At 49.2% G+C, this 51,043-nt stretch overlaps 1 protein-coding gene across 2 annotated transcripts; it reads right to left on the bottom strand.

The window, feature by feature from the left end:
- Positions 1 to 244: 244 nt before the first annotated feature.
- Mapre3 (microtubule associated protein RP/EB family member 3) lies at positions 245 to 49,701 on the bottom strand. Of its 2 annotated transcripts, none has more exons than XM_052746077.1 (7): positions 49,586 to 49,701; positions 4,551 to 4,678; positions 3,730 to 3,875; positions 2,947 to 3,148; positions 1,598 to 1,752; positions 1,339 to 1,491; positions 245 to 1,175 (listed from the first exon to the last, which is right to left on the bottom strand). In XM_052746077.1, the coding sequence occupies exons 2-7, from the start codon at positions 4,669 to 4,671 to the stop codon at positions 1,107 to 1,109; spliced, it is 846 nt and encodes a 281-aa protein (XP_052602037.1). In that variant the 5' UTR covers positions 4,672 to 4,678; positions 49,586 to 49,701; the 3' UTR covers positions 245 to 1,106. The 2 variants fall into 2 exon arrangements, with proteins under 2 accessions (XP_052602037.1, XP_052602038.1); XM_052746078.1 differs by having other exon boundaries at positions 2,992 to 3,148.
- Between the last annotated feature and the right edge of the window lie 1,342 nt (positions 49,702 to 51,043).

Below are 51,043 nucleotides of genomic sequence, written 5' to 3'. Positions count from 1 at the left end.
TTTAGGCCTGCTGGTGCCATCTCATTTTGGGAGGCAATCTTACATCTCCCTGAAAAAGTCACATGAAACCTGCCTTAAGAGCAGTCACCAGCTTTGGGAGTTGGGCCTAGTTGGCCTAGTGCCAGTGGTGGCTTCTGATAACATGAGGCTGCGCTGCATGGCTGTCCCCTCAGGAGAGAGAAGAGGACAGAGGGCGATGTGCTCTGATCCCTGGCTCTGGCTTAGTTGAGGGAAACATGGCAAGGACTTTTACCACACAAATTTATTTAAATAAAAGTGAACACATATGCAGGCTAGTGCCCAAGGGGCAAAGGTCGGGAGGTGGGAGAATGGGGGACAGACAGAAAATGGGGGCCAGGCAGAGTCTGTGTGGTATAACCAGGCTGCAGGAGGGAGGGGATAGGAAGCCTCGGGGCAGTGCTGGGCTTCGGTGCAGAGGCAGGGGCCTGGGGTGGGTGAGCCCAGTGAGGTCAGTTCTATCCCTCACATGCTACCTTCTCTCTCCCTGATCCCTGGACTCACAGCACTGCCTCTTCAGCCCCCCACCCCTTCCTCATATCAGCCTTCCCTCCAACTACTGCGAGAGAAGTCAAAAGACAAAATAAATAAGAACTGGTGAGTCCTGCCCCAGTCTCGGCTATAGGGAAGGGGAGCCAAGCCAGGATGACTGCCCCGAGCCCTGCTATCAGACCTGGAAAGGAACAGGTAAAGTGCAAGGACAATCCAGTAAGTAAAAATATACCGATGACTTTGTCAAATACACAGCTGCGGGCTGTCAGGGGAGCGGGTGGCTGGCTTGTGGGTGACAGCAGCACCCTGGAAAGAGTTGGCCAACACAGCATAGAGACAACGGAAATAAATAGGAGTGGGGAGTGGACAGGGGTCCTGGATGTCCCCTGGGCCAGTGCCACTTGAGAGACCCGACAGGACCTTGTCCTCTCACCAGCCCCCACCTCCCAAACCCCACTTGCCCGGCTCCCCAGTGCTGTGGCACTGACACAAAGCACCCGGCTGGCTGGCTGGCAGGAAAGGACTTATAATGTGGGCTGGGCAGAGGGAAGGGGGCAGGGAAGCCACAGTCAGTCAGGGCTGGCGCTGTGCTGCCCTCAGTACTCGTCCTGGTCTTCTGGTTGGTGTTCTTCAATCTCATCGTCCTCAGGGGGTGCAAATCCCTCCTGGAGGGGAGGAGAGAGAAATGAGCCAGGTGGCCGGGCTGAGGGATTGGGTTCCACACACGGTCTAGAAATGAGGGCTGAGCCGAGTGGCCACAGGTTCAGAGGTCTAGCCTGCTTTCCAGTCTTGGCAGAGTAGTGGGAGGGAGGTGAAGAGGGGGCTCACCTCAGTGGCGTAGAGAATGCCAATGATGCCCGAGATGACAGGGCTGTTTTCACTTTCGTGCTCCTGGCAGATCAGCTCGATGTCACGCAATTTGCTGAAATAGAAGTCTCGCTCTTTCTCCAGCCCATCCACCGTCAGCTTCAAGTCCAGCAGCTGCTTAGGCAGAAAGAAATGTTTATGCCAGATGTTCCTGCCTCTGACGCTTCTGCCCGCCTTCCTCTTGTCCCTAGGATCAACGACCCTTTCCCATCCCACTCACTTGCTGGTTGAGCTCGAGAATCTGGGCATCAGCCTCATGACCACCATTTCGGGCTGATGGGGGATTCTTCCGAAGGATGCAGGGTGGGGCCACGTTGCTGAGTCGGCCAGAGGTCTGCATGTTCTTGGGGCCTGTGGGGGACGTCCTCTGTGGAACTGTCCAGAGGACAAGAGTCAGAAGAGGCGACACAGCACAAGAGAGCCTGGTATGCAGACCATGCAACAGGCAGGCACTCTCCCTCAGGAAGAGCATCTACATCTAGGCCTCAAGCCTCGGCCACATGGGACATTACAGCAACTGGACAGCCCTTTGGCAAGCCTGGGAGCGTCAGTGCCACGGGAAGCTAAAGGAAAGCCCATCTCAGTACCAGGACCTGAAGGAAGCTGGCCTGAGGGAGGGATGCAGGACACTGGGATGGCGAATTTGATGAAGTGGAGCTGGGAGGGTTCAGGGCCTTCAGTACTGACAGATGAGACCCAGGAGAGCAGTTGATGCAGTCTGTCCTAGCAGAAGCCAAAGCCACCCTCAGAGAAACTCAGCCCCACCCCTCCAGCTCCCTCTCAGGTTGGGCTCTGTTTCCCCCTGCTGGGCTGGACTAGTATCTGCGCAGTGGTGGAGGACTCAGGCTCCTCCCTAGCACAGCCTGCATGCTGTGGCTACTTGCTCTTTAGCGCCGGGCGCCTCCCTAGACAGCTTCTAATGCAAAGCAAGCGGCTGGGTGAGGACGGGCCCAGGCAGACAGCAGCGCAAACGGGGAGGTGGATCTGCTATGACGGGTCAGACGCGGGCGGGAGCTGCTCCCCTTTCTGGCCACAGCCCTGCTGTCCCAAAGGCCTTATTGCTTCTCTCACTGTTCCTAGCAACCCAGCAAGGGATCCTTTCTAGAAACGCATCTCTGGGCAACGGGATTTTGGAAGAGATAAAAGGCAGGATCAAGCTTGGCAAACTCTTGCTTTTGAGTATCCAGTGGGCAGGGATCCATAAGGGGCTTGGATCCTGGCTCCAGGAGCCCAGTCTGGGTAGTGATCTGGATAGCTCAGACCTGGATAGTGGACCCATCCAGCTTGAGGCAAACAAGCTAGTTATGTTAAGACTCAGCATCCTGGGTCTCAGTGAGCTGCTCCCATACCTGGTGCAGGTGGCTCCCCTCTTAGAACAACTTTGGGAGCCATCTCACCCCAAAATAGGACTCCCCATCTAGGTAAGCAGCAGGTGATGCCATCTGAACTCCGTGATAACAGTCTCCTCCAGGCTGGCAGGGCTGGGCCGGTGTCCCAGGGGGCACTCCTGGCTGGATAGCCCTGCCGGCCCAGCCCCCCAAACTCCCTCCACCAGCTTGGGCATGTTACCTGCTGTGCCAATGAGTTTCTTGGATTTGTTGAAGATCTGATCACCTGGGTTAGGAGGTGGCGCTACGTCCTGGCCCTGCCGCGCCAGCAGAGGGTTGTAATCCTTTCCATCATAGTTTGCGTCAAAGAATTTCTTAAACCACTGAATAAACTCAAAATTATCTTGGAATTTTCCTTTTACTAATTTCTCTACAGGAATGATCTGAAATAGACCACAGAAGCAGATCATTTTAACCACCTGCTGGGTAGGACTGCCTTCCGCTGTGAGTACAGGAAAGCCAGCCCCTAGACTACAACCATGTCTACCTTTTCCGTCTGCACCCCCTCCCCTGGCACCAGAGTAGACAAGCAGGCTGGCAGGCCCCACCAGGGAGGAACTCGGGACATTCCTTTCCTACAGGCACAGGAGACATTGTGTGGGAGGTGACTCTGTTGCCTGTGTGGGAACAGGAGGCTCAGGATCCACACAGGCAGGATAGTCAGCTGATGTGCTGGGGGGCCTCTGGAGAGACATGGCAGGGGTAATACACAAGAGCCTTAACATCCAGAGTGGGGCGGGTCCACAGAGGAGAAAGGGAAGGAAGTGTTGTCTCAGTGGGATCTTGGGGGTTAAGTGCATTCACTGTGCCTTGAGCTGGATGGACAGAATCCCCTTTTGGAGGTCAGGGGTAGAAAGACATGTGATGGAATGAACCGAGTAGCCCTTGTCACCCTGGCTGGTGGGTCATCTTCTTCCCCAGGGATACACAGCTCCTCATGGACCCCAGGGGTCCAGACACCTACTTTATCGACACCCATCTTCTTGAAAGCTGCTTGCAGCACCTTGAAGTTGTGGATGTACTCGTGTTCTAGCTTGGCCTGGAACTTGACCTTCCTCAAGTGCACACACCCAGGGAAGAGCATATCCATGAACTGGCAGTAGGCTGCCCCTGTGAGGAGGCATGGCTGATGCAGGGCATTCAGCTACCACCCAGGCCCCCTGCTGTTCTGCTCCCCAAAGCCTGGTCCCTCTCCCTGTGTCCTACAGCGAGGGCTAGTCCAACGGTCATGTTAGATATGGTTAGGTTCCCCTTGGCTTTACAAGAGTATCCATGATTACGATTTACGTATTTACCTGTTGGTATGCTAAGGATTGAACCCAGGGCCTTGCAAACTTGGAACAGGCACTGTACCACTGAGCTACCTGCCCAGCCCCCAAAGGACCACTTATTGATCCAAACCACGTACCAGTGCCATTTCAAGCCCTTCAGTACGTAGGTTAGCCCTATAGCTACCTGACACAGACAGGCAATGCCTCTCTCTCTCTGGATGGGAACACTGGTACCCACAAGGGCTGCAGCAGCAGAGAACAAAGAGCTGGACCCAGAGCGGCTCCATGGGACCCCATGCTGTAACTGGTGGCTCCACTGTCTGTCCTGGCTCTGGTCACCCAGGAATGCCCCACCTGCTCTCCACTTTTCTAGCCTCTGTTTCCTGACTTCAACTCTAAGTGCTGGAGTATCACATGCTCTTCCTGCCCTTCCTCTTCCTGTTAATCACCAGTCACGTGAGTCTTTCCCGCCTTTCCCGCCTCTCCCTTGGGCCACCCCGCTGCAGCCGCCTACCTGAACAGAGCTGCTCTATCTTTGTGTAGTTGAGGTGCAGGGAGTCATTGACCCACGCAAGCATATCATGGCGACTCAGATTCTCACTGGTCACAGATGTGGAGTACACATTGACGGCCATACCCCAGCTGCCAAGAAAGAAAAGAGATGATGTCAGCATGAGGCCTTTGAGCTCTTCTCCAGCCTGGTTGGGTCCTGGGGACATAAGCATTCCCTTCATACCAGTCTTACAATTCCTGTAGAGAATAGGTTTATGTTCATTCCTTAGACATATTAACTAGTGTCTATTATACCTAGGCATGCTCTAGGAGCCCATGAGTGATACAAAGTTAACTAAGTTTCTACCTTCAGGAGACAGGCAAATCTCAGCACATGTGTGTGTGTGTGTGTGTGTGTGTGTGTGTGTGTGTGTGTGAGAGAGAGAGAGAGAGAGAGAGAGAGACAGAGAGACAGAGACAGAGAGAGAGACAGAGACAGACAGAGACAGAGACAGAGACAGAGAAGGGGGTATCTTTGGCTTGGCAGGGTTGTGAAGGCTCAGAGCAGAGATAGGAAGAGTAGGGATTTTCTGGACAGAGCAAGGAATGGGGTGAAGAGGCCCAGTAGCCCAAGACCTGGCCAGAACAAAGCCATGGCTCATTTCAAGAGCTCTGAGTTGCTAGGCAGGCCCGGGGCATAGGTTTCTGTGTTGAGGCATGATGCAATGAGATTAGCAGGGACAGATTTGTAAGGGTTTTGTTTACCCCTGGGGAAATTCTATTTAGTCAATGAAAAGTCACTAGGAGATTTTAAACAGACAGTAACCTGACCAGATTTATGTTCTAAAGCCAATTAACCATTGCTTTCCCTCTGCTTTTACAGTCCCTACTCCTGTGGCTAGTGGTCTGCTGGATGACCCAAAGGCAACTAACTTCCATTTTTCCAGAACTGTCCTGTAAAACATCTTTCGGTATTTATAGTTGCAGAGACTGTAAGCACCAGCCCTGAATCACTCTCATTATAAACCTGTGAGGTCTCCTAGCCCATCAACTCTCTCTTTCGCCATCTTCCGGTATGCCTCACTCCTCAGCTCCCCCTCCTCAGTGGTCCAGGCTCTTCCCTCCCTCTGACTGATCTCATAATTTCTGGCAGCCCCAGCTACTAGGAACCTCCCACAATGCCTTCCGTCCTCCAGTCCTTCTCCCACGTCCATTCCGATACCCCTGAATTTATCTAACAGCAGGCCTGGATACCCACAGCCCAACTTCCAGCTAGCAGTGGTGAATAAGGTGCCCAAGGATGTATTTGCCTCGCAAACTTGAACGGTTCAGCAGTGGTAATATTGGAAACATCTGTGAGTTAGCGCTCAGTATTTAAGGCCTAGGACGCTTTGCATACACCACTTAGGACTCCTAAAGTTTTTTTGGGGGGGGGGGCGGGGAGGGGCGCAGGGCACTCTGGGCCAAAATGTTCCTCCACTCATACAGATGGTGCTGAGTCGAAGCATTCAGGCCCCTCTAGGAGGCAGGCACGAGCACCCCGCTACCCACCACCCCACACAGAAGTCAGGTATCAGCTGTGCTTTGTTGTTGCTAACAACAGAGGGGAGAATTTTTTATACCTTGGTCTTGATCAGAAATGGAGAAATGAGATAAACGCACTATGTGTCCCAAGAACTGAAAAGCTCCTATTTCTGGAATAAAGAGTATGTTTCCAGGCTTTTTTTTGTTTGTTTGTTTTTCGAAACAGGGTTTCTCTGTGTAGCCCTGGCTGTCCTGGAATCAGCTCTATTGACCAGGCTGGCCTCGAACTGACAGATATCCACCTGCCTCTGCCTCCCGAGTGTTGGGAATAAATATGTGTGCCGCCATCCCCGCCCGGCTGTTTTTCTAGGTTTAATGTGCAGTGTCTTTGTGAAGGAAGACAATGCCATCCCAATTCCAAGTTCCCTGTAGGCAGCCACCCCCTCCCACAGCCACTTCCAACTTGATACGTAGTGATGTGCAAGGACTAGCATTTCTAATGGGGTGGTGTCCACACAGCCCCAGAGCTGTGGGGCCAGGGGTGACATGTTGTGAACCACTGGAGAGTAAAGAATAGGCTTTGGGATTGGAGACAGATTGCCAAAGACAGAGTGAGTGAAGAGCTGCCTCTGGCTCCTGGCTGGGTGACTTTAGAGGGACGGCCAGAGAGACAGCGTCTGTTTAGGAGTAGCACAAGTGGTAGAAAGGGGGTCCCACTCAAATATCATTTCCAGAGCTAGAGATGGAGCTCAGTGGGAGAGCACTGTCTAGCACACATGAAGCCCTGGGTTTGATCTGCATAAAAACCACATGTGGGAGCACATGCCTGGGATCAGCTTCCTTCACAGTAAACCTGGAGAAACACTCTTCACTAGCGAGACCTAGCTAGACCTGCTGACTCAGAATCTGACTTTGATCAGGCCACTCACTCTAGGCTAGGCAGATGTGACAGATGTAAAACAGGGCTCAGCTCAGCTTTGTCTGGGCTGGCTCCCCTCACGCTTCCGTCCCTGACCCTACCCATCGCTATCTCACAGACCCTCGTGGCGTGCATCTTTCACTTAAATGGACGTTTCTTTTGGCATAAAAACCACTAAAGAAAAATCCTGTTATTTGTTCCTAGTTCTTCCTCTTTTAAAATAAACCCTGTCCTTGATTGTCTGGGGCAAGGGAGCCCAAGTGGGGCTCTGAAGCCAAGAAAAACAAAAATTATTATCTTGGGACTTTCTAAAGACTCAGGACCCGGCAATTTCAGAGGTTTCCCAGGATAATTTTGACTGGGTTTGAGCCCGCTGCCCTGTACCTGACCCCCAAACTCACCACTAGACACGTTTCTATGCCTGGCTTCCCTGCTGGAAGTGCCTGGAAACATGTCTGCCGCTTAGGAAAGTTGCTGAAGGATGGACTGACACCTTCCCACACCCGTTCTCAGTGTCTTCCATCCCTTTCTGGCACGGGTCCCCAGCTCCACTCCTTGGGTCTGGTGTCAGCATCCTCTACAGAGAACTTTCTTAGAAACTCACTAGGGGACCCTATGGAACCCTGGGCAAAGCTAACAATGGCGTCCTTGCACTCACAGAATCATCAGTGGGCCTTACCCCTTCTACTTGACGGAGCGCCGCGGGGCCAGGCTGTGTGATCTACCTCTGGATTCTATGCTAGTTCATGGTGAGCAGTAATGGCCGAGCCACACTGGTAGAAGGGAGTGGTAGAGGCTGGAGTCAGGAGTTTCTGAATCTCCAAGGGACTCCCCTGAAGCACCAGCAGGGGTGGTAGACCGCATGGATAGGTAAGTTTTTCAAGAGGCAGAATGGGAAAGAGGCAAGGATGACATTTTATTCCCATATGCTATGGACTGCGAGGGTTCAGGGAGATAAAGAGCAGAACCAAATGCCCTAATGTGTGGTAAAAACAAAAGCACCCCAGGAAGTCAAGAAAGGCATGTAACTCAGAGAGGTGGATCGAATGGACCCACGTATGAGGATGGTCAGATTCTGGGTGTAGTGGGCATAAGCCATTCTGGTGGCCGTCAAAATGAACCTTTCCTATATGGGGCTCATTTCTCTAGGAGGTCCCTGAGCTCAGTAGCAAGGACGACTCTGGTCCACTGACACCCTGAAAGGGTCTGGGTTTGTGGGGCGGTTCTTGTTCTTAGTTTTGCTCTGGGAATTCTTCAGGCAAATTAGGGATTTTATTCTGTGTTATGGGTGAGACTTTCGAAAGCTCATCATTCACATAAGCAGAGACAATGGTCCTATACTCCACTCCTCAGTCTATGACCTTCAAAGGGTTTCCTAGCCTGAGGGAGGCCTTTCTGGGCATCTATGGAACTTGCTGAAGGTTTAGGCCCATTCCATGCTTTCCAGAGGCTCCATACTAGAAGAAGCCAAGCATGTGTGTACATGTGCCTGTGTGTGTGTTTGTGTTATATATACATACTATCTGTCTGTGTCTCTCCATCCATCCATCCATCCATCCATCCATCCATCCACCCACCCACCCATCATCCACCTGTCCATCCATCCATCCATCCATCCATCCATCCATCCATCCATCCATCCACACACACACACACATTAACAAAACAAACAAGACAAACCCAGGTGATTCTGCTGTATAGCCGCCAGGTCTGAGAACCACGGCCCTCATCTTAGCAACGGCATTGGCTGGGGAAGGGAGATTTATTTATTTCTGCTACCTCTCTTGAGGGAAAATGTTAGCCCCCTCTTCCCTGGCATCAAGAAAAATCTCTAGTTTCCCTAGAGTTTAGGATACAACGGCTCTCAGGCATCACCAAGAGCTACATGACTACTTGAAAAATGCCCAGGTCTCCTCAGCTTGGTCAGACACCCCTCCTGTACTGTCAGTGCCCAGTGATGGGGGAGCACTTCCCAGACTTCTCAGGAATGTGAATCTAGGATCCTTGAGAGGTGGTACTTGTAAGGAAAGGTCTGAGAAAACAACACAACACAGAACAACACAACAACAAAACCCCAGCTCCTTTAAGGGCCAAGTAACCAATCACGCCGTCTCCCAAATTGGCTTTTGTGGGAGAGCAATACCAGAACCAGAGTGCTTCTTGCAAGTGGGATGCTCTTTGCCCTGGCTGGGTCCATCTTGGTTCAGGAGGACTCATCTGACGGGTCCTATGGGATCTTCTATACAACTCCCATAGCACCATGAAGAAGTCAGCCTTTTTATCCCTTGTTAGGCTGGGGTGGGGTGGGGGTGGGGTGGGGGAACAGGTTCCCTTTTAGTTTTCCTGACCTGAGTCTGGCCCTGTGCATGGAAAGAGACATGCCAGCAGGTGGCACCCAGGTCCTTGAACTGCCTCTCCCAGCCAAGGCCCTCTCCCTAGTTTAGTTCAGAGAGAGAGAGAGAGAGAGAGAGAGAGAGAGAGAGAGAGAGAGAGAGAGAGAGAGATCCTGTAACTTGGATCTGAGCTTCCCTTCCCCCTAAAGAAAGTCAATTTACACCCAAATCTGGTAACAACATGGAAACAGATAGAATGGGACGCCTGTCCCCTCAGAGCCAGGTCAGCTGAAGCGGCCTAGCATGGGCTACACTCGGAGATTCTGGGCTGAGTCCAGCTTTCCCTTCTCCTAAAGCCACATGTTAAACCCATCAACTGGTCCAGCTTGTGATAGTCTTTGAGCTGAGAAGCCAGTTGCTGGGGCAAAGGTGTATAAAGTACTGGCCCAAACATCTGGTTCCCATTGGGACAGCTGCCTGAATGATGGCAGAGTCACAGTCTGCAAAAACTTGTAAAGGTAACACACTTGTCACCAAGAGCTTTTTGACTCCTGGGAGAGGATGGCAGGTAACCTCCCTGGAGGTACACCAGCAGGATCATCTAATGTCCTCATCTGTCCACCATCATTCTGGTCACCAAGTGACTGTCCAGAGAAACATCCTCTGATCAGGTTATAGCACCTTTCCTTCCAGGTTAGCTAGGGACTCTAGAGTCTGATCAGGATGTGGTCTTGGGACGAGCCTGCTTTCCAGGGCCTTGACTCCTGTTACTAGCTCCAGCGTCAGAAAGGAAAGTGCCAGGAGGTATAATTCTGTGACTTTGCTAAGTCATTATCTGAGCCAGGCTCCTCAGGATCCGGGTGCCCACCGCTCTGGATAGGAGGGGACCTGCTGCTTATTCTGCTGGCCGAGGCCTTGAAAAATGGCTACCAAGAGCAAATCTTGAAATCCTGTGGTCAGAAGGGTTTCTAGAGGGCTGGTGAGTGGTTCAGTGGGTAAAGGCCCTTGCTGCCACACATGATAACCTGAGTTTTATTGATCCCTGGGACCCACGTGGTAGAAAAAAATGAAGCTGTCCCCTGACTTCCACACATGGACTGTAGTGCATGCACGCAAATAAATAATTCTTCTAAAGGGTTTCTGTAGAGCCCCAGTTCCTTCTCAGATACCCTGGTCTCCCCTGCTGGTGTTCCCACTCCTAAATCACAAAGACAGTATGTCTAAAGACCTCTCGGATCTCACATTCTAATGTCTAACTGCATCACCATCATCCTAACTCCATTTCATTTTGGCTTCAAATCTTTAGTCGACATCTACCTTCTACATATGTCTCAAGGACAAGCCAGGGGCTCCAGTCTTCTCTAATTTCTAGGAATTCCTTTCTCTCAGGTTCAGCTTTCTTCTGGATGGTTCTGGAGAAGTCTCTGCAGGTCCCAGCCCACGACCTCTGCTCAGCATAGCTATGAACTACACACAGCTTCTATCCCCACAGTTTGGGACCGACATCCCATCATGTCAGCTCCAAAACCTTTGTTGAAAGAATCCTGGATTTCTAGTCAGACCACCTGGGTTCTAGTCCGGTCTCTTCCATGCCCTATTCTATTTTAGGCCTCACTTTTCCTTATTTATAAAAACAGGTGGTTCCACCAGATGGAGCTGTTGAGGGCTAAGTGAACTATGTATATACCGGGCACATACAAAGCCTGGTGCCCAGTATTTGCTAAGTGTCACCAATATTACTAGGAAGACAAGAGTCCAAAAGCATTCAATTCAGAGCAGGCACCTGGCACACAGCTATTGTTAGGTTTCAGAGATCCTAACAGTGGTTCAGAAGATACCTCAGAACCATCCTGTTTTCTGCCCTTCTGCCTGGGATAGCCATCAGGGCCTCTGACACAATCCCTTCCCAACTCCAACTTTCCCCATATAGCTGCCTTTTGTTGCTGTTGTTGAGACAGGGTCTCACTATATAATCCTGGCTGGCCTGGAACTCACTCTGTAGACCAGGCTGGCTTTGAACTCAGAGATTCACCTGCCTCTGCCTCCCAAACGCTGGGATTAAAGGTGTGCACCACCAGGCCCAGCTCCATAAGTCTGCTTTCAGATGGCATCCTACCTTGAAGGAAGGCTGGAACAGAGGCTGTGAGACCTGAGAAGAGAGAACTCTGTGGATCCTGCCAAAATCTCTCCTCTCCTGACATGGGGCTATGCCCATTGTCCCTGGGCTACCCCTTCCTGCCAGGCCCAGGGGGCTGAAGTTGCCTGTCTGGAAACACTGCAGAACTGCTACTCCTTCCCTGTTTGGCTCACACACCCGTGCTATTCTGGGGATCCATGGAGGCAGTATGTGACAGCAGAGATGGCAGGCCCGGAGGGGCTGGCAGAGACAGAGGGTTCTGCCAGCGGGTCACAAAGCCCTGGCACGCCTAGCCAATCACCTTCCTCTCATGGCAGAGTGAAGACCTGACTCACACAGAGGCTCAGTGGCAAAAACCTGGTTTAGTCAAAGCAGAGATGGGAAGGTGAGTGGTTGAAGGGCCTGCCAGGGGACACACATGCACCCACTGTGGCAGATCCAGCACAAGATCTGGATGGTGGCACAGGTCCATAGGGAGCAGGGCTTCTTCAGGGATCTGTCCTCACAACACTCCTAAATCTCAGAGCTCTTTCTCTGCCAGTGAGACCTGCTGAGGTCTCAGTGCGGGGTTGTGAGTCTGTCTTGCCAAAGAGGATTTTAATTCTTACAGAGGTTTCCCTGGGCTGGCCACTGTCTAGGGAAAGGTGTCTTTAGGGGAGTCACAACGAGTCTGCTCTATTTGACCATAACTCATTGGGTTAAGGGAGAGCTAGGCATTCAGAAACAGCTCTCACTGTTAAAAGTAGCCCTTTAAAAATTGTAAGACCCATCTGGGCAGGGAGAAAGACAATCATTTCTTCTAAAAGCTTTTCTCTGGCTATCTTTTTTTTTCTTTTTCTGAGACAGGGTTTCTCTGTGTAGCCCTTGGCTGTCCTTGAACTCAAGATCTGCCTGCCTCTGCCTCCCGAGTACTGGGATTAAATGCAGTAGAGGTATGCATCACCACACCAGGCTAATTTTTAATTTTTTTGAGACAAGATCTTTTTTTGTTTGTTTGTTTTTGAGACAGGGTTTCTCTGTGTAGCTTTGGGGCCTGTTCTGGATCTCACTCTGTAGACCAGGCTGGTCTTGAACTCACAGAGATCCTCCTGCCTCTGCCTCCTGAGTGCTGAGATAAAAGGTGTGTGCCACCACTGCCCGGCAAGACAAGATCTTTTAAAATTTTACGTGGATGAATGTTTTGCCTGTGTGTAAATCTGTGTACCATGTGCATACCTAGTGCTGGGGAGACCAGAAGACGGTGTCAGTTTCCTTGGAACTGGAGTTAGTCTGTTGTGAGTCACAATGTCAGTTCTGGGAACCGAACTGGGGTCCTTTGTGAGAGCAGCAAATGCTCTTAACCATTGAGCCATTTCTCCAGCCCCATTAACACTTACTTTTTTAAGTCAATAAAACTTCATGGAACCATCATCAAACCAAGGCTCCTGGAGGCTGTGGTGCAGAGAGGCTATGGTGCAGTGAGGCTGTGGTGCAGTGAGGGTGTGTGCAGTGAGGATGCGTGCAATGAGGATGTGGTGCAGTGAGAATATATGCAGTGAGGATGCGTGCAATGAGGATGTGTGCTTTGAGGATGTGGTACAGTGAGGATGAAATGCAGTGAGGATGTGTGCAATAAGAATGTGGTGCAGAGAGGATGTGGCAGTGAGGATGTGTGCATTGAGGATGTGTGCAGTGAGGATGTATGCAGTGTGTGGTACAACGAGAATGTGGTGCAGTAAGAATGGTACAGTGACACTGGTGCAGTGAGAAAGAATGTGTACATCGAGAATGTGATACAGTCTGAATCTGTGCAGTGAGACCATGGTGCAGTGAGACCGTGGTGCAGTGAGAACGTGGTGCAGTGAGACCGTGGTGCAGTGAGAACGTGGTGCAGTGAGAACGTGGTGCAGTGAGAACGTGGTGCAGTGAGAACGTGGTGCAGTGAGAACGTGGTGCAGTGAGACCGTGGTGCAGTGAGAACATGGTGCAGTGAGAACGTGTGCAGAAGAAATGCATCTTCCTGCCTGGACAGCCCAGGCAAGAGGCTTGGGTTTTCATGACTGAAGAGCCAGACTGGTGACAATATTGGGTGTGGGCCTGGGTGGAGGGGAAGGGGGAGACACTGCTGTGAGGACCAAAGGCTGCATCACCTTGCGGGCTGGGCAACTCTGAGATCGTCAACCTACTCATCTCCTTTCCTTCTTTCCTGACTCAGGGTCCTCAGCAGGCAGAGGGCAGGGACGGGCTTGTCTTTCGGTTCTCTGCTGCCTGGTTGCCAAGGCTCTCGGCAGGAAGACAGAGGGGTATCTTGGGAGCCGGGTACCCTTCTCTTCCTTCAGTTAGTGTGGGCTTAGGATCCTGGATGCAACAGCTGCTAAGTGGTAAGAGAGGTATCACCAGGATGCAGGAATGAGACGCAGAGGTGGAGCTGGGAAAGATGGTTTTCTGTTCTTGTTTTATGTGTTCACTCCAAGCCAGTGCTGCTGGCGACAGGGAGAGAGGAAATGCCAGCTTGGTATCTGGCTACACATACAGTTTGGAGTCTTGGGATTCTCAGCATAGACTTAAGTCTCTTCTCTAGCAGCAGACAACAGTTCTCCAGGTTACTCCAAGAAGGATTTCAGGATGGTTCCAGAGAAGGACCTGGCTGGCCACATTCCAGGAGCATCTTCCCCCCTAGCATGTTCAGGGGAACAGAGAGCCACCCATTGCAGATGGCCCAAGGACAGGGAATGGAGCTGCAGGAGCTGCTGGGACATGTTGGGAAGAGAACATTCCTGTTTCCAGAGCCCTATTGGGTCTGGCATCTCCTTTGTGGCTCTCCATGTTCCCAAAACCTGTCTGTGTCTCTGGGGACACATACAAACCATGTTACTTTATGTTCCTTTAAAACTACATTTGGGCTTCAATATGGCTCAGTTACTCAAGGTGCTTGCGGCAAAGCCTGATGACCTGAGTTCAATCCCTAGGACCCACGTGGTGGAAGAAGAGAACCAACTCTTCCAAATTATCTTCTGATTTCTACATATACACACCACTGCACACATGTGCACGAACACACACACACACACACACACACACACACACTAAAGCAGAGCTGCCTCTCTTCTGATCTGAAGCTTATTGTGGTCATCTAGGGCAGTGGCTGGATTGACCAGTATGTTTCCTCTGGCCCTAGGCTCAGCCCCTGCTCTGTTTTCTTCCTTCCTTCCCTCCATTTAGTGTCCCCTTTGGATCCTCCCAGTTTCGGCCCCTTGCCCTTTTGACAGAGCACAGACTGCTCATTTATCCTTCAGCCCTCCTGCCAGCCTGCCTGCCATAAAGCTGTCCAGAACAAACTTAGGATTCAGTGTTGTCTGATTCTCTGTCCAGCCGATCCACGCACCCAGCACTCCACCCTCCCTGCCCACCTTACAGGGTTCGTCCCAAATGGAGACAGACCCCACCTTAAGAGTGCACACTGGTGAGGTCCCAGAAGGCCTGCCTACCTTCCCGTAGCCTCTCTTCTGGCCCATCCCAGGCCCTGAAATGCCTCCTGGGAGCATCCCTCATGGAGGTCAGAGCATTCCTCCCCCCCCCCCAGAGGCTTTAATCACCAACTCAGTTCTGCCTATGAGGAAGGCTCTGGTTTCAAGTGATTTGCCCACGTTCGTGATCAGCCACTTGCAAAGTAAGAGCTGAGCCCAGGCCTCCTGAACCCAGCTCAGCTCCTTCCAACACCATTGCGCTGACTGGGAGAGACAGCTGATGTTTGCACTCTGCTTTCACCCTCTGAGTGAGAGAAGAGAAGGAATTCTAGAGCTTTCCTCTGTCTGTCCGTCTGTCTATAACCCACTATTTCAATCAGCCTCACTTTCAGCCAGCAAGTATTTGCTGGCCACTGACTCATGTGTCCACACAGTGAGGTACCTTGTAGCCCCAGCATCATTTTACAGCCTGGCCTTGCCTTTAAGGAGTCTTCTGTTTGGCTGAAGACATAAAGTCATTCCTAAAAGGGCCAGGGACCTCATCACTAGAACAGGACATCTGGCTCTCGGGCACCCCATTGGCCTGCAAAGGATGAGTCGGGGCTCAGTGGGCAGGCAGTTCTGGGGGAAGGTGGTCCCTGGTTTGGCACTGTGAAGAGGACAGGATGCCAGAGAACAGTGAAAAGAGGGAACTTGGGAAGTGTGTTCACTGTCACTTTTATTTGACAAAGTAAGCATGAGACCTGTGACTAAGTCTTGGAGGAATGTTAGGGTGTGCCATCAAAGGCAAGGAGGCCAGGCCAGGTGGGCAAGTCCCGGGACCCAAGGGAGGGGCTGGTTCCAGAGGAGGGTGGCAGTCCAGTTAATGGTACGACCAGAACTTGATGGAGCGGCCATTAGAGTTCACACGAAGGAATGAAGGAACCCTGAGTCATTCTGTCGGAGTGTGGGGACAGAAGCTAGACTTGCAAGTGACTGGGGAGTCACAGCCAGAAGAATGCTAAGGAAGGAATTCAGGAGTCTGTCACGAAGGCCACTTGTGTCTGAGGCAGACAAGGGAATGGCAGTCTGTAGAGCAGTGAGCTCAGATTCCTTTAGTTAAAACTTCAAGTGCAATATAGATTCAACAGACTCTTTGGCTGATAGCCTCGACAGTCCTTCAGAACTCACGGTCTACCCGCCCAAGTCAGTTCTAGATCTCATCTGCGCAAGGAGGCTCAGGAGTGGGAGCATATCCGCCATGCTTAAAACACTGGATCAAGGAAGAAAGGAAGAGGGGGAAGGGTCACAAGTTCAAGGCCTGCTTGGGCAACTCAGTGAACCTCTGTCTCAAAATAAGAAAGACAAAAAAAGAAAGGAGAGAAGGAAGGAAGGATGGACAGGGCTGAGGATACAGCTAAGTTACAGGGCCAGCTTAGCTGGGTACGGCCCCGGGTTTAGTTGCCAGTACCCCAAAAGAATGAGGGAGAATGTTAATAAAATCTACATGGAGTTGACTATTTAGAAAAAGAATGTTTTGTTTAATGTTTATTTTTTCTTTACGTGTGTGTGTGTCTTGTGTATGCTGCCTGGGGAGGTCTGAAGAGGGTATCAGATGCCCTGGGGCTCAGTTACAGGTGGCTATGAGCCACCTGATGTGGGTGCTGGGAACCAAACGAGGGTCCTCAAGTATTCTTAGTCACTAAACCATCTCTCCAGCCCAGAAAAGAATGTTTTGTGTATTAATTCAGTGTTTGGTGTGGGTGTGGTTCATCAGAAGCCCCTTTGACCTTTCGTTTTAAGGAAAATTAATGTAGGGAGACAAGGGATAAACTCAGGGATTGCCAGAGACACTGAAGAGACTCTGCCATATTCCTCACTCCACCCACTGCAACTGAAGCATGTGCTCCACACACAGTACTGCAGGCTGCATGCTCCACACACAGTACTGCAGGCTGCATGCTCCACACACAGTACTGCAGGCTGCATGCTCCACACACAGTACTGCAGGCTGCATGCTCCACACACAGTACTGCAGGCTGCATGCTCCACACACATACTGCATACTAGCCACTGTGCAAGGCATGCAGCCTACAGGAAGCCATGAGACCCAGCCTGGTGCCGGAGCAAACCAAGGTGAAAGGGCACTATGCAGTGAGAGAAGCGACCAGAGGGGACACTCAGCTGATGGAGCTGCTCTGCTTTTCCTGCTAGGAGGCTTCGTAGGAAAAGCAGAGTTTGAGCTGAGAGTGAAGAGGAAGGAAAATGAACAGGGAAGAGAGGGAGGGTGGCCAAGAGCCTACCCAGAACGCAAGTGTGGGCAAAAGACAGGACTAAAAGGGCAAAAGCGCCGGGCGGTGGGGGCGCACGCCTTTAATCCCAGCACTGGGGAGGCAGAGGCAGGCGGATCTCTGTGAGTTCGAGGCCAGCCTGGTCTACAGAGCAAGATCGAGGACAGGCACTAAAACTACACAGAGAAATCCTGTCTCGGAAAACCAAAAAAACAAACAAACAAACAAAAAGGCAAAAGCCACATTGCCAGCAGCTCTGGTGCCATTGGGGGGGGGGGGCTCTCCAAAGAGTGTTTTTCTTGTGAATACACGATATTTGCAACACTACACAAGAACTGGTAACAAGACTATGGTTAAAACCGCAGTGCCATTTCTGAACCGAAATCGATACGAGTCACAGCATTTAGAAACATAATTCAATGTACAACTTTCAGAGGTCTTCCTTTCTGTTATCTTTCCTATGACATACTGAAGAGAATTAACTCCAAGGGCTGCTGCGGAAGACAGAACTGTTGCAACTTTTGCAAGTTTTTCATTTTAAAGTGATTTGAGACTGGAAATCCAATAAAAATGAAGAGTTCTCAGGTGTCCCTATCCAGATTCCGCCAGCTATATGACAATGGCTAGAAACAGGAAATGGACATTTGCTGTGTTATCTTAGTTCCTGCGATAAAATACCTCAGCAAAAGCAACTTCAAGAAGAAAGGGCTTATTTGGCTCACAGCTGCAGGCCCCGGGAACTGGAACAGCTAGTTACATCCACAGTCAAGCGCAGAAACTGATGGATGCAAGGATGCTTGTGCTCAGCCTGCTCTCCTTCACTCAGACAGTTCAAGATCCCAGGGAACGGTGCCACCCATTGTGGGTAATCAAGATAAACCCCTACAGACATGCCCACAGGCCAGCTCCATCTAGATAATCCCTCATTGAGACACTCTGCCCAGGTAATTCCAGACTGCGTCAAGCTGACAATTAAAACTGATCATCACGTATATCATTAATTAAACTACAAGCTGGGACTGGTGACACACTCTTGTAATCACAGTACTTCCGAGACAGAGGCACAACGATTAGGAGCTCAATACATAGTGCATTTATGGTTAGCCTGAGCTGTATGAGACCTTATCTCAAAACAAACAAAAAAACCCAGGAAACCTCCAAAACAACCACCAAAACAAACAAGTAAGCAAGCAAACAAAACAAAACAAACCAAAAAACAAAAAAAACTACAACTTTTTCTTTTGTTTGTATTTTGGTTCTAATGAGGAAGCAACCACTTAGAGTTCCGGGGCTCTGAGCAAATCTGTAATCCCACCCATTGGCGTTCTTCCTAGGAGTATCAGGGTCTTTCAAAGAACACACAGTTCTTTCTCATCGTGCTTTTGACTGTTTTAGTCCCCCTTTGTTCTGACTTAAGAGGGTATTGTACACGTTTGTGTAGAAATTGAGAGGCAGGTCATTCTGAACCTCCTCAGATCCAGCCCCAAGAATTTGAGGGGTAACTGGATAGCTGCCACGTGGTCCTCCTAACTCTTCAAAGGTGTCTCCCAAACATTTTGTTCATGTCCAAGACCCCTGAACTAAACAGTATAATTTTAAATATTCTTGGTAAAATCATGCCCAGTCCCTGAGTATTATTGTTTTATTATGTGTTGATTTAATAAAATTGATACTTTTTTATTCTTCTAATTTTTTTTTTGATGACTAGTAAAGGTGAACTTATTTTCATGTTTATTGCCCACACATATTTACTCTTCTGTGAATTGTTTCTGGCTGTAGCATTTGAGAGATGGTAATATCTAGGGACCATTTGGAAATCTGTGTGGTCATGCATGTCTAACATCTGGAAGTCCTGATGATGAATTTTCACCGCCATGCTTCCTGAGACAAATCGGTACTGCCTTCAGACATATCCACAATACTTACTTAATTTTTTTGTTTTGTTTTGTTTTTCGAGACAGGGTTTCTCTGTGTAGCTTTGGAGCCTGTTCTGGAACTCACTCTGTAGCAGGCTGGCCTTGAAATCCCAGAGATCCACCTGCCTCTGCCTCCCTAGTGCTGGGACTAAAGGCGTGCGCCACCACCGCCTGGCTAATTTTATTTTTTAAAATAAAATACTCACTAGTCTATGAGTTTTATTTGAAGTACATGACACTAGAAGTATCCTTACTGAAGGTTTTGAAGATCCACAGAAGGCAATTATTTAAACAGGCAGAATGTTCCTGCTATATCGAAAAATGGGGAAATTTGGTACCAACAGGAAAACACAAATTACCAGAGGACCAGGCAAAAACTGAAGCTCACTCAAGATGCTTCCCTCGTAAATTTCTGTCCAGGAAAAAAAAAGTTGCATGGGGAAGACGTTCAGAAAGAGAAAATGACGAAGGGTTTCCCAAGGTGTTGCTGTGAGTCGGGAACGCAGAACCCAGGGAACAAACTAACTGAAAACTGACCAAAACAGACAGACTTGTGGTCTGGTGTACGTACCAAGGGATATTCTAGTACATTCAGCTATGTAGACAGGCAGTGTGGTGCACGGAAAGAAAAGCCATGACAGGGTGCTGTGGAATATTATTTTAAGATGTGTTACATTTGGTTACGCTGTGGAACATCTGTTTAATGATGCACAGATGTGCTGCATCTTTTATATTGCATTTGTTTAACTCTGTGAAGCTGTGCTACTTTGCCTGTCTAAAACACCTGATTGGTCTAATAAAGAGCTGAACAGCCAATAGCGAGGCAGGAGAAAGGATAGGAGGGGCTGGCAGGCAGAGAGAATATATAGAAGGAGAAAAAGAGGGACCAGGAAGCAAGAGAGAAGGAGCAAGAACAAGGAGAAGAGGACACTAGGGGTCAACCAGTCAGCCAGCCAGCCAGTCACAGAGTAAGAGTGAAAGTAAGATATACAGAAGTAAGAAAAGGAAAAAGCTCAGAGGCAAAAGATAGATGAGATAATTTAAGAAAAGCTGGATAAAAATAAGCCAAGCTAAGACCAGGCATTTATAAGTAAGAATAAGACTCCGTGTGTGATTTATTTTGGGACCTGGGAGTTGGGGCCCCCAAAAGAGGAAGGAATAAAAACAAGAGGGGGCTGCAGAGATGGCTCAGTGGTTAAGAGGTCTGGCTGCTCTTCCAGAACTGGGTTCAATTCCCAGCACCCACATGGTTGCCCACAACTGTCTGTAATTCCAGCTCAAGTGGATCTGATGCCTCACATGTAGGCAAAACACCAGTGCACAGGAAATAAAAATAAATACGTTTGAAAAAAGGAAAGAAGCCAGGCGGTGGTTGTGCATGCCTTTAATTCCAGCACTTGGGAGGCAGAGGCAGGCGGATATCTGTGAGTTTGAGGCCAGCCTGGGCTACAGAGTGAGTTCCAGGCCAGGCACAAAGCTACACAGAGAAACCCTGTCTTGAAAAAACCAAAAAAAGAAAAGAAGATCTGTTAGGAAAACTCTATGTACCCCTCCTGTTCTGCCCCTCAGGACAGTCAACGCCCTGGACGAAGGTGGCCTCTCCAGGGCGAAGTTCTTACTATAAAATACAGTGCCTTTCAGCCATCACTGGGGGGTGTGAAACAAGGTCACAGGTACAGACAATTCACGGAAGAGGGAGCGTAAGTGGCTAATTTAGGATATAAACTCAACTTATATGACATAAGTCAAAGTCAAAAGACTTTATGAAGGTCAAAGCTCAGGTAGTGTGGGAGGCACACAGGACTCGACTTTGGCCAGTGAGTTAGTAATGGTTACAGGTCAGAGGTTGTTAATGCAATTCTGACTGCAAGAGAACTTTAGGAAGCCTAATATGGGGCCAGGAATGGGCTACTTAGGTAGAGACAGCACATGGCACTGGATCCATGAGCTGGGAGTCAGGACATAGAGACAGGACATGGCACCGAGTCCATGAGCTGGGAGTCAGGACATAGAGACAGCACATGGCACCGGGTCCATGAGCTGGGAGTCAGGACACAGAGACAGCACATGGCACCGAGTCCATGAGCTGGGAGTCAGGACACAGAGACAGGACATGGCACCGGGTCCATGAGCTGGGAGTCAGGACATAGAGACAGCACATGGTACCAGATCCTGCTTTAGATGCATTCACAACAGACACTTCATGGATTTTAGTATTCTTGTCTCTTCTCCAGGGGTGGTAATAACGAACAAGGGAGTAAAATCACACCCCAAGAAGGCATCTAGAGAGCCCACTTTCCTTAAGACAGTGCCTCTCACACTCTGGAGTCACCCCTTAGGTGGGTAAGGTCCTGAAGGACCACTGAAATGGTCTCTGTCACCCCCCTCCCTTATCAGGATTCTGGAGTGTTCTTCCTCTTGTTTCAGAGGGGTGCTGGATGGTGCTGGTGTTTGACCCGGCTGCCTTCCTTGGCTCCCCACTCCTCCTTTGCTGACACAGGATGATGACGCCTGCAGGTGTGGACATCTTAGAGCAGCTGCGTGCACAGAGACTCCACCATGGGCATTACACCACAGGCATTACGGCACTGTGTGGCTGACTCCTCACTTGAGGACTACGCACAGCGGCTAAGTGCTCGCTAGTTAATAAGTATTTTGAACAGTGGTGATGCCTGGAGTAACGTGCTCTTTTGACTACTTCCCAGGAAATTGCAGCATGTCACAGCTCAGTATGATTAGGGCAGCCTTGGAATCTCCTGACACGATCTTCTCAGCCTTCCGTCTGGAGTCAGGCTACATTGTCTGTTCCCTCGCCCAGCCACCCCACTGCCTGTTCCCACTGCGCTACACCCAGTTCTCTGTCACACTGTCGGAAACCTGTCCGGTCACCTTCCTGAGGTGCTGTGACAGGAGATGGGGGCAGCTGTTCCAAATTCGGCCAGATCCCAGGTACAGACACACCTAGACAAGTCGGGATGACCTTGAATGGGGACTAAGGTGAGGTGGCACAGAAGACGTAAGAATGGGGTGTGTTAGCATCCAGCCTGTAATCCCAGTACTCAGGAGGCAGAGGCAAGAGGACTGCTGTGATTTGAGGCCAGCCTGGTCGACAAAGTGAGTTCGAGGCCGGCCAGGACTATGTAGAAGACCCAGTTCAAAAAAAGGAAAACAAAAGGATTTTCAACACAGGGGCAGGTGGGTGAGGCAGGGCCTGTGAATTCACACGATGCGCCTGCAGTCCCCCTCCAGACGGCAAGGGGGCCAGAGGGTGGACTGGCCCAGGGCTTCCAAGGTCCCTGGCTCTGGGTTCTAAGAGACCAGTGGGCATTCAGAGTGTGGTCAGGGCTAAGGCACGATGAATCTATAGTTAACAGTCACAGGACTTGATGACAACATTTAAACATCTAACGCTGGGCTGAGGAAATGGCTCTTCAACACACTGGTAAGGGTAATAGTACACCCTCGCCTTTAAAATTCATATTTATCTCTCTTGTTTGTGCATGTGTATGGGTTTGCGAGCATGGAGCATGGTGTGTGTGTGTGTGAAGTTCAAAGGACACTCTGAGGAGTCAGTTCTGGATCCACCCATGTGCGGTGTCTCAGGCTTGAACTCAGGCCATCGAGCTTGGCAGAATGCCTCTACCAGCTGGGCCAGCTCACTGGGCCACTCTTGCCTTGCCTGGTGGGCAATTTGGTTAAAGAAAGAAAGGGAAGGAGGGAAGGAAAGGAAGGAAGAAAGAAAGAGGAAAAAAATCAAATGTCTTTATATTTTCAGTACCTTGACCTTGATTCCATGTCTAGAAATTCTATAATAAGTCAATAACTGTGGATATGCCAAACTTTAGGTGTTTATTTATTTACTTGTTTCAAAACACGATTTCATATAGTTCCTTGTGGCCTTCGCTATGTAGCCGAGGCTGGCTTTGAACTCCTCACCCTCTGGCTTCCACCTCTGGAGTGAGTTCACACATGTGCCCCACCATACCCGGCTTGAGGCATAAGCACATCTGTAGTCATGGAAAGGTAACAACAGAAGTACTCAACACGAACTGTTGAACACATCACAGCGTTTGTAAGCTACACTACGTAAGAGAACTACTCCGGACATAAGTGTGACGCTTTAGCCCCAGGAGCTGCTGATCCAGCACCCATCTTCTTCCCTGCCTGTCTCCACTGAGGTCAGGAATGGAGACCCTTGCCTCCCAGCCTCCCTTAGAGCTGAGTCACCCCGAGACCGGGAGGCAGCACAGCAGCCTAAGGGAGTTTTTACCAGCCTGAACTTCCTTCTTCCACATTCCACTATGTGAGCAAAACACCCCCCAACACACACACACACACACACACACACACACACACACACACACACACCACATACTACACACGTTACATCACATACATCACATTACACATACACCACACACACTACAAAACGCATCACACACATACACCCACACAAGACACACATACCACACACACTACAAAACGCATCACACACATACACCCACACAAGACACACATACCACACACACACACCATACCACACACATCACACCACACACACACACACTACACACATCACACCACACACACACACTACACACATCACACACACATCACACACACACCACATACTACACACGTTACATCACATATATCACATTACATGTACACCACACACACTACAAAACGCATCACACACATACACCCACACAAGACACACATACCACACACACACACCATACCCCACACATCACACCACACACACACACTACACACATCACACCACACACACACACACACACACACACACACACACACACCCTTGTTTAATGCCTCTAACAGAGCTTGCTAGTCCTTGCATCAAAACCACGTTGGGGGCTAGAGAGCTGTCTTAGTGGTTAAGAGGGCTAGCTTGGTCCAGAGCTTGGTCCCCAGCACACACAGCAGACAGTTCACAACTGCCTGTAACTCAAAGTCTAGGAAATCCAGCATCATCTTCTGGCCTCCTTGGGTACCACATATACACAGACTGACTGCATATTTAATACACATTAATACAAGTAAAAAAGAAATCTTTAAAAAGCCCACAAAGCAATCCTGACAGGCTGAGGAGACTTGGTGGGTAAAGGCACTTGCCTCCAGACCCTACAGCCTGAGTCTGTTCTGCAGGACCCTCATGGTAGAAGGAGAGATGACTTCTACCAGCTGTCCTCCGACCTCTCCACACTCATGCTGGGGCGTGTGTGTGCCACCAGGTAAATATTCAAATGTTTTCTTAAAGTCCAGAAAGACAGGTGAAGACGCTTGTAACACATTTTAAGGGGGTGGATTACAGAACCAAACAACAAATAGGCTCAGAAGAATAATATAAGGATATTGCCATATACAATTATATATAATAATATAAGGATATATATATATATTCAATAGTTCTGTCTATGTTGAAGTTATAGGGGATTTTTACTTTATTCTTTAGATTTATCTGGATTTTAAAATTTTGCTATAATAGTGGGGTGGGGGTCTAACACATTGATATCATTTATGTTGATGCTCTGAACACCTTTGATGCCAGCACTCAGGAGGCAGAGGCAGGCACATCCCTGAGTTTGAGGTCAGCCTACAGAGTGAGTTCCAGGATAGCCAGGGCTATATAGAGAAACCCTGTCTTGACTACCCCCCACCCCCGAAAGATGTTGTCATGTGCATTGGTGTTTTGCCTGCATGTGTGTCTGTGTGAGGACACCATATCCCTGGAACTGGAGATATAGGCAAGTGTGAGCCACCATGTGGGTGCTGGGAATTGAACTTGGGTCCTCTGGAAGAGCAGCCAGTGCTCTTAAATGCTGAGCCATCTCCCCAGTCCCCCGGGGCCTCAATTTCTGACACAGTAAGATGTTCTAGGCCAACAGAGTCTCCCAGTCCCAGTCTTGAGCATGCCATTTCCAGATTCCTGGACTTTTGAGAGGCAACTGGAATCCAGTTTAAAGGTATAAGCCAATATTTAAGAGGCCTGTGGCAAAGCCAGGAAAGAGCCCCCTCTGTGACCGTTACTCACAAGCAGCTAGTGCACTCTGCTTCTGTTGAGCAGTTCTAAGGGCACACAGACACACCCACCCATTTACCTGTTGTGGGCAGCTGTTATCATTGGGCAACAGCAGAGTAGAGTAGTTGTGACTGAAATCATCTGGCCCGCCAAGGTACAATTTTCAGTAATTGGCCCTTAGAGCCAGTGCCTGTTAAGTCCCCACTAAGAAGTGTTTACTCGTACGCACAGGGTCACCCGTCAGGGGAAACAGTGCAGTGTGTACTATAAATATGGCCGGTATTGTTTCCATACGTCATCCGGCAGCAGTGACTTAACTCACCAATGCAAAATAATCTACAGGCTTGGAAAACTGTCATACAGCATGGTGTGGAATCTGGTTTCTAGGACAGTTTTGAACAGAAGTGGTAGTTATTATAGAATCTAGAAAAGGCAACAGGAGAGTGAAACTATACCAGAGAAATTCCGACACTGTCTAGAGTGTAGCATCCTTTTCAGCTGGGATTGATATTCTGGTCACCATGGTGATGGCGGAGGGGCCTGGACTAACCATGGTGTAGATGACACACCATTCCTTAGCATCTCCCAAAACCAGGTGCTCTTGACTCATGCTCACAAAGCAAGCTCTGATTACTTTTCTGGTTTCCAAGGCACCACAGACTAGGAAGCAGCATGTCCCTGCCATATTAAACTGAATCTGTGGCATCTATGTGCCTGGGAAATAACTGCGGACAGTGTCCTCAGGGCCCTTGACCTTCAGAACCGATCATGAAGTTGTTAGAACTAAAAACCAGTTTGCAACACGACACACAACAAATAACACATTTTAAAATTACGTTTATTTATTTGTGTGTGTGTGCGTGTGTGTGTGTGCGTGTGTGTGTGTGTGTGCACACTCGTGTGCACATGCCCACCACAGTAAGCTTGTGGCAGTCAGAGGACAACTTCATGGACTCGGTTCTTTCCTTCCATCACATGGGTCCTGGGATTGAATTCAGATAGTCAGGTTTGGTTGCTGTGCTGGCTAGTCTTATGTCAACTTGACACACAAACTAGTTACTTGAAACTAGTTATTTCTTAACTGAGAAAATGCCTCCAAAAGATCAGGCTGTAAGGCATTTTCTTAATTACTGATTGATGGGAGAGGGCCCAGCCCATTGTGGGTGGGGCCATCCCTGGGCTGTTGGTCCTGGGTTCTATAAAAAAGCAGACTGAGTAAGCCACGAGGAACAAGCCAGTAAGCAGCACCCTCCATGGTCTCTGCATCAGCTCCTGCCTCCAGGTTCCTGTCCTGTGTGAGTTCCTGTCCTGACTTCCTTCAATGATGAACAGCTATATGGCAGTGTAAGCCAAACAAACCCTTTCCTCCCCAACTTGCTTTTTGATCCTGGTGTTTTATGTCACAGCAATAGAAACAGTAACTACAACAGTCACAGATGCCTTTACCCACGGGGTCATCTTGCTGACCCCCAACAGTCAAGATGGCCAGAGTGCAATCCATTTCCTTCCAGCAGGCAGATGCAAAAGTAGGCTGAAATGCTGGACAGCTCCCACCTGTCTGCGGCCAACCCCTGGGGTATTCTGGAGGAATTTCTTAAGTCAATGTTAGTCTCTCTGGCTCAGCCAGGGCAGGTCACTAATCTTTGTTATGTGACCTTGGCTTTCCAGGCAAACACAAACTTTCAGATTCACCCAGCGGTCACTACCAAGCTGGCCCTATCGATAGTAGAAGGATCAAGGATCAGAACTAGTTCCTGAACCCAGCAAGCATCAGTGTCGGTAAGGCTGAGAATGGAGCAGAGGGTTCCTCAGCTGACTTCCAGCTGGCAGACCCACAATGCAGCAAGTCACATTCAAAACTCAGACCTGGTCGGCACCCACAGTGGCTCCATACATCGGCAGTGTCTCCTATCCTGGTGAACGTTCAACTCTAACGCATACTCAAAGTGGATGCAGAATGTTTACCAATGAGCCTGTCTTCCATCCCCTCACACACCACTCCTAACTCTCACAATGTGTCAGCAAGCTACATTAAGTCAGGCAGGTCCCCCACTTCCTCCTGATCACCCTAGCACTTTCCCATTAGACAAAGATCTCCCGTCCCCGGGAACGACTTGTATCTTGGAGGGGGACTTAGGTTGTGACTAGAAAAACTGATGTAATCTGGTGGGATGCTCAGCCAACTTGACACTAGCCAGCCTAAAGTGACTCACACTTAGGCTTAAAAGGGGCCCAGAGAGGCGCACAGGGAATCAGCTTCTAACACTATACTTGGCCAGGTCTTCCATTGCAGCATGCACAGTGTCTGCAGAGAAAATCAAGTAGGAGCTGTGCAGTCCTTACAGCTGCTCTGCGGTTAGCCCCACTAGAGCAAACAGAACCGGGTAGGAAGGCCGTGAAGGTACAATGTGTGCGGGGGATAAAGCAGAAGGCCGGCATCCTTGGGCAGAAATGACATGGTAAGCAGCAGACTCAACCTCCACACAGGGAAGTGGAGGGCTTCTAGCCATCTTCCCACTTGTGGCCCACGCAGTGTCTTAACGAGGCTGTCGATGAGTAATATCAATCAATTTCCTTTCAGTTCCAGTTTTAGGACTTATGCAACATTTTCAAGATTATGGCAGAGTATATTAAAACCAAAGCATGGATTCAAGGACAGGAACGGGGTAGCATTGCCTAATATTTGTCTTTTCATTTTAATACACAGCCCAAGTCGATTTGTAATGTTTATTGGGTGACTATCTTCCCTTCCGCTCACACATCATCCCAACTCTCACAATAAGTCACTATTAGAACAATTACCTAAGAACAATTTTTTTTTTTTTTTTTTTTTGGTTTTTCGAGACGGTTTCTCTGTGTAGCTTTGCGCCTCTCCTGGAACTCACTTGGTAGCCCAGGCTGGCCTCGAACTCACAGAGATCCGCCTGGCTCTGCCTCCCGAGTGCTGGGATTAAAGGCGTGTGCCACCACCGCCCGGCTCTAAGAACAATTCTTAACGAGACCAAGCGTTATGATTCCTCTAAAATATCACTTTAAAATCATCACTTCTTAGCGGGATAGTGAGACTGCGCAGTGGGTAAGGATGTCTGCCACCAAGGTTGATGACCTGAGTTTGACCCCCAGAATCTAGGTGGAAGGAAAGAACAGACTCCCACAAACTGTCCTCTGATCTCTACACATGTGTCATGGCAGGGTGACCTCAATCCTAAAGTAATGCACTTAAAAAGTGTGTGTGTGTGTGTGTGTGTGTGTGTGTGTGTGTGTGTGTGTGTGTGTATGTGTGTGTGTGCGTGCGCGCATGTGCACACGCATGTGAATACAGGTGCCCTTGGAGGTCAGAAGCACTGGATTCCCCCAAAGCTTGAGTCACAGCAATTATGAGCTGCCTGATGTGGGTGCTGGGAATCAAAATTGGGGCCTCCGCGAGAGCAGCATGCATTCTTAACCACAGAGCCATCTTTCCAGCCCTAAAGTGACCATTTTTTGGTTTTGTTTTGTTTTTTTAAATAGCATTGGGGATTGAATCCAAGGCCTTGAGTACGCTGGGCAAATACTCCAGCATCAAGCTACATCCTCAGTTCTAAAATTACACGTTACATGCTAGTGTTAGCTTTTGGGTGGAAACACTCAATATTAAATTTGTTGTTCTTTACTAGTGATAGCCATCATCATAGCTTCTGAGTTCCCCAAATGATGAGATTGGACAGTTTTAGATACATCCAATCTCTCCTAGTGGGTTAGCACAGAGTATGTGTCTGGCTTTGGTAGCGAAGGGCGGGAACTCAGCTTTCCTGTGGCTGAGGGGGTCAAGGTGACGAGCCTGGCCTGGCCAGCATGACAGCTGCTTCAGAACGGATTGCACACGGAGAGTGGTACCTGTTTATAACTGTCTGCACTTAGAGTCTGAGAAGCTGACTGTGAACATGAGACAGGGGGATGCCTAGAAGGTGGCCTTCCAGAGAGACCACCGAGGAGGCAGTTTCATGATGGAAGATTCTGGACAGGAAAAGAATGAGGATGCTAAGGATACTGTTGAAGATGGGCCCCTTTCTTTACGTCCCACAAAGGAACAGCGTGTTTTATTGTATCTAGAAAGAGTAGCAGTTTCTTTTTTTTTTTTTTTTTTTAAAGATTTATTTATTTATTATGTATACAGCATGTATGACTGCAGGCCAAAAGAGGGCACCAGATCTCTCATTACAGATGGTTGTGAGCCACCATGTGGTTGCTGGGAATTGAACTCAGGACTTCTGGAAGAGCAGTCAGTGCTCTTAACCTCTGAGCCATCTCTCCAGCCTGAGTAGCAGTTTCTTGAGCAGACAAGGGCTATAGAACGGAGGAGTCACCCCTTTACAGAGCGAGCAGTGGTGACCACCCACGCAGACCATGTGTAGCCAACTGCCACCCTCAAGTCCTCTCCTTTCTCCCACCACTGCCAAACCCTTTCTGTGGTGAGGGGAAATAGTGGTCCACACACTGCTTCCTTCCTGCTAGATTCCTATATGGGCTAAACACGCCACTGACCATTAGCTGCTCATCAGTGCTGACCTGACCCCTCCCCAGATGACCATCTGAGACTCCCAGATCGTGTTTTAATTCTCCTCCTTCCTTCCCTCTTTCTCTTCAAGAGGCACCCAGGTTGGTTTCAGACTCACACTCCTCCTGCCTTTTCAACGCTGGGATTACAGGCATTCAACATCAGGCCCAGCCGTTTAGATCTTTGAAACCCAATAAATATGTATTCCACATCCATGAAGTGTCAGGGACAGTGCTGAGCACTGGTGACAGGCAGATGTGCAGCACAGGGCTCTGTCATTAGAGCTCATCACTGAATGGTGGAAAGTCACAAGCATAAAGATGACACGCTATACAAGGACTATAAAGTCAACCGACTCTTCCCTGGTAACTATGCAAGCAATTACTCTCTTATTTAGTACTCTGGTATTAAGCTTGAAAAATTACATAAAGAGTACACAAGCTCAAATAACACAGATTCATAAACTACTCTGTTAATAAGTACGTGTTTTCTTCGAACCTTTATATAAGCTAACCTATATGCACACATATTTTTATCAATATTTAGAGAGCAGAGACTCAGAATATAGTGTGACTTTTCCCCTCTAAAAGCCCCATGGTCATGTTTCTATGTAGGTATGGAAAAGCTCCCCACTCTCCTGGCTGTATGTTATTCTTTCATTTTTGAGAGTAATTCAGCCTGAAAGGCTTGGGGCAAAGGGTGATGTGTGACCTGGCCTTGAAGGAAGTTGGTACATCAGCAGTGGGCCATCTGATTCACGTGTGATAAATGAGATACTTGCACAGAAAGGGGCTGAGTGGGAAAGGGGAATGTTGGGGTGTGTGTGTGTGTGTGTGTGTGTGTGTGTGTGTGTGTGTGTGTGTGTGTGTGTGTGTGTGTATTTTTGGGGAAGTGTGTAAATGCATGCTGGTGAGGCAGAGATGCTTCTCAAACTTTGGGGTGCATCAGAATCATCTTAGGAAGGTGCTCTGCCTCCATCCCCCAGAATCCTGATACAGACCCCAGGCTTTGCTGTAGTCACACATGCAAATGCTGCCTCTCTTTGGGACACTGGGTATCCTATCCTTCATTAGACAAGCATGGGACAAATGTCCCCAGAGCCCCCATGGCAGCAGAGGATCCTGACATCCTGCAGCTGTGCTCTGCGTACCCTCCTCTGCAGGCATCCAGCACCTGGTCCTGCAGCCAGCTCCTCACTTTGGAGTTTGACATCATCTTTCATCTGAAAAATTCAAAGTCTTCTCAACACTGCCTCACGATCAATGGGAACAGACAGTACCCTCATTTTCTATTTTCTAGAAGGATCTGTAGAGGCACGAGGAGCTGCCTCTCCCAGCACAGCATGCCAACAACACTGAAACTGAGAACACAGTCAAGCCTGTCTGTCATTCTGTTCATATTACTACTGTCCTTCCGCCTGAGTTACACGATGAAGGATGACTTTCCCGATTAATTAAGGTGTGCGTGCAGAGCTTTCCGCATGGTGCCCAGCTCAGCAGAGCACCCATTTCTCTCTTGGACCAAATCAAGGAGGGGCTTCCTGGGGCTCTGGAGATGAGAGGATGTTGCCTGATGTCCGACAAACCAGAAAGTCTTCACAGCCCTATCTTCTTAGGGGGTAAAGAATGCCCTCATGCAAAGAAAAAAGTGAAGACAGTGACATCCAAGACTTGGCTTCTATATCTATTCTGAACACAAAAATGCGAGAATCGGAGGCTGCTTATGAAGAGTCAGGTGGCAAGGAGTGATAAAGCCAGGGCATCCCTGCAGATAATGCTGAGTCAGTGCACAGCTCTCTCCCAGGTCAAAGAGACTCACACACAAAAAACAGGATCCCTTTTCTGCTAAGGATTGGCAGGATTCCTTTTGGCTTTGGATGAACCTCTTCAGGCCAAGACTGACCTCAAGAAGGAAAGTTCCTTAGGGCAAAGTCCTCAGAACTTACAGTGTGGATGGATGGACTGGATTATGACTACCATAGATCCCAAGGCCAGCACAGAGGAGGATACGTGTGGGCTAGGGCTCAGGGCGGTGTTTCCACAGGCTTGCCTGGTGACTCAGCGGCAGGGTTATGTCTGAGTAGGTCAACTCCAGAGAACACACGCAAAGTCCCCAGCTACTGGCCCTGTTCCTGTCACTGCTGGTCAGCCAGCTGCCTGACAGTAAGCAGCTGAGTCACTACAAGACACGGTGTTTTATGCGGCTGTTCCCTCCATCTCCAGAAGCCTCGGTATTTTCTCTTGGGTTCCAGAAGAACACTTTTTTTTTTAAAGTGCTGCCTTTTTATATAGATGCTAACAAAAACAAAGATCCCATCCATGATCAGGGGTCCCAGGTCATTGCTATTAGTTGATTGGTTTCTTCTGCCAACTATTCTGAAGCAAATAATGTATGCAGTGTTCTTTCTTGATGATCAGATATATACATTTTAAAAATGAGGAGGATAAATAGTATCTCACACTAGCACAGAATGCTGAGATAGGCAATGGCCTTGAATTTAAAAGCCGTCAAGTCAGGAAGCTGGTCCGTGAGTGACACTGTGGCCATATGACTGCGGCACAGGCCAGTGGGTGAGGAGGTACACCCAGGGGCTGGGAATGTTGATTGGCAGAGGGCTTGTCTAGTGTCTACGGAGCCCTGGGCTTGATCAGTGCTGCATAAACATAGTGTGGTGGTGCACGCCCGTGATCCCAGCATTAGGGAGGTGTAATCAGGAGGAGCAGCTAATCTCGGCTACACAGTAAGTTTTAGGCCAGCCTACATGAGACTGTTGGGGGTGTGTGTCAGATGGCACTGTTATCTGTGTAAAGGTGGCGGTAGGATGAGTTCTTTTGGTGTCTTTTACCTTAAACCATTGGTTCTCAACCTGTGGGGATCACATATCAGATACCCTGAATTTCAGATACTTACATTACGATTCATAACAGTAGCAAAATGACAGTTATGAAGTAGCAACAAAATAATTTTACCACAACATGAGGAACTGTATTAAAGGGTGGCAGCATTAGGAAGGGTGAGAAGCACTGCCTTAACTTTGTATTCTATACCAGAGCAAGTATTCAAAAAGCTCTTCTTAAAAGGGAAATCCATCAACTAGAATTCCAAACCTTTGTATTATGACAGAAGTAGACACCTATGGGTCAGGCATGGTAGCACACACCTTTAATCCCAGCACTCAGAAGGCAGAGGCAGGTGGATCTCTGTGAGTTCCAGGCCAGCCTGATCTACAGAGCAAGTTCCAGGACAGCCAGGGCTATATAGTGAGACCTTCCATAAGTGGGGCGGTGGCAGAGCAGAGAGCCTGTGAGAACTGGCCAGAACCTCTCACCATCGCCAGCATGCCTGATGTGGCTGCCTGCTGTGGTCACTGCTGTCTAAGACCTTGTCCTAGAAAGGAGTTTGGGTGCCTAGGATGAACACTTCAGTCCTAATAAACTGTTCACTTCTATTGGTTGTCAAATCTCTTTTTCAAATTCTCAACTTTATATTCAACCATGAGAAACCTTTTCAAAACAGGTGTGAGTGTTTTCTAGCAGATAATTTTAATGTCAAGAATGAATTCGCTTTCCCAGTCCCAATCTACGGCTTTGAAGTCAGTGTGCCTTTCATCTGTAAATGTGAAAATAAACATTAATAATGAATGCCTTCTCATCCTCTCCAAGTAGGAAGTTTTATTTACTTCTGAGGAAGAAATTATTTTCCAGAGCTGGAGAGACAAACAGGAACAGAATGGGGACTCTGCTTTTGATGGCTGATGTATTTTCAAACGGCCTCAAACACCACCTGCTTCAACAGCAACGTCACATGGCCACTTGGTCCCAAGCTGTCTTCCCTCTAGGAGGAAGTGCTTCACCGGGCGGGCCGCTCCTCAGCCCTTCATTCTCCCTTCTGATCAACACCCCAGGGGCTGGCTCCGTCTTTTCCCAGGAGAGCCTCGGCACCTACCACTGCGCTTGCTACTCTCAGTATGAGAACTTACCCCTCACCTCTAGCCCTCACACCATGCACTCTCCCTGTGACGGATCTCAGGCGGCCAATATCTCCACACCAGCTTTATAACCGGTGGCTGCACAAAACGTCCTCACTGGGCTGAGCCGAAGATCCCTTTAGCTCAGTCAGCCTCGGGAGGACCAAAGGTGAGGGCTGTGGGGACATCTCTGCTCCGCTGTCACCTCAAAAACTTCAAGGGAGCACTAATCTAAGCCAGGCCACATCCACACCCTCACCTATTATTTTATTTTTTGGCTGTGTGTGTGCAGATGTTATGTGTACCATGGCACGCACGCAGAGGTCAGCAACACTCTTGGGATTGAACTCATGCCATCTGGCCAGTGGGCAAGTGCCTCTACCTAGTGAGCCACACAGCCAGTCCCAGCCCTTCACCCTTCACCCTATTCATCACTGCTCATCTAGACCTATGTTCTTCTGCCCAAAGGACCTGGGAGAGTAATGTGGTCCACAGAACCCCAGTGCTCGCCTCCATCCCAAGGACTGGCTTCTCCTGAACACCCTGACGTGGTGAACAGACCCACCTTTCCTCCCCACACCCTTCAGGATTATAGATTGTGCTAAACCACCCTGCCAACCCTCAAGAATCCACGCCCTCATGCCAGGGACCTTTGAATCTGTTACTTCAAGTGGCAAAGAGGACTTTGCGCTGTGGTAAGGCTGAGCAACCGGGAAGGGAAAGGCTTCTGGATTATCGAGGTGGACCCAGTGGGGGCCAGGAAAGCTGAAGGGTCAGGGGGAGTGGTGACGGGGCAGAGTGACTCAGGCCCACGAGCCAAGGAGGGCAAGGAGACACAACTTCGCCTGCGGCCTCTAGAAGAAACGCCCTGTCAGCACCTGGACTTTGACCCACGGAGCGTCCCATGGCTACACCACCAAACTGTCACAAGCTGGGTGGCTAAAACAACAGACATTTATTCCTTCATTATCCTGGAGACCAGAAACCCCACAACAAAATGTTGGCCTGGCCGCACCCTCCTCTCTAAAGACTCTGTGGATTTGCTCCCAGCTTCTCGGGGCTTCAGGCATCTGTGGGCTTATAGCCACGCTGCTCCAAACTCTGCCTCTGTGGCTCAGTCCCCTCTTCTTTCATAAAATCCCTCTGCCTCTCCAGACAAGGAGTGTGTGTGTGTGTGTGTGTGTGTGTGTGTGTGTGTGTGTGTGTGTGTGTGTGTATGTGTGTATGTGTGTGCGCATGTGCATGTGTGTCTTACACAGCTGGGTAAGTGCTCTACCACTGAGCTCCTGGGCTACATCTCATCCCCAGGACTGAGACATGACTGCATTTAGGGCTCACCAAGATAACCCTGGCTCGAGACATTTACTTTTTTGTTGTTTTGAGGCAGGGTTTCTCTACATAACCCTGGCTGTCCTGGAACTGACTAGGTTGGCCTTGAACCTACAGAGATCTGTCTGCCTCTGCTTCTCTATGCGTGCATCACCAGATCTTTAATTTAGCTACACCTTTTGTCATACAAAGTAATTTTCATTCTTTTGTTATATAAAGTAGTGGTCTCAAGTTCTGGGATTTAGGACACTTGGGGAGGCACCATTCAGCCCACTAAACCCACTGACAAAGATTTTGGACTTCCAGCTTCCAGAGCCCTAAGATGATGTGCTATTCTAAGCCAGTGTAAGTTGTTAGAGGTGCAACTGAAAATCACCGCACAAATCATATCTCCTGTACTTGGACCCACAAAGCCGGAGTCTCTCTGTTGTCTGGCCTTGCAGAGCTTGCTCCGGTCCTGATGGCTGTCCCACTGGCTGTGGCTGGCACCGGTCTGATGTGGTGCTCCTCAGAGCCTATGTCTGCCATGTTGCCGCTAAAGGAATAGCTTCACCTGCCCAGCCTGACTCTCTCAGAAGTCCCTCTGGAAAGGTGTGTGCTCACGGAGAAATGATGCATGGAAGAGGACCTTGCGAAATACTGTGGGCAAGAGGACCATGTAGCAGCTCAGTGGCTTGGAGCCTGGCCAGGTGGTACTTGGCAGACTCTGGCAACAACCTTCCACAAGAGAGGAGAAAGTCTTTGAGCAGCAATGTCTTTAACAGCCTTTCCAAAGCAGAGGCGCATCTGAGCAGCCTCTGGCACGAAGCAGCTGGTATGCAGGCTCAAAGGACGAAGTCAGGACACAGCAAGTCCCCGCTGCTCCTGCGCATTCTGACACCAGCAGGTAAGTTCCGCTAAGACAGAGCAAGCCACTGATTGCCTTATGCGTTTAGCTCCTCAGCGAGCACAGCGGAAGCACCTCACAGAGTGTGCTGCATACTTTTACCTCAGCTTGACACAAGCAGAAGTCATCATCTAAGAGGAGGGACCTCAACTGAGAAAACACTTCTTTCTACCAGAATGGCCCGCAGGCAGGCCTGTCGGGCATTTTTGTAATTAGTGATGGATGGCGGAGGGCCCGGCCATTGTGCGTGGGACTATCCCTGAGCTGGTGGTCCTGGGTTCTGTGAGAAAGCAGGCTGAGCAAGCCATGGGGAGCAAGTCAGTAAGCAGCACCCCTCCACGGCCTCTGCATCAGGTCCTGTCTCCAGGTTCCTGCCCTGTTGAGTTCCTGTCCTGACTCCCTTCAGTGATGGAGTGTGATTTGGAAGTGTGAGCCGAATAAACCCTCTCCTTTCCAAGTTGCTTTGGTCATGGTGTTTCATCACAGCAAGAGTGACCCTGACTAGGACACAATGAATTCAGAACAAAGTTCCTGAGGTTTTATTCCTGCCTGTTTGAAATAATGCAAAATCCACAACCAGAGCTGTGGGAGCAACAGGCAGTGTTTCCCACAGGACTCTGCCCTGGGACTGGAACACGACTGCTGGACCCTAGGGATAGATGATCCTAATTTAGTTAGAGGACATGCAAGAAAATGCATTCCACGTTTACCCAGGTAAACAGTTCAGCGGCAAGAAGTCTTCTGTAGGAGGGGCTTGTGGAGGGTCACCTGGAGGGCCTTGAAACTGCATGAGCAGAACATGTGAGTGCGCATGCGAGTACACACACACACACACCCCTGTATTATGTCTACTTAGGGCTGCCTGAAGAGACTGGGTAGTGCTGAAGTCTACTTAAACCACCCCTTAGGACTACTTCTCATTAGTATAATAAAAATGGTTTTATTTTCTTTCTAAATTTTTGACACATGACAATTTTTTACTACATGTGTGTCGCCCAGGCTGGCCTAGATCACAATCCTCCAGCCTCAGCTTCTTAAGTGTTGGGATTCCACCTAGCCTAAGTAGTTTTACTTCTCCCACTTACCCTTTTCTAACTCTCTCAATTTTTCTATAAATGAAAATCAACAAGATCTCAATTTGTTTCTTTTTAATTTAAATATTTATATTTATTTTATGTGTTTAAGTGTGCTTAAGTGTGTTTAAGTGTGTGTGTGTGTGTACATACCATACTCAAGTCTAGTACCTGTGGAACCCAAAAAGGGCACAGATTCCTGGGAACTGGAGTTAGAGGTAATCGGGAGCGGCCATGTGGTTTCTAGGACCTGAGCCTGGGTCCACTGCAGGAGCAGCAGGTGCGCTCATCCTCTGAGCCATCTCTCCAGCCCCTCAAGTTGTTACTTTGTTTGTTTAAAAAACATTAGAGCCAGGCATGGTGGTGCACGCCTGTAATCCCAGCACTTGTGAGGCAGAGGCAGGCTGGTCTTCATAGTGAGTTCCAGGACAGCCAAAGCTACACAGTGAGAAGCTGCCTTGAAAATAAACAAATACATAAACAAACAAACAAATAAGTTGTATCAGTGTGTAGTAAAGGGGACTGTTCACCTAAACAGTGGCAATGATTCTTTGGGGACAAGGTGATGGAGAACTTTCCCTTCCAACATTTGTCACTCTTGAAGTTTCTCTCCAAACATGGGCAAGGTCATAGTGCTTTGGGGAGCAGCCTTTTTTCTCCTTCCACTCCTGAAAAGGCAGACCCATGGATGCAAATGTTACCAGGACGAGGGGGAAGTAACAGAGTAAAGGTGGAGTTCTCCAGAGGAGAAGCTGCATGTGTGGCAGACCCCGGTGAATGCCTCAGTCCTCAAGACCCCAGCAGCGGGCAGGGTCCTGAAGGGAAGGGAGCTGCTGCTCTGGAAAACCTGGACCTGAGGTGCTCAGGGGTGTCCTATCTTGCCTCCTCCTGCTGCCACCAGGCTGGGTGGCCTTTCGAGAGTCACTGCTGACCGAGGATGGGGAGGCGAAACAATGGCTCTTCCTGGTATTCCGTCCATCAGGTACGTAGTGAGGTTTTCTTTTCCTCATTGAAGTCACTAAGGATGACCACACAGCACACCCCTGAAAGCCAGAAGGCACTGACCCACTGGTCCCAAAGTATCACCAGGGGACAGGGGAGTCCTCGCTGTGCAAGTCTAAGGACCTGAGTTTGAATCCCCAGAACCCCAGTGCTGTGTCAGGCAGAGACAGGAGGCTTGCTGGGGCTTGCTGGGGCCTGTCTGGTCCCAGGTTCAGTGAGAGACTCTGACTCAAGGGAAGAAGGTGAAGAGCAATAGAGGAGGAGACTGACATGCTCCTCAGGCCCTGCACATGTGTATTCAGATGTGTACACACACCACATACATGCAGACCACACATACACTCACACATACATATACACACATACACAATAAGGACATATCCAAATTAGCATCAATTTTTATGTGGATAAGTGAGTCAGTCTTGGTACTTGCCTCAAGGAGTCTGTTAGTTATGTATAAATCACACTCATAGCTGTAGGTAATTACGAGTTGCTGCTATGGCACATTAAATATTACGAAGGACAAATACTGGGAAAGAAGATTTTTAAAGCAGAGGCCTTTAATCTACTTATGAAAGTACATTTTATAATTTAACATATATACAAACATACGGACAGAGATGTATGTAATAACAAATGATTCATTAAAGCACTCTCATCCATATCATAAGCAATTGCTGTCAGTATTTTCTGATCTGTTCCTTCTTGGGGGAGGTGGGAGAACACATCTCACGTAGCCCAGGCTGGCCTCAGACAAGGATGACCTTAACCTTCTGATCCTCCTGCCTCTGCACCTCCTAAGCATTAGGATGACCGGCATGTACCACCACACCCAGCTTATGTGGTGCTGGGGATGGAACACAGGACTTGAGCATCCTAAGAAAGCACTCTGTCAGCTGGGTTACATCTCCAGTCCCTGGCTTGTTCATTTTAAAAACAATGGCTACAAAACCCAATTGACTGCTCTCTGCTTGTTAATGACTGTGGCCCACAAGCTGGAAAAGCCTGTGGTGGAGGCTACGATAGTTTGGATCTGGTCTCCCACAAAGTCCCATGGATTAAAGGCCTGGTTGTCAAACTAGGGTCCCATTGGGAGGTGGTGGAACCCTTAGGTGGTGGGGTCTATCAGGAGGAGGGTAGGTCATAGGGTTATATTCTCTCTCCTCCCTTCCCTCTCTCTCTCTCTCCCTCTTTCTTTCTCTCTCCTCCTCCCTCTCTTCTCTTCCTCCCTGCCCCTCCCCTCTCCCCTCCTTCTCTCCCTTCTCCCTGGCCCCATACGGTGAGCAGCTCTCTCCACTCTACCCCATACCTCCCCCCAGTGATCCTCTTCTTGCCACAGGCCCAGAGCAACAAGGACAGTTGACAACAGACCCCAACTTCTGGAACCCACGAGCCAAAAAATGTCTTTCCTCTTTCTAAGTTGATTTTCACAGGTAGTCTGTCACAGTGACAGAAAGGTGACACAGGAGCCCTAAACGACAGTGGGACAGGGCGGTAGTCACAGAATGCTTCGTTAGGCCAAGACAGAGGAGGTAAAAACAGCCAGGGAAGGATGCTTCATGTAAAGGGAAGCGCACACACAGATCGCCCTCATGTTACAGCGGAGAAACTGAGATCAAACTTTCTCAAAGTCTCACAACTCCAAGCCCAACTCTGCTAACTCCAGTCCGAGGTTCTTTACTGAAGTCCATCAGCTGTCTGTAGTCAATCCTTGATTTTAGCCAATCATGAGCCGAGCACTAATGACTCTCGGCCAGGCAGGGCAGGAGAACCGGGAAGAGGATGGGCACAAGGCTGTTTACAAAGCGTCCATTTGATTCTCCATGTAAGACAATGCACCTCCGCTCTACCCCACCTGGCTGGAGGCCTGCCTGCACAGGGCTGTTTGTTCCTTCCTGTGGGGACTGGCTGGGGGCCAGGCTCCTGCTTGGGCCCTGGCTTTCGGGAAGGGGCACGGACACAGCATCCAGGCAAGGGTTAGGTTAGGTTTAGGGCCCAGGAATGGAGGCAGCCCTGCTTTTCCAGCTCTCCACGCTCACACCTGACCTCCTCAGGTTTCCACCCCATGTGTCCAGGGTCATCAGCTCTGGGACTGCTTTGGAGCAGTAGCTGGGCCAACGCCTTCCGTTCTCCAGCCTGAGAGTCATTTGAGTCTAGCAGGTGAAAGGCCACAAGCAAGGGTGTCAGTCAGGGTCAGGGTCAAAGCAGATGGTCTAGGAGGACATTAGGACAGAGGGGTCAGTGGAGGCAAGGGCCTTAGGGCAAGCTTGAAAACAGGTAAGAAAAAAGATTGTTACATACAATTTTACAGTCTATACACCGCACAGGGCACTTAGCTCGGGGGATGGGCAAGGGAGGAGACACACTCTCAAAACTGCACTTCCAGCCGGGGTGGCATCAGTCTTGAGGACACAGAGGTGGTCCTCTTTCCTGACAAAGGCCAGGAAGGACTGACCTGGAAGGGTATGTGGGCAGAGGTCGGGGAAACAGACGGACCCACACAACTGCACGTCTGAGATCCAGCTCTGCAGCCTCCAGGAGGGTCAGTGTCTTAAGCTTAACCTCTACGTGCAGGCAGATAAGGGCTCCTGGCCAGGCGCCTCTGTAGTGGTGACAAGCTGGGACCGAAGAGCAACGAGCTGACAAGCAGAGGCTCCTCCCCGTTCCAACAACTTATAGAGCCAGACCTGCCTCCATGTCCCTCATCAGTGTCAAAGCACTCCAGCGGCACCGTGAAGCCCCAGCTCTTCTCCTGAGATTTTAGCTTAAAGAGGTGGCTGCTTAGGTACGCCCACTTCAAACAACTCCAGGTACCACACGAAGGTAAACGAAGGTCAAGGTAGCTACAGCTAGAACTTCCAACTCCAGTGAAGAGCTCCCCCTGTCTCTAACCTCCTCGTGGCTCAGTCCTCATTCCAAACCCGTCTTCTGTTGTCACTGGGACCCCTCATTCTGGTGGGCAGCCAGCTTCGCTTAAATCTGGATCCCTCCTTTCACTTCTGACCTTAGGGCCGGCTGCATCATAGCTGTTCTAAACTCTGCCTCCTCAGAATCCCTGCCTAGACAATGTCAAACAACCCCAATCCTGGGGCCCCCTTCCCCTTGCTGTGTCTCTGGGCCAGCATGGAGACCTGGCCCATTATGAATTCATACGCCCAAACAGGCCCTTGGCCCTGAACAATAAGACTTCTATTCATCTCCAAATGCCCAGGCTAAATCCTCACTGTGGTTAATTCAGGTCTTTGAGACCTCAGTCTCCCACCACCGTCCCGTTCACTCCTCCTCAGCAGGCAGCCCTGGCTGTTTCAGAAGTGAGGGTCATTTCTCACCAGGAAGCCGGCCATCTTCCCCGAACTTTACCTATTAGGTGGGAAGAGCCGTCTTCCCGCCACCAGCCTCAGAGGGAGAAGAGCCCTCGCCTGTGAAGGCACCCCTTCCCTGATGTCTCAGACAGTTCTTTCTGCCCCCTTTCCTTTGCACTGAATGACTGTCTCCAAATACAACTGTCCCTTGGTACATAATCTCATAGGCGATTGGCTCCAGGATCTTCCAATGCTAAAGTCTTTTTGTGTTCGGTTCTCGTATAAGATAGTCTAGGACCTGCATACAGCCTAGGCATAGCCTCCCTTATACTTCAAATCAGGGTCAGGGTCAAGCGGATGATCCAGGAGGGCACTAGAGGATTACCTATAATACCTAATGCAATGACTACATGTCACCTCACACGGATTCAGCACAGTACTCTCAGCATGTGCCAAATTCAAGTTTTGCTTTTTGGTTGGTTAAATCCATAGGTATTGGGGGGTGGGGGGGCTGACTCTAGCTCTTCTTCCTTATGCCATTAAATATGTGAAGACCTCTTCAAAATCACTGAAATACTAAACTCTAACTGAAATCCCGCTGGATCACCATCAATACATAGCAATCACGTATACAAGTCAGAGAAAACACTTGGCAATACCTGATGACTCTACTCACAACAAGGCCTCATGAAGACAACATGCACATTTGTAAGAATAACCTATAAACCTGGAAGCTCTACTTCCTGGGGAATACAAGTCTTAGGGAGTTGTCTCAAAACACTGCAGCTTGCTGTTTTGGGGCCAGAACATCACATCTCCGCACTTAGCAGTGGTCCTGTCACTTAGGGGTGTTAATATGATGCCCCAAGTGTGAGCTCTCAACTGCCAACCCCACCTATCTAAAATCAGAGTCCTTGACAAATGGTAATAACCTACAAGGAAGGAGGCGAGGGCTGGCTAGCGGCCAAGAGTCTGGTGCTACAGAGAAATCTGGCTACAAGGTACATTTTACACCCTGGAGATAAGTCCTCAGCCCAACACTCCTTGTATGGGAGGGAATATTGAATTTCATCTAGTGGCCTCTTCCACATGGCAATACACACATCCACTCTAACTATGATCTTGCTGACTCAAAAGCAGCTAAGCTATCACTTCTTACCAGCCAGGAAACACCACTACAAGGTCACCAGGACATTATATTATAATCATATCATGTTACAAGGTGACCAGGACAACAATGCCCTCAAGATAAGGTGACTGCTTGTTCAACAATCCCTTGGTAGTGGAGCCTTGCCAGTCAGACCTAAGCGAAGACTTGTTCACTAATAACACCAGACAGCAGGGCTTGCATCTGCCCCATCTGGGATGAGTGTCTGGGTAGTCAGAACCACTTTGAAGCAGAGACAGACCCCGCTTAGCAAACATTTATTGCAGCACAGGCCAAGCTGTGTGTCGGGCCATCTGTCCCTCAACTCCACGCGGGCCCTGGATCCTCAGGAGGAGGTTAGAAATGTCCCTCTTCCTCAGCATTTCAAGTGGAACAGACTCCACTACTGGCAAAGGCCTAACCTAGACAACCACATCCATTTCTGGAAGAAAAAGGATCTGTGAGCTGATGGGCGAGCAAAATGGGACCAAGGACAGAGAAAAGGAGGAGGCTATGAAGTCCTGAGCATAGACTGAGAACAATTAACAGGAATATGTATACCCAGTGCAAGGTGGAGCCTAAGGGAAGGCCCCCGAGCACTGGGGATCTGGCAATTCAGAGAATCTGGAAAGGCATGGGAGGAAGGCAGGCCACCCAAAACAGAGCCCTGGGCTATGGCAGCTGATAAATCTCAACAGCAAAATTAAGAGGCAAATAAGGATATTTTAAGACCCACTTAAAAAAAAGGTTTATTTTTATTTTCTGTGCATGAGTGCCTTGTCTGCATGCATGTATGTGTATGTTCCACATATGTGCAGTGCCCAAGGAGGCCAGGGACTTTGTGTACAGCCCAGGCTGGCCTTGCACTTGGATCTTCCTGCCTCAGGCTCTTGAGTGCTACAATTATAGACCTGTGTCACTATTTTTGGATTCTATAATATTAGTAGACAAGTGTTTTTAATGCCTATGCAGTATTTTATTTTTGTGAACCTCAACAGTCCTAGTGTCTCTAACACTTCTGGTTGTTTTACTTAAATTTAGGGGGCGAGGGAGATTGAGACAAGGTCACATTATAGTACTGGCTAGCCTGGAACTATGTACAGACCAGTACATAGACCAGGCTGGCCTTGAACTCACAAAGATCTGCTTGGCTCTGCTTCCCAAATGCTGGGATTAAAAGTGTGGGCCACCATGCCCAGTAGTTCCAACCCAACAGTTCTGGCTATTTTAAATACTTTATATTATTAATAATGTATTAATACAAATCCATGTATTTTTAAATACACCTTTAACCAAAAGTCCTAAATAGCCTGAAAATGGCAATTTATGGTCTAAGGATATGTGTCCTTTAAAGGCTATATGTATGTGCTAGTGTGTGCATGCGTGTGTGTGTGTGTGTGTGTGTGTGTGTGTGTGTGTGTGTGTGTGTAGTCTGAACTACTAGACAGATTTGGTGTCATGCTTCTTGCTCAGCTATTTTAATCGTATCATACAAGTGGTATGCATTTCCTATATATAGGAAACAGTTTCATGAAAAACATCATTTTGTGTGGAGTCAAAACATTCCAGGCAGGCTAAGTCCTTATTTACTTGAGGGAAACGAAGCATCCAGAGCTAGAACACTGATGTTATGATAAGAAGCTGGGAAACAAGATCTAGTCAGCTCAGCAAAGTTGGTACGGCACGGTGCTACTGAAAACGCCATCTAGCGTGTGGAAGAACTGGCCAGCCAACTTCACGCTGGGGAAAATCCACCCTTGGCTGTAGGATGTCTCACCAACCCCGGCCAGCTACCAGGCAGATTTGTCCTCTTAGCCAAAGGAAAGATGGGTGACGGATTGTAAATTACCCAGCATAATCCACGTTACTTCTGGGTAAGTACCCAAAGCACATGCCCAACTGCTAAGTGTGTCATCCTTCTATAACCAACAGGACACCTGGCTAAGGGAGGCCACGGGCCAATCGGTGACAAGATTAAAAATTCGACATCACTTAGCGAATTCTCATCACACTGTATTTTTTTTCTTTTTAGATTTACTTACTTTATGTGCTTGAGTGTTTTGCCTGCATGCATGTGCACCACATGAGTGTCTACAGATGGTCATGAGCCAACATGTGGGTGCTAGGAACTGAGCCCAGGTCCTATACAGGAACAGCAAGTGCTCTAAACCGCTGAGCCATCTCTCCAGCCCATTATTAGTCATTTCTAACAGAATCTGTCAACATTGTGTAAAAGGACCAGCCAGGCCTGATTGAGACTGCAGCAGCTACCATCACAGACCGTACCCACACTTCAGGTAGGTCCCCTAAGCTTCAAGCTCTTTTCATGTAAGAAGCACAGGATTTAGTATGTTGTCATTATCTGACACTCAGATTCACTATGTAGCCCAGGTTGTCCCAAGGGCTGGGATTCCACGTGTAGCACCACATCCACCTCACAAATTTGTTGTAAAGGTCACGTGGGCAGGTGACACTTGTGTCACTAGTTGAAATTAATTTAGCCTCTGAGGAAATAATTGCTTCAGATGGTCAAGAAGAGGGGACCAGCCTCAAAAAAAGGGAACGAAAGGACAAGAAAACTGATGCAGTAGGTGTTTCATTAAATATTTGGGCCGCCAGGGAAGCAGCCACTTCAGAGGCTCTTCCTTCCTCAAGAGCTAGGTCTGGACACTGGCTTGTTGTGAGGAAGGAAGCGATTAGTGCTGTCTGCTCCATCACTGAACACTCCAAGTGGGGTTTATATTAAAATGTGTTTACTGAGTCACATGCACTATCCATTGGTCTTCTCTAAGTTACAAAACAGCGTGTCTTCCAACAGGTCAAATGCTGAAGCAGAGAGAGTAAAAGCTCTCCCTTGAGGCCCCTTTCCCAGTCTCTGCACCCAAATCCTACTTCCCACAGGGAGGTATTTCCCGAGTTTCCTTGTAATGCTGGGGATCAAACCAGAAGCTGCACATGCTGGAGGACCTGCTATGGAGAGGCCTGAGATGGATACGAACTTGATCTAGGTATTTAAATCCATCTGTGTTCGGCCACCTGACTGACTTGCCCTGGCAAAGGTCTTGAGCCTTTCTGTGATTGCTCCATCCAGAATGGCCTCCCCTTTCCTCTCCTCACTCAGGGTGAAGGTTTCCCTTCTGGGAGGAGGGGCTCCTGTCCCATGACCTCTGTATCCTACAAGTATGGAAACTAATCTGAGCAAAATCATGGTTCAAGGTGCACCTCTAAGAATAGAGGAAGTGAACGAGGGCCATGGGAGGTTTACTAATAAGTCAGCACTCAGAAGCTTCTCTATTTCAAATTAAGATCATTCCTTGGACTAGCTCCCCAGCAGAAGGATTGAGCACCCCCACAACACACCAAGCCTGTGCTCTGCTCCAGTTAACTGCTCATGCCTGGTCATTTTGTCAGACAACCAAGTCAGCTGATTGCATGGAGACAAAGGAATATTTCATAGACACACTCTCTCGTTTGGCAGTTGGAAGAACACTGCGAGTCTCAGGTTTTCAGGGGACAAGTCTTTGTTCCCACTGAAAACATTGGGAAGGCTCCTGAGGAATGGGGTCTTTGGATTAGTTCAGGGTAGATTTGTCATGACAAACTTTGAGACATTATTTTCAAGCTTACAGCACTAATGAATACAAATAATGATTGCTACCTGCTACCAAGCAGCTACTCTACAAGGTTTGTTTACTTGCATCCTCTAACAGTCCTGTGGGACAGCCATCGTCCAGGCTTACAGACGAGAAAATTAACACTCAGCAGTTACATAACCTGCCCAATGTCACACAGCCGGGAAGTAGAAGGACAGGATTTGTGCTCATATATATCTGTTCTGAGAGGCCAGATCAACTCAGTTTCCAAAGGATGGGAATGAGAAACCCACGTGGTTCCCAAGACCTACGAAACGTTGTTGAGAGCTGGAAGGTAGCCCTGAAGCTGTCCCTCACGCTTGCTCCCACTCTCAGCCCCATTTCTGCTCTCTCCCTGCTTTCCAGAATGTAGCACCCTCACAGATAAGCCGAGAAGACTTCAACACCCAATTTCACATTTGCCTTCTGTTAGGTGATGCATATTTTAAAAAAAGAAGACCTCCCGAAGTTGCAATGTGTGAGGAAAAATTATTATTTTTAAGGTGGCAAGAATAAATATTTAATTAGACATGTTGACATTAAATTTTGCCTGGCCTTGCAACATCTCAGACAATAAAAGAAGCCTTTGTCTACAGGGCTAATTAGAGACTACTAAATTATTTTTACTAAAGCCCTTTGTACTATTAAGTGTGACAAATGCAGCAATGTGGTGGTGTAGAATAGCACTAGTCTGGAAATGTGAGTTCTAATCCTGACTCAGACATGAATAGCCACCAACAGTCATTTGCACCTTGTACACAGTTGACAGTGTTTTCACATACTTTTTACATGAGTTCAATCACCTTGGGGCAAATCACTTAACGCTTAGTGTCTCATGTCAAAACCTGGAAATAACATTATGACATCTTATGTCCTGTCCAGTTCTAACACACTACAGGGAGAGGAACATGTGTCTGGGATCCTCACACACACGTCTATAAATGAACTAGAGCACACGCATTTTAGTCTGAACATTTACATTTTCTACTCAGCTTCTGACAAATGCTACTTGCCTGAATTCAGGGCTAGTCATAAGATGTTTGCTTCCGGCTGTTTGCTACATTTCTGGAAAGTACCATGTTACAGCCCTAAGTTGGACTGCCATATGGGAACTTTGTTTTCTTCAATAGCTACATGCATGCCTAAGTCTGGTTAGTCATCTAAACCCACGAAGAGCATGGGCTTGGAGACATCCACCTTGACAATGGATGTGTTCTTAGGTCAGGCAGTCCTGATATCTTCACAGAAATGAAACACCATTCTAACTCTAAGATACACAAATACCTCCTTCAAGGCTTGCTAATTCCTGCTTCTCAAACTAGGATGTAGCTCAGAATACACACACACACACACACACACACACACACACACACACACACACACTACCTAAAAGCTGTCGGTAAATTACAGGTTTGTCTCAAGATCAAGGAAATACAGTCCTATAAAACTATATAACATCTGTCACACAGCTTTAGGTCTGACTTGGTCCAAATCATGCCTCTCTCCCTGATCTTAACAATTACCTTCAATAGCAGCTGGATAGGCATACGACAGGTCTCAGTCATGTTTCTTAAGAGGACCAGTTTATAAAGCATTCACTCATTATCTCATAAAACACTGCTGTGGATTTCAAAGGCAAATTAACCCATATAAACGCCACTCTGATGTTCTGAAAAGGTACTATCCCATGGCAGACTGCAAAGGGAACATTTGCACCTCACACTCCCCTGATCTCTCTTGACACATTTTCTTGCTTAATTCAGCCCGGTCCACCCCAGTAATAACACTGCTTCCCAAAATACACTCAGTCCAGGAAGAGCAGCTCTCCAGCTGTCTCCTCCTGCCCTCTTCGGGTATTTGGGAGAGCTATGCGACACAGAGAGGGACCAGAAGAAGGAATGTAACTCTCAGACCCCAGAGTTCCCACTGTACCACAGGCAGGTGCATCCCGCCAAACCCCAGACTGGCATCCAAAAGAGAACACACTCCACTGTTGGATGGGGGCTGTCATGCTCCTGAACTCCATCTCTATGTTTAAAACTAGGGCGACAGCCGTGTTTGCTACTGTAAAGGAATCTGATGGGCATGGGGGCAGGGAGTGGCCCTGAGGAGGCTGCCAATAGGCCATGAGTGAGCAAAGCCTAGGAGCGAAATCGCTGTTTGCAACTCCAGAAACTCCTGATGAGTTTTAGGAGTGGACCATGCCCTTTGTAGCCTGGAGTTTAAAAAAGAAAAGAAAGAAATCTTTTATTCTTATTCATTAGAACTGTCTTATATTTACACATATTTTCTAACACTGAATTGAAATCTGGGAGAGAAAAAAAAAGGACTCAAAGGAAGCTGGCAATGAGGTACACACAGTAGTTAGGAGCCCTCGAGTTGAGGCATGTCTATGAAGAACTTTCTGGCTACGAGCACAAACGAACGTCAGCTGAGTTTCTTACTGGCAAAAAGAAAATAGCTTGGGTCTCTCTTTCAACACTAGGTACGGCAAGATGGGCAAGTGGGTGGGCAAAGGCAACCCTGGGAATCCTACCAGGCAACAGCCCCCACCAAGACTCAGAGCTGCAGGAGGTAGGGATACAGGTCTCGGGGCTACTCCATGAGCGCTCTTAACCGCCCCTCGTCCCCACTCTGCTCATACTGTCAAAATCCACTGTTGTCTGGTTGGTTACTTCACCAAATTTACAGGTATCGGAAAATCAAGTCCTGCCAAAACCCCTCATACAGACAGCAAGCACTTGCTGTAGCGATTACAGGTCGGTCTTCAAACTTCACATATACCAAGGATCTCTTTAAAGACATTTAAAGAATCCTGCAGGATGCTTATTCACAAAAACGCACCGGAAGCACACGAACTGAAGCTCCCAAACCAGCCATGTCCCCCCCTCCCTCCACTCCCTTCGCTTCCCTGTAGCCGGGGGCAGTGGCTCAGCACACTAGAAGGCCACCACGCACGCACGAGCCCTGCGCACCCAACAGTAGCTGAGCTTGACCCCTCTTGGCAAAAACCTATTCCGAAAGCCGCGCCGGCTCTCTGCAGCTACTTAGAACTATCCAGGCCTGCTTTCCTAAACCAATCCCGTCAGGAGCGGGTCAGGAGTGGGTCAAGAGAGGGTGGGTAAGTTGGTCCCGAGGGTCCCAAGGTTTGGACGGATACAATGCCCCCCTCCCCCAGGTCTCCACTGGCTGTCTCCCCTGTCCCTCTTTTCCTCTGGCACATCACTTGGGGAAACTAGAGGCCCGGAGATGCCAGGCGCCGGAGTAAAAGAGAAGGGACAAGGGCAGGCAGGGGGGAGTTTGGAGGAAAAATACAAGGCCACGGGCAGAGGTGCGACAGCGCCACATTTAGAGGGGAAGAGCCCCAAGGTGGGTCCGGAGGGAGGGAGAGCGGGAGGAGGGCAGGGTGGGAGGAGTGGCTGGGGAGGCCTGGCCCCGGAGGCCACCGAGGGCCGGAGGCCGGCGGAATGGGGCACGGGTGGGGGTGGGGGCGGGGGCCGGCGGAGATGGGGAGCCCGGTTCCCCTCCCCCAGCCCGGCCCGGGCCTCCCGCTGACTCAGCCCCACGGCGACCGTGGCCTCGGCCCCGACTCACAGTGCGCGAGGCGGCTCCGGCGGAGGCGGCAGGGGAGGGGACGGGCGGCGGGGGCGCTGCGGCAGCGGCTGCGGCTCCGGCCGGAGGCTCCGGGGCGGAGGGTCCTAGCAGAGGCCGCCGCGGTCTCCGGCTTCAACGCACAGAGACTGCGGGGGGGGGGGGGGACGAGAGCACTGCGCAGGCGCGATGCGGCCGCCGCTGTCAGCCCGAGCGGGGCGGGGCCAGGGCACCCGCCGTCTCCACGGCAACCGGGCGGCGAGAGGCGGACAACCCCTACCTCTACCTCGGCCTGGCAACGGCGGCGGGAGGTGCGGGAGACGAGAACAATCCCTCTAGATCGCCATGGCAACGAGGAGAAGAAACCGCCTGGTAAACGTACGGCGGTACCGAGGGAACGCTCTTACCTTGTCACCATGGCAACTGGGAACAGCCCCTTCCTTTTTCCTTAGCAACAGGGTAACAATTCCTCCACCCTGACTCGTCCAAGAAGGAACAAGCCTTTACTTCCGATCCCGTCGTGGCGGGATGATGGGGTCTTTCTTACCGGTTCAGCAAAGGCAAAAGAAGAGACTGTTTCTTCTCTTTCGCTGACATGGAAGGACTGAAGTCGGGTTTGATGGCCTTTCTTGCTTTACGGCTTCCAGTTGCAGTCTGCTACTCAAATCTTTACCTCAGTCAAACATCCCTTTTAGCCTCCTGCGAGGAAGCCTGCACCTTTACCCCGAAGTCGAGCTAACAGAATGGGCATTGATACACATATTTGAGGGTTTTGTTTATTTGCCGACGTTGTTTGAGACAGGTCCTCCGAGCAGCCTGGTAAATTATAGGCTCACACCTATAATTCTAGAACTTGGGAGGTGGAATCAGGAGGGATTGCCAAAAGTTCAAGGTCATTCCTGGGCTACAGAGTGACATCCTCTCTCAGCAGCAACAAAACAAAAAGTCAGGGACTCCTTTCTGTAGCCTGGTGGCCTTGAACTCACCATCTTTGATCTGCTCTCCTTGAGTATTGGCCAACCATATAGTCCCTTTCCCAGTGCATTTGCTGACAGCTCTTGTTCCTTCCCCTGGCCCACTAGCGGGTGTAGATTCTATTCTTCACAGCCAGGTCCTTCTTTGACATACCCATTCACGTTCCCAAATTCCTTGTTCCAAGTCTGCTTTGATGGAGCTCCGCAGTTTTGGATACATCTCCTTCCTCCCAACGCCTGCAGTCCTTGGCCCACACTGCTCTCTCCAGAGCCTTGGTGTGCCCAACATCATTGAGATTTCATGGTTCTCTTCGTGCAGGGGTCTTCTGTCTCCCTATCACCCAGCCCTGGCTCCCACGGACCTCGTATGCACCTTCTTTGTTACACGCATCTTACAGCGGCATCCTTTGTTTACACTTCTGTCTCCCTAGCCAGACTATGCATCCTGGTGGGCAGGAATTCTGTCTTATTCATCAGCCTCCTCGGC

Source organism: Peromyscus californicus, unplaced genomic scaffold, assembly GCF_007827085.1.
Source record: "Peromyscus californicus insignis strain IS unplaced genomic scaffold, ASM782708v3 Scaffold_1__1_contigs__length_55948999, whole genome shotgun sequence".
Lineage (NCBI taxonomy): Eukaryota > Metazoa > Chordata > Mammalia > Rodentia > Cricetidae > Peromyscus > Peromyscus californicus.
The sequence above is the reverse complement of the archived record's forward strand: the minus strand, read 5'-3'. Positions and strand labels throughout refer to the sequence as shown.

Excerpts from the sequence above, each read along its gene's own strand:
- Mapre3 (XM_052746077.1), bottom strand. The coding sequence starts at position 4,671 with ATGGCCGTCAATGTGTACTCCACATCTGTGACCAGTGAGAATCTGAGT. Across the intron at positions 3,149-3,729 it reads AGAAGATGGGTGTCGATAAA|ATCATTCCTGTAGAGAAATT; the intron begins GTAGGTGTCTGG and ends GGTCTATTTCAG. Across the intron at positions 1,753-2,946 it reads GAAACTCATTGGCACAGCAG|TTCCACAGAGGACGTCCCCC; the intron begins GTAACATGCCCA and ends TCCTCTGGACAG.